The sequence below is a fragment of the Eucyclogobius newberryi genome, unplaced genomic scaffold (assembly GCF_026437365.1).
Source record: "Eucyclogobius newberryi isolate DKJ021-1_F unplaced genomic scaffold, fEucNew1.0.hap1 SCAF_7, whole genome shotgun sequence".
In the NCBI taxonomy this organism is placed as follows: Eukaryota; Metazoa; Chordata; class Actinopteri; order Gobiiformes; family Gobiidae; genus Eucyclogobius; species Eucyclogobius newberryi.
The window spans coordinates 19,490,249-19,551,196 of NW_027316389.1; the positions used below are offsets into that span (position 1 = coordinate 19,490,249).

Genomic DNA, 60,948 nt, shown 5'->3' on the forward strand with positions numbered 1-60,948 from the left:
GAGATGCGATGCGCTCCGTCGCGCTAATAAACAAACGCACGTGTGTGTTGTATTAGTCCGCACGGGGGAGTGCGCATGCGCACTTCCACCTGCGTTCTCAAATCGCCGAAAAATCGTCCATACCGCCTTTAATGTAGAGTTAATCTGGATCTACTGTAAACTGGTGTGACTCTGAACTAAACCAGGACTTTGAGGAGAAAATGATTGTGCTGTTCAGACCTGGGGAGGATGTTACAAGACAAGCGCCTGTAAAACTAACTACATCTTTTACAAGACTCTCTAGGAAGTAAACGTCACTGGATAGACATGAATCTATACTCAAAAACAGCAAAACTAATGGTTGAAGAAGGAACTCAACAAGGTCCAAACAGTGTCTAAACTAGAGATAATAAAGTGCTAAATTAACTTTAATGACTTTTTAACCTCATTACAACAGAGTTCACACATCACTGGTTTGCTCAGTATTTTGATTGATTCATGCATGTTTGAGTTAATCCTGTTTTAACTGAGGATCGACTGCTCAAAAAATTACTGTTTCCTCCTACCTCCTAACCCCGCCCACATTCTGTATTTAGTTGTGATTATTTGGAAAAAACATCAAGTGATACATGTAGGGTTTTGAAGCCACTTGACAAAAAAGGACACATGAATGACAATCTGCTGCTTGTTACAGTGAAATGTCCCGATGAAGAGGCGGGGCTTATCAGATCTGAACAGGAAGTGGCCCTGTTTCTATTATTAAACAGTTTTTCGTCCATATTATGGTTTACGATGAGCAAAAAAGCAAAGTGGTTATCTATGTTTGTTATAGATCAATACTAAGCACCTGTAAAAAACACAATATTCCTCCTTTAACACAATTGTCTTTTATATAATTGGCAGTTTAGCTTGTTTATTAGATAGTCAGCTGCCACAGGATTTGTTATATATTGTATTTAGTCCTGTTTTAGCGCTCTCAGCTTTCCGGTCAGAACAAAAAGCTAAAGTCCATGCTCGATTCTCTTCTCTTGCGATCTTCAGTCCACAATCACAGAGTCACATGTGCTGAAAATTAAAGAGTAATGAAGGTGAAAAGATGTTTATTGTTTGAACGTTTTTATATTAAATATAAAAACGTTCAAACAATAAACATCTAAACATCTACCACCACTCACCATCTACTGGTTTAGTTGCAGGAGCCATACTCCTATTCAGTATTTATTCTGTTCATTATCTTCTGTATTTGACCAATTTTAGGTGCGTCGTTGGCTAAAGTTGAGGTTTTTCTTCATTTTTGTCCTTCAACATCCCCATGAAAAAAGACAATTGTTGGCAAACTTGTATGTACATTTTAATTATTTTGCACATTTCATCATTTGTGCTATTCTACAGTTTCACGCTAAATTAGTGCATGTTTTTTAGCCAAACCAGATGTTATTATTTATGGAACGAGTATCCAATAGTTCCTTCTATTATTATAAAGCAATGGCGTTCCAAGTCTAATCTACAAGCTGCTCTCTGCTTTACGTACACAATACAAACCCTCACAAAGGAGCAGTCGTCGTGTGTGCGTGTGCATGAAGTGTCCCCTGAAGCTAATATATTTGAACATGTATTTGTGCAATATATTTGAACACGTCCTGTACCAGATGTGCTAACGCGAGCTGTGTCGAGAGCCACGGGCGCTAATGGTTCTGAGAGACGTTTGAGCGGCGACGTTATCGGTCCATTCACAGAAACATGGCGTGCCCTGCAGACGCTCGTGGACAGCTTTGGGACGGGTGACATAAGGCGGGTTTAAAGAGGGGGAAAAACAGGTCTACGTCAGGTCTACGTCAGGTCTGAGTCAGGTCTACGTCAGGTCTGAGTCAGGTCTACGTCAGGTCTACGTCAGGTCTGAGTCAGGTCTACGTCAGGTCTGAGTCAGGTCTATAGTTTGAGAACCATCCCACAGTTTGAGAACCGTCCCATACTATGAGAACCATCACACAGTTTGAGAACCATCCCACAGTTTGAGAACCGTCCCATACTATGAGAACCATCACACAGTTTGAGAACCATCCCACAGTTTGAGAACCGTCCCACACTTTGAGAACCATCCCACAGTTTGAGAACCATCAGACAGTTTGAGAACCGTCCCACACTTTGAGAACCATCCCACAGTTTGAGAACCATCCCACAGTTTGAACACCCTCCCACAGTTTGAGAACCATCCCACAGTTTGAACACCCTCCCACAGTTTGAGAACCATCCCACAGTTAGAGAACCATCCCACAGTTAGAGAACCATCCCACAGTTTGAGAACCATCCCACAGTTTGAACACCCTCCCACAGTTTGAGAACCATCCCACAGTTAGAGAACCATCCCACAGTTAGAGAACCCTCGTTGTTACCTGCCCTGACAGGCCTGACCGGGGCCGTACACACGATTCATTGCTGGGGGATTTCTGGAAGTCGCGTGTTGCCTGTAGACGGGGGCAGCTCGGACCCTTTGACCCGGGACAGGTGTGAGGACGGAGCCAGGTGCAGCTTCAGCTAATCATAGGCAGGAGCTAATGACAGGGCAGAGACAGCAGCTACTGTAGAGGCAGCGCTACACGGGGCTAAACACTGGCACGCACAAGGAGGGAGGATGTGTACTTTTACTCGAGTAACGTGTACTTCAGTGTAGAGGCAGCGATACACGGGGCTAAACACTGGCACGCACAAGGAGGGAGGATGTGTACTTTTACTCGAGTAACGTGTACTTCAGTGTAGAGGCAGCGATACACGGGGCTAAACACTGGCACGCACAAGGAGGGAGGATGTGTACTTTTACTCGAGTAACGTGTACTTCAGTGTAGAGGCAGCGATACACGGGGCTAAACACTGGCACGCACAAGGAGGGAGGATGTGTACTTTTACTCGAGTAACGTGTACTTCAGTGTAGAGGCAGCGATACACGGGGCTAAACACTGGCACGCACAAGGAGGGAGGATGTGTACTTTTACTCGAGTAACGTGTACTTCAGTGTAGAAGCAGCGTTACACGGTCAAAAAAGTCAATAAATATTTTACAACTTGATCGAGACTTAGACAAATTGAATTGATAGAAGGAAAATTATTTGGAAACAGTTGCTCATATTACAATATAAAAACAATGCTAATAAAATTCGACATAATTTTAAGTGGTAAAAAAAAATAACTTGTGTCAAATGAGGTACCAATATACAGAATTATGTGTACAATAAATCAAAAAATAATTCAAAGGATCTTTTAACAAGTACTAAAAAATTTGAATGTTGTTGTTTTTTGTTGTTTTTTTACTAAATTGAATAGTTAATTTACAATAATAAATGTACAGGATTTATAACGCACATTTTGAGACAAATAAAGAGTTTTCCATTGCATGATTCATCCAGTCTACACTCACTGGTGGTACAATCTGCAGCCCGGGTCCACAGGGGTGCCAAAGGGTGCACCCTCATTTAAAAGTGTTTGCACCCTCATTTCAGCCGTGTTGAATAATGACACCCAATGGAAGAGTATCATCTTTGCACCCTGTGGAACTCAGCTGCACCCTCAGCCAGTCACCATGTGTAATGCCACTCACACGCCACATTCACACGAGGAAAGGTGCGCAACTTTAACTCATTTAATCACTCACTGCACTGTCCACGTTCTGCACTGCATCTGTAAATTCATCTGTAAATTCCGTGTACATAGAAAGCCTATTTTCATCCTACAGCAGATTTAGATTGTTTTCCTTTTTACTTGACTATATATGTTGTTTTATCATTGTTCATCGTTTTATGTCGCACCAAATCACCAAAGCAAGTTCCTATGTTTGTGAATTCTGTTCATTGGCAACAGCAATAAATCTTTTCTGATTCTAAAGTGTCTTGCCTAAGGACACAACTACAGTTTGCACTACACTGCCCCAAAGTTATACACTTTACTTGAATTTACGTCAATTTGTTGCCTTTGCCGTGTATTTAAGATATTGATTGAGTGTTTGCTAATATCTGTTATTGGCAACAGCAGCAAGTCAATGGCAAGAAAGATATGAGTTAGTTTAGTCTTAATTTGTCTGGAATCATGTACAAAAGCATAAATTTTTCAAGAGAATAGACGATATTTGTCAAATTTAGCTGCTCCTATATGTGACTTATATGTGATATCATTCTTTATTTTCACTCCAAAAGAAGAATCTGCACTTCCTCTACCTCCGGAGTTTGTAGAGTTGTATAGAAGTGACACAGAGGAAGAAGAATTCAATGGATTTAGTTATTTAGAGATAAATTTCCCCCTAAAATACAACTTATACAGTGCGACTTATATATGTTTTTTTCTTCTCTATTATGCAATTTTTTTGGCTGGTGCGACTTATACTCCGGAAAATACGGTACACATTTCAGTAGAAGAGACGAGAACATATTTGACTTTATTTGATTTGAAATGTTACGATGTGGCTCTCCTAAGTTAGTCTGACGGTTTCAAATACAGCACGAGGTTTCAGTATTTATATCTGCGACTCCGAGTGCATCGCTTCAAAACGTTCGTGCCAGTCCCGGGCCGTCTGCAGGAGCGGCACTCGGACTATTTCACACCTCGTCTCCACTCTCTCCGCTCTGTCTGAGTCACAACAAACAGCAGCTGGGCCTTACATAAGCTGCTCCCGGGACATGTGAACCGGCGAGCCTAAAGGTCGCGCGGGGTCAAAGGTTCAGAGCCGCTCAGAACAGATACAAGGTGTTGTTAGTCGGTGGGAAAAGAGCAGGTTTGTGAAACGTTTCAGCATGTGGTTAGTGAAGGTGGATGTGTAGAGTCTGGGCCGGTGGTGGTGAAAGAGTCATGAGTGGAAGAGAAGAGATAACGCTGAAGAAAAGCGACGTAATTGGAATTTTTCTGTTGAGAAAGTTGTAAAAGCTGCAATTATTGTGTTGTCCTTTAAATATTGTGTGTTATTATGTATGCTAGTAGCAAAAAGTAATAGTACAATTTCAGTCTTCTCTGAAATGCTAGACCTGGTTTAGACCTGGTTTAGTCCTGGTTTAGACCTGGTTTAGACCTGGTTTTGACCTGGTTTAGTCCTGGTGTGGACCTGGTTTAGACCTGGTTTAGACCTGGTTTAGTCCTGCTTTAGTCCAGGTTTAGACCTGGTTTAATCCTGCTTTAGTCCTGCTTTAGACCTGGTTTAGACCTGGGGTAGTCCTAGGTTAGACTTGGTTTAGTTACCTCTTATAGGGTGTAAATGGTCTGCAATGGTAAGTATCTAACAGAGGTGCTTTAGTCCTGTTTCAGACCTCATAGTCCTGGTTTAGTCCTGGTTTAGACCTCTTAGTCCTGGTTTAGTCCTGGTTTAGACCTCTTAGTCCTGGCTTAGTCCTGGTTTAGACCTCTTAGTCCTGGTTTAGTCCTGGTTTAGACCTCTTAGTCCTGGTTTAGTCCTGGTTTAGACCTCTTAGTCCTGGTTTAGTCCTGGTTTAGACCTAGTTTAGTCCTTCTTTAGGCCTGCTCTTGTTGTGTGCAGTTGTCCGTCTCTATAAAGGTCCATGTTGAACAACACAGTCACTGCATGTGCTGTTCACATGTTCTTAGTCCAAAACAGAGAGCATACTTTCCATCGAACATGTGTGTGTGTGTGTGTGTGTGTGTGTGTGCTGGTGCTAAGCTCAGGTCTGACGCTCACTGTGAGCTGGTGCTAAGCTCACGGCTGTCTGAGCGAGTGTGGAACTGCAGCTGCCGGCATTGAATTTGTTCTCTACTCAATCAGATCTGGGGAGAGGCGAGTCCACTCACAATCGGGTTATTTTAGCAGTAATAACGACAACAAAGATAAAACCTAAAATAAAGATTGCTCAATTTAAAGCAATATACTATGGAACATTCCAGACAAAGCAGAAACAGAAATTATCTCCACTTTTTTTTTTTTTTTTAAGAATAAAATAAAAGTAAAATAATTAGGATAAAAAATTACAAATTACAAAAAAACAGAGGCGTACAGCGCTCAGGACCCAGCTCCAGATCTTGAGCTAGACCTGGTCAGGACTTTTCTCTCGCCACCGTCCCGCCAAAGATATCATTTGAAAGACATTTTCTTCACTTTTCTTCAGCTTCCTCTCCCCCTTTTCCTAGACACAGCCCAACGCTCCTCCCACAGCCCCGCCCTCCTCCCACAGCCCCGCCCTCCTCCCAGACACAGCCCCGCCCTCCTCCCAGACACAGCCCCGCCCTCCTCCCGGTCTCCATACCTCAGTCTGGAGCAGGTCCGACCCTGGACTTTCCCTGGTCTACGCCGGGTCCTGGTCCGGTACATTTGGTTCTTCGGGATGTCATTATGTCACACAGCGTCACCACTGGCTGAAGTATTTTTAACCGTGCGTCGCCCGGGGCGACCGCAGAGGCCTGGAGTCTGGTGTTTGGTCCCTCACACGTCGCACAGAGTCCACAGATTACAGGCCTGTCACGGCACAAATACAGAGACTCGTATAGAGCCAAAAGAAGGCCATGACTCTTTAGGTTCATATTTCATAGAGATCTGTTGTTATAAAAGGGACCATGAACCGGGATGGGAGGGCCTTTTTACTCTCACGCACCCGCCATACTGTCCTGAAGAAGTGGGACTGCAGATGGCGCTGTCGTCCAGCCTCTACCCGCTGAAAGACATAGGCGTGAAGAAACAAACTCTGAAAAATAAGCATACGAATAGATTAAATAGAGCTTTTTGCACACTCTAAGATGCTGTAAAAATAAATTGATGTTGTAATGCAAGGAAGTGTGTTTTGAGCATAGTTTTTCTGAAGTTCTGAAAAAAGGAATATCTTGATTAAATGATCAGAAAACCTCCTTCTCTCCCTCTCCCTCCTTCTCTCCCTCTCTCTTTCTCCCTCCCTCTCTCTCTCTCATTCTCTCTTTCTCTCTCCCTCCTTCTCTCTCTCCTTCTCCCTTTCTCCCTCCCTCTCTCTCCCTCTCTTTCTCTTTTTCCCTCTCCCCCTCACCCTCTCTCTCTCTTTTTAAGATTAAAAAAATATATGGGTTCATGCCATAGGTCTACTGGGAAATCTGCCAACACCAATGAAAGACCCTCATCAGATGCATGTTTGAATCGCACTCCAACATTAGAGGCTGATAAGTTTTTTGGTTGATCTCATGATGTCCCATTCTTCGATCTCGTATATCTTCCCCAATGACCCAAAACCTGGACCATCAGATAAACGTCGGGTTAAACTCCTCCCTTGGGGCAAAACTAATCCAGCTCGGGGCAGTAAGATTCTCAGGCCAGGAGCTTCAGATTGAAGGTGACGTCAAAACATCTACATTTCAAAAGCAGTGTCCAAATGACAACCTTTCAAACCTTTTCTTCAACTGACATCGACTCATTTTGGGTTTAGGGTTTGTCATTCTTAACATACCCATTTAATGTTAGCACAACATGCACGAGAGTTAGCATTGTTTATCTGTAAAGTGCTCTCAGGGTGCAAGGGTTGCTAGTTCAATTCCTCTAACCTTCTGATGACAGTAACATTTCCCCATTTGATCACTTAAACATGCAGGACATTTCCAGTTCACCCTCGCTCTACAAACTATTAATAATCATCAGTTTTAGCGCCGCGAGGCCAAACATATCGCAGACAAGTTGTATAAGAAACCTCAAATGACTTCCATGATTTCAAATTGATCCTAGCACATTATTTACGTTTGAAAATCCATTTGTGAACCATATTAGATCGCGTTTGTTTTCCCTTTTTGTAAATACAGGAAGCATTTTTCTCCCTCTAAAAATATGTTAAGTTGGCCCTGATTAAAACTAATGTCTCAAACCAAACACGGGACTGATGAGGAGGCTTAATCACGCACAGACCCGACTTCAAGGCCTCGCGCGAGGAAGCTATCACTTAGCTTTTCCTGCAAGCGCCAAATTGATTTTCTCGAGGGAAGTCGAATCGGAGCTGTGGTATTTTAGCTATAACGAAAACCACATTAAGCGTTAGCATGTGTTAGCGGAAGCCCTTTAACACGTGAATTATGCCGCTCAAGCTAGCTGGATTTGTAAATGTGCACATGAGTAGCCGTTAGCTTTGCCATGAAAGACAATGAGCCGCAGCGGTCGGAGATGCAAGTGTTGCTTTTTTACACAGTCGTAATAGAAAGGTTCAGCGTTTATTTAGCAAGATAATAACAGTAGATTTGAGAGTAGAATATACATGATGCTCATTGAATTCTTAACAACGCCCAGGAATCGAACGCCGGACTGGACTTTGTACTGCAGCACCAACTCAAGTGACACGAGAGAGTTTCTAACTGATTGATTGATTGATTGATTGATATTTGTTTCGAGCATATGATTAATGTTACTCCTTCAGGGGTACAGGAACTCCATTAAAATAGAATAATAAAAGGAAATAAAATAAAATACATATGAAGTATTTCACTATTTGAATATAAAATGTTCACAATAGTACATTTTATCCAGAGAATAAAAATAAAATATCATTATAGCAAGAAAAGATATATCTCTGCTAGTATAGACTAAAGTAAACACTTCACTAAAACAGTTCGAGGGTAGTCTAATGTTGCATTAGTTTATGCTAAAGTTAATTCTGGTTTATTTCTAATTTAGAAGAGATCTGTCATGGGAGCAAATCCTAAATCTATAAAGTGATTTAGGCCTGAATTTAAAAACTATATGTCAATTCTTTATGTGGCGATGTTTCAGGTTTGAAGTCAGGTGCTCTTCCCCTCTGCTCACACTTGTCCTCCCACTTCAAACATCTGCACTACCTTTGGGTGCCTCTTCTCCCAATGAGCCATGTCTTCTATGGAGGGTCGCTGTGAGATGCTGCACCTGGTGGTCTACTGCAGGTGTTCTATTGCAGGTGGTCTACTGCAGGTGTTCTACTGCAGGTGGTCACCTGCAGGTGGTCTACTGCAGGTGTTCTACTGCAGGTGGTCTGCTGCCGGTGATCTACTGCAGGTGTTCTACTGCAGGTGGTCACCTGCAGGTGGTCTACTGCAGGTGTTCTACTGCAGGTGGTCTGCTGCCGGTGATCTACTGCAGGTGTTCTACTGCAGGTGGTCTACTGCAGGTGGTCTACTGCAGGTGTTCTACAGCAGGTGTTCTACTGCAGGTGTTCTACTGCAGGTGGTCTACTGCAGGTGGTCTACTGCAGGTGTTCTACAGCAGGTGTTCTACTGCAGGTGGTCTACTGCAGGTGGTCTACTGCAGGTGTTCTACGGCAGGTGTTCTACTGCAGGTGGTCTACTGCAGGTGTTCTACGGCAGGTGTTCTACTGCAGGTGTTCTACTGCAGGTGTTCTACTGCAGGTGGTCTACTGCAGGTGGTCTACTGCAGGTGGTCTACTGCAGGTGTTCTACTGCAGGTGTTCTACTGCAGGTGTTCTACTGCAGGTGGTCTACTGCAGGTGTTCTACTGCAGGTGTTCTACTGCAGGTGGTCTATTGCAGGTGGTCTATTGCAGGTGGTCTACTGCAGGTGGTCTACTGCAGGTGTTCTACTGCAGGTGTTCTACTGCAGGTGGTCTACTGCAGGTGTTCTACTGCAGGTGTTCTACTGCAGGTGGTCTATTGCAGGTGGTCTACTGCAGGTGGTCTACTGCAGGTGGTCTACTGCAGGTGGTCTACTGCAGGTGTTCTACGGCAGGTGTTCTACTGCAGGTGTTCTACTGCAGGTGTTCTACTGCAGGTGGTCTACTGCAGATGGTCTACTGCAGGTGGTCTACTGCAGGTGGTCTACTGCGGGTGGTCTACTGCAGGTGGTCTATTGCAGGTGGTCTACTGCAGGTGGTCTACTGCAGGTGTTCTACTGCAGGTGGTCTACTGCAGGTGGTCTATTGCAGGTGGTCTACTGCAGGTGGTCTACTGCAGGTGGTCTACTGCAGGTGGTCTACTGCCGGGTCAAGTGTAAGTTAAAGGGTGCATTTACTAAACAGTGAACTTGGACTCTTTAAAGGTTGTACAAACACGCTGCACAGGTTCTCTCTCACTTCATGGATGACCTATGATGTTCTCAATGTTTTTGTGTTTGCTTTGCACTCGTGTCATGATTAATCGATTGGACAATTCATGTTACAAACCTCTATGTCATTTATTTGGGTGACTTTTCTAACAAAGCAATCAGCATTTTTTAACGGGCATTGTGCACCTCCTAAGAGCCAAAAATGCAACCAATCAAAATGAACCAAACACTTGAAAAAGCACCTGGCGATGTAAAAATGTTGCTCTTTGTATCTTCGAGTGCAGGGGCCCCTCTGTGAGCCGGCTGCAGTTGCGGCTGAGTAATTGCTGGGTTAATGGCTGCATGAAAGGCAGTTGCACCCAAAGGCCCGTGGCATCAGTCTGATTGTGGATTTCCCTGCTCTCTGCCTGTCCCTTTCGCTCCATTAGCCTCGTAATAGTTCCCCTTCACCCCGGGACGACTCATTGAGGTCCAGGGAAAGACGTACGGCAATTCAGGCTCATTCACTCTAAAGACTTCCTGTTTGTCTAGACCAATGGTGATCAGCTGCGAACTGTAATGGACATGAGGGTCAGATCTTCAAACAATATCCATTTTCAGATTTAAGAAAGAAAAGAAAGAAAGGAAAAGTTACGAGTTCATGAGAGTCTATGTACAAAGAAAGTAAAGAGCTGTATTTGTAAAGTGTTAGTAACATCAAGCTATGAATTTTAATGTTAATAACGAATGCTATAAGGTGTGTTATGGTTTGGGTTTGTGTTCCTTCTCCCTCTCTTGTTCCAGCAGAGCCTGTGTGTGGTCCTGGGCGTGGCCGGCTTCTCACGGCGCTGCAGACGAGACACCTCATCTAATCATAAACTAATCAAGACTAGTCTCAAGTTAAGTTGCCATATCTGAGTTCCCAGACTCGATCAACAGATTGAGAATGACCCTTGGATGAGAGTCTTGTTTTTCTAAAAACAGAGTCCAGATGATACAACTGAATCTTTTTCTAAAATGGAACACTCCTGGATGAATGAAGGATCACGCTGACTCCCTCCTATAACTATATAAAAAATCTCTTTGAAATATTTTATTCTTGTACTTTCCTAAAATTATACTTGCGCTCTTGTCACTCAGATCTGCAGGTGCTCCCATATTTGTCCCAAATTCCTGTGTAAATATTTAATAGATTAGTTCATGAACGGAGCAGGTTGAATAGGGAATGTTTGGATTGCTCTATATTAGGGCAGAATGTGGATGTTATCAGGGCGTCGGCCGCTGCAGCTGCTGTTCCTCACATGAGACCCGGGTTTGCCCCATTTCTCCATTTCAGGCAGTGATGGAAGGAATGTGGGTTAATGGACAATGGCATCCGGACAATTCACTCTCGTTTTCAAAGCCAGAAGATATGCTCCAAATACTGAAGTAATAAAAAATAGTTATGCCAGATATTTGCCAGATTCTTAATCCCAAAAATCAAGATTCTCCCAATTTTTTTTGACTATTATTAATAAACAATTATTATTTTCATGTATTTAACCTTTATTAAACCGAGAGTACAAGGTCTGACAGTGACAGATCATTTAACGCTACGTAAATAACAAATACTGACAAACAGAGCTATAGTCACAATACAGTTCGCTTTTTCATCTGTTTGCTTAAAAAACTTTGATATGACATATCCAAATTTACATAAAACAGAGTTATAACACAACTCCTTTGAAACTGGCCCTCAGACCTCAGCGAGCGCAGGCGTGTAGGTAACAATGAGGTGAAAAGTACGCGGGGGCCAGTCCGTGAAGCGCTTTAAAACAAGCAATTACTTTTTAAAATCAACTCTAATATGAATGAGGAGCCAGTGCAGTGAGGATAACATGGGGGTAATATGTTCTCTACGACGTGTTCCAGTTAAAAGATGTGCTGCGGAATTCTGAACTAACTGTAAGCGTGACAGGTTAGTTTGGCTGATCCCAGTGTACAGTGCATTACAGAAGTCAAGACCCACCCACTTCAGGTCGCTAAAAGATCAAAACAATTTGAGTCTTGATAAAAACTAGATTTAACCATGGCATTTATCTGCTTGGCAAACTTAAAATCTACATCAATGGTGCACTCGGTTCCTAGACAGTGGTGAGGCAAAGAAAAAAGGAGTGTCAGGGCTGTTAGCTTTCGATGGAAGATGCTCAAGAAGGGTTAATTTCAGTTTGCTGTTCATTCCCTGATGAAGGTGCAGTAAAACTATTACTCAACCCAGTTCTGAATAGTCAGCATGAGGATTATCTGAGACCTGAGGTTATGGGGACTGAGGTCCTGGGGACAGAGGAGTCCGTCAGATACAAAGGGGAGTCCTATGACTTTGTAAATGAAGAGGCCAGTGCTTCTGTGCAATACAAAAAGATATCCGACCAACTCTTTCGACTCACAGTAATGTTTTAAGTGTGCAAATCTCCAGGCTCCTTAGCAACCTGAACTGAACGACCTGAACCAAGCGATCTGAACGGGTCTGTGGGTGGCAAACGGGTCACTTATCTGGCATGAACCCGCTGAAGAAAATCGTGGCTAGCAGTTATAGCGGCTAATTTAGAGCCGAATTGCGCATTTGAAAATCCGAGTGCGTGTTTCATGGACCGGAGCCAATCAGGAGCGAAGCTGAGATGAGACGGTCAGTTATCCTTGTTCATATCTCGATTTACAAAGACAATAGCAACAAAAAACACAGAATCATGTAGAGCTTTGAACACTTTTGAACGACGAGCTCCACAGCAACAGTTACAGAGAAAGTGAATGCGAGTCGGAGCTGAAGGAGCCGAAACGCAACCGTAGTCACTTCCTGTTTAGAAGGCGGGGCCGACGTTGTCCACTTCTTTCAACAGTCCATTGTTGGCCCAATCTGTTTAGAAGAATGGGCGAAATGCACACATTAACCTACGGCATAAAGCACAGCTAAAGAAAAAGAATGTCGGAACTTTCCCTCGTAGCGGCATAGCGTGTGTCTATAGCTATAAATTGTTGGCTGTTTGGCATTGGTTTCTACTTTAAAGACGGGGAGGGCTCCACTTCCCTCAAACCAGCGCCAGCAGCACCCAGTAAAACGCTCACGGTGAATGAAGAGAGGGAGATGAAAAGGAAAATTACACATATTTTTAGCTTGGGTCGGAGCCCAGTCAGTGTCAACTAACTTCGGCGCTAACAAGGACGTGCTCGGAGCATTACCTCAGACATTCTTACTGTAAATATAGTTTTTCCTCCGCACACCTTCTGCACGAGCACGTTATGGGAAACGCTCAAGATCTCGAGAGCGGTGAGTCTTTTCCACACCGAGCACCATTTAAGAAAATAAATTAGAAATGAGGTCTAAACTACAGGTCTCGCAATCGAATCCAAACATCAATTACGCATACCAGTCTCACACAGCACTTTACAATTTTCTGCAATTTTCTGTCTCTTTCCCGACACTCGGTGGTGGTAAATTCATTAAGATGCCCCAACAATCACGCGCGCCATGTTTAATTAGTTATCATTTATTTTGAACGCTGCAGGGAAAAGAAAACAGATTTTGTTCCAAACGGAATGGGAAGAAGTTTAACGACCTTTTAAAATCACACCCCGTTCATTCCAACACAATTTGACTATTTTGTTTTTGTTGTGATGTTAAATACGGTAAGTGTCTTGCCCAACGACACACTGACAGCACGCAACCGTCGGAGTTTGGACCGACCACCAACCTCTACTGACAATACAGACTAAAACAGGCCTGACACAAGGATTTCAACAGCAAAAGGTAAAAAGTGACACCAAAAAGCGTGCGTACTTATGTTTTTTGCGCAACTATACAACGACTAAATGGAGGTTCAGATCCCAATTCGGAACCAATGTTGGCAGAGCAGTCAGACTGGCGGGCGGTGCAATCCCTTGTTGTGACCTTGGGCCAGACACTTCACCCGCCTCGCCGTCTGCGCACACTGGTTGCTCGACGTAAACGCGCGTTGATCGGCTTTGATGGCAAAAAGCGCTTTATAAATGAGACCGCGCATTTGTATTTGCTTTATGATGGAGGAAATGCGTGTCATCGTTGTTTAGCTAATAGCCACGTTGACATCGTGGAGCAGAACAAGTGCCCAGATCATTCAGAACATCATTTATTTACACAGTTTTTATATTATAATCGCGACCAACTGCAGAGCGCTATCGGACATTGTCAAAAAATTGCAAAAATCTGGTTACAAATGTATTTTTTAACACTTTTAAAACCTTGTAAACCACGAAGCATTTTCCAAACACTGGGGTAGAGTCAGGGCCGGCCCAGCCTATAAGCGAACTAAGCAGCCGCGTAGGGCCCCGAGGCGTTAATAGGGCCCCCAATCTGGCAACTCGTCTTATGCAAAGTGCAAGCGCAGCGTGCGCCACTAGTGTAGTAGCGCTGCTGGCGCGGCAGCGCACACAGCGGTAACATATAACGCACAAACCACATTTATTTGTAATGACAATCTGGCAACCGAGACACCAAACCTGCGCTGATTGGGCAACTTCATTGTGCGCGAGGAGAACGAGAGCAAAACATAAACACAACAGAACGTGGTCCTCATGTCCAGAGGAATATATCCCCCCGATGCCGAAAAACGAAAGAAGAAACTTCTTGACGATGTAAAGAAACTGCAAACTCAACAACACTCTCCAGGTATTGAACTTCTCTTACAAAGAGACGGTTAATGCTGCTGTTTGAAACAACACGATTCTGTCACGTTAGTTCGCTCAGGCTGGAGGCAACGAGAGCTCTGCCCCGCGCACAATATGTGTCTGAATGAAAGATAATAAGATTCACATTTACACCAGCCCGGTAGTGTTAGCTGCAGGTGAGGCCGGGGAGGGGCGTCTATGCCCCAGGTCACTAAGAGGAGGAGATCCGGTCCGGACGAGCGCCGTCTCGTCCAGAACCTCTGACGTGAGACTTTGGAGTGAACAGTGTGCGGCCCCTGTCCCGGGCCCCTGTCCCGGGCCCCTGTCCCCTGTCCCTGTCCCGGGCCCCTGTCCCGGGCCCCTGTGCAGCCTCAGTCAGAGATGAGCAGGTTTGAGTTTGCGTCCCTCTCTCTCACATCACCATGTGTGAGATCAATCGTGACTCGTGACGTCTGTTTGACTTCTTAAAGTGCAATGAGAGGAACGTAAAGGTTTATGCACGTAAGGTCCATCAGCCAATCACATCGCAGCATTGTTTCATGCAGGAGTCCAGTGTGTGATGTTCAGATCAGAACAAACATTTATATTGTAATTAACTTTTAATAGAGCAATAAAACATTTCAATTTATTTAAAAAGCATCATTAGACTATTTGTTATAAATTATAATAAATTGATAGTGAAAAATAACCAGACATATTATGATTACATCTGTTATAGAATAATACTATATATTTTTATATAAAAGTGGCAAAGTTGCAGAAACGCAGTCGCTTCACTAAAGCTAGGTTTGGACCTTCACTTCTCGTTCTGTTCATTCTCTGGGAATAACATGTTTGCACTGTTTTATCAGTGTTAATTGTTAATCAAGCAATGCTTATGCCATTTGTTTAATTTAATATAACTTGTTTTGTCACTTTGGCAAGAAGGAAAAGTTGGGAGCTGTAAAAGATAAATTAGTAAGGATAACTAATACTTTTACATTTTCAGTTAAAATGAATCAATTTGATCATAATTATTTTTCATAGCCAATATTGTATTGAGTACTTAAGTACACTAATGTATTAATAACTGGCTTTAGTCATTTTCTCCTGGCACAGTTTCATCACATCATCATTTTATAGCATTACAACCAACATTTTACTCTTACTTTAGCTGGCTGGACCACATTAAAATGCAGCAGAAGACCCTAAAAAGGTCTGAAAATCTCTGGGGGAAAGCCCCCAGACCCCCCCCCTGTTCATTAATTTAAACTGCTAATGTGGCTGTCGACCCTTAACGCCCACAAATACGCCCAAAAACATATCTGGGACGTGTGTTATTTGTACAGGGAGTAGAGGTGATGTCAGCGGAATACCAAGTTGGTGACAATGGCAATAAAACTGATTCTGATGACGTGGTGAGGGGCCCCCAAAAATGTTTTCGCTTAGGGCCCCCTGAAGGCTTGGGCCGGCCCTGGGTAGAGTCCAGAGGGCATTGGGGAAACGTGTATCCAAATCCAATCATGTCATAAAATAAGTGACAGGTGATTTTCCCACAGCATGTACAAGAACCAACGTCGAGTCTCGAGCGGTTTGGAGCCAGATTTGAGGTGGGTTTTATCGTCCTCTGGCCTGTAACGAGTCAGATTGCGGCCCAGGCATCGTTTTTTTAACGTTTTTTTTTTACGAGGTTATGATTTGTACCGCGCTCTGATTGCTAATGTCAGGAAATAGGCCATTTGAGTGCATTAGGGTTGTGATTGCGCCGGTCCTGTACCGTTTTGGCGGTGATTGGGTTGTTCCGTGTTTCAACTTCATCTTTGTCCTTGTTTTCGCGGCGGTGATTTCAGACACGGCAGCGGAAATTGTCCGTGGCACGTGGATTTCGGGAGGAAAAAAGCCTTGATACCAATGCGTTGTTAGAAAATACGGTACGTTCATTAATATTATGAAGTGTTATGGTAGTTTTGAAATAGATAGATAGTAGAAGACCATTCTACCATGATTCAGAAAAGGTCAAATACTTTTTCTGAAATGGCTTTGGAACATTTTTGAACCTTTGTGAACGTTTATGTACATTTCAAGTTGTAAAAGAGAGATGTTGGCAGGGATAGGTGGTGCGTGAAAACCGAGCGATGGAACCTCGAATGCAGAGCCATAAATATCTCTTCAACAGGCAAGGCTCCCTCCAAATACAGCTTCAGTGTGTTAATTATGTCATTTTAACATGTTCAAAAGCACTTAAAAGTTGATTTTGCATGAGTTTTCCCCGTTACTGGAACAACCAGCGCTTCATGACACTCAGAATTTCAAATGTGTGTGAAACAACAATTAATCAAATTCAGAGCAATTAAGAAAGAATAAGAAATAAAATTCACGGATTTCTTATTTAAGTTCACTTCGGGACCACGCCCTTCCAGGACTCACCGGATTTGGCAGTTTCTCGTTTGTCCTGAGGAATGCGGCTGGTGACGGGACAATATTTTCCTACATTGTTTCACCTGCTCTAAACAGAACCACATGAGCGCCGTGTACTGCCTTTTCTTTGTATTTAATTGAAAACATGCAGCAGCGTCTGAAGTCTCACACCGAGTCCTCCCTCCCCCAGTGTCCAGGAGGGGGCAGTGCAAGCCTCACACACTTCAACGCAACAACTCTTATTGTTTGATTAGTTTGGACCTGGTTTACACCGGGTAGAGTAAGACATATTGTGCTTTTTCAGATATTTAGTATTGGCTGTATATGTAGATCATCATTTTACATTTTGTTCATCGTAAACTGTACAACTGTAAACTAAAAAGGCTTAATAACAGAAACAGATCACTTCCGGTTCATAAGAGCTGAATTGAGAAGCCCCGCCTTTTTGTAAGACAGTTTCCCTGAAGAAAACAACAGGTAGATGCAGGGGAATGCAGGTAGATGCAGGTAAATGCAGGTAGATGCAGGTAAATGCAGGTAGACACAGGTAAATGCAGGTAGATGCAGGATAAATGCAGGTAGATGCAGGTAGACACAGGTAAATGCAGGTAGACACAGGTAAATGCAGGTAGACACAGGTAAATGCAGGTAGATGCAGGATAAATGCAGGTAGATGCAGGTAAATGCAGGTAGATGCAGGTAGACAGGTAAATGCAGGTAGACACAGGTAAATGCAGGTAGATGCAGGATAAATGCAGGTAGATGCAGGTAGACACAGGTAAATGCAGGTAGACACAGGTAAATGCAGGTAGACACAGGTAAATGCAGGTAGACACAGGTAAATGCAGGTAGATGCAGGGTAAATGCAGGTAGATGCAGGTAAATGCAGGTAGATGCAGGTAAATGCAGGTAGACACAGGTAAATGCAGGTAGATGCAGGATAAATGCAGGTAGATGCAGGTAGACACAGGTAAATGCAGGTAGACACAGGTAAATGCAGGTAGACACAGGTAAATGCAGGTAGATGCAGGATAAATGCAGGTAGATGCAGGTAGACACAGGTAAATGCAGGTAGACACAGGTAAATGCAGGTAGACACAGGTAAATGCAGGTAGATGCAGGATAAATGCAGGTAGATGCAGGTAAATGCAGGTAGATGCAGGTAGACAGGTAAATGCAGGTAGACACAGGTAAATGCAGGTAGACACAGGTAAATGCAGGTAGATGCAGGATAAATGCAGGTAGATGCAGGTAGACACAGGTAAATGCAGGTAGACACAGGTAAATGCAGGTAGACACAGGTAAATGCAGGTAGACACAGGTAAATGCAGGTAGACACAGGTAAATGCAGGTAGATGCAGGATAAATGCAGGTAGATGCAGGTAGACACAGGTAAATGCAGGTAGACACAGGTAAATGCAGGTAGACACAGGTAAATGCAGGTAGATGCAGGATAAATGCAGGTAGATGCAGGTAGACACAGGTAAATGCAGGTAGACACAGGTAAATGCAGGTAGACACAGGTAAATGCAGGTAGACACAGGTAAATGCAGGTAGATGCAGGGTAAATGCAGGTAGATGCAGGTAAATGCAGGTAGACACAGGTAAATGCAGGTAAATGCAGGTAGATGCAGGTAAATGCAGGTAGATGCAGGTAAATGCAGGTAGATATCCTGGGTTGTGGACCCCGCTGACACCACAATACTGCACACAATACTGAGCTCCTCTCACACTTTTAATGCTGCAGAAAGACTGCGGTCACTGCGCTGCAGCTGCACTGCATGTGGTGTGAGCCTGGGGTAAGTTTCAAATAAAAATCTTATGTTTTTGTTATTTTGGCTTCATCAACCATGGTGAGCAATTTGTGGCAGATTCACTTTTGAAAGATTGGTAATTGATGAGAGTTTAGTCTTGAATCAAAATGAAAACAACACCTGGCGGCTTAAGGACTTATTTTGTGGGGAAAAAAATCTAGTATAAGTTTAATTTAGATGTTTGTCCTTGCTTACCTCATCCTGATTCAATGCTAACTTGACCCAAATGACTCAAACCACACAAAACAGTCACATCGACTAGTATAAGGGTAAGAATCTGTTCTGACATGAAAGGGATTGACCTGGGACTCTAGCGCTGCAGCTGTATCAAGTGAAGCTCGACTGGTTCAAACCCCGAGTGACAGAAGCGCGTCTCGGGGGCGCGAGGCCTTGACACTGACATGCACAGAACACATGGTCCAGTGCGGTGGTCATGTTACGCTTTGTTCTGTCCAGATGACGATTTGGGGGCCGCTTACATCACTGTTCAGTTAGACTTGTCCATCACACTGGAATCAGGAGGAGAATGTTACTGGTTATCTGAAGACGGGGTCTGGTCCTGGTTTAGTCCATGTTTAATTTTGTGAGTTAGATTTCTGGAAGTTCTTCTTACGTTGCTCAAAGACAGTAAGAAATGTACAGATCCAAACCAGGTCTAAAAGATGATTATATCAAGTCTCAACTTCAACTTGCCAGATATAATAAGATAAGATAAGATACAAACAAAAAGATACACAAGTACAATTGAAACACTGCAGCACAAACATTAAATCATATAAATAGACTAAATAAATAAGGCAAGGCAAGTTCATTTGTAGAGCACAATTCGTACAAAAGGCAATTCAATGTCAGAAATCACAAAACAGTTTAAGACATAAAAGAGAAGAGTGCAAATAAAATAATTCCTGTCATATATACAGCTAAACAAAACTGTTTTTAGCTTGGATTTGAGTAGAAGCCTGTCTCACATCTTTAAAAAGTGCATAACTATGAAAGAAAAAACATAGAGCTATGTCTGAAGCGCTCAGTGGATGTGTGAGGTTATAGTGACATCTCATGGCTTTGGTAGGTAGTGCAGGTAAAAATATGGATATAAACGTTTTTTTATGGTTTTAATAAATCAAAAACTTAATTCATAAGGAACAGATAATGTATTAAAATGATTGACGCTTAATAACCATTTAATTAATACCTGCTTAACCCTAACTCTTGAGCTCTGAGCATAAATCATTCTTAATAATTCTTAATTTGTTCATTATGAATTTAGTCTTTGTTCATGCTTTATTAAGGCTAATTAAGGTGTAGTTATTAAAGATGTAGTTTTGATAATGAAAATAATCTAGAAAAAATGACTGTTGGTGATCATATACATATATATAGCCATCCCAGGAACATGTAAAGATCAGATTTAAAGTAACAATACCCTAACTGTTCAATTACATATAAATGTAAAACACAAATATAAATGCATCTTGAGTGATCCTTAAGTTGTGTAATTTATTTCGCATTAGCAAATGCAGCATGTCATTACAGTTGTTTTATTTGGGATTATTTTTGCAAGTGTTCTTGGACTTTAATGACATGTAACTGTGCCATTGTGATTTATTACATCTGCTGGAGAAATGGAACGACCTACAAAATGATGACCCAAAAATTTCATAAAGTCCTTTGGGTTCTGGCTGAGGAGAGACTAAAAGTACAGAGCCGTTCATAAGGGTTTGGCTGAGTGACCACATGTTTAGAGTCATGTCTTGAAAAGCAATGCACGGACGCAGAACATTAAGGATGAATGTTTCTTATAAGAATCATTTACTCATGATTCCAGTTCCAGCACAAGTTCATTGTAAAAGCATTTATTCAAGTTTGTAACAGTCACAAACCTGAGAGTAACTGAAAGTACTATTGTTGTTCGCAAAACACAACTTTGAAGGTATTTTTTTCAAGTAATATAAGCACCTGTTAATGAATACAAGCAAGATTGATCAGTTTAATGCCATACTGTGGAACATTCAAGGAAAGGAATAACATCTCCATGGAGACAAGCAGGTGACAGCACCCCCACCACCAGGAAAGTTCAATATTGCATCTTTACATAGGTAGATATTGAAGTTACAAGTATAAACATGTTTTACTTTTTTTTTAAAGGTTTGCACAGTGGTCCAAATGTTACATTACTTCAAAAATAATTGTACTCAAGTAGAAGTAGAAAGTATCCGACGTGGCCTGCGTTTGGATAAAGTTTGATATTCGACAGTTAAAATGTTGATTATACATGTATATTTACTTTTTCTCTCTCTCTCTTTGTGAATTGCTCCCGTTCTGAGCCTTAAATACATTTTCTTTACCCAAGAAAATGTAATCGAGTAAAAGTAACTGCCCACCTCCGGCAATGGGTTTCCTTGATTGGTGAAAGATCTATAGCTACTTCTCCGGTGCAGCCCCACAGTAGATCAGAGAAGACCCCGGCCTGGCCCCGGCCTGGCCCCGGCCTGGCCCCGCCCTGGTCTGGTCTGCAGCTGGAGACAGAGCAGAGGTCTCAGTCTCAGATGATGAGATTAAAGCGTGTCGTGGGTCACGTAGCTCCCTGTTCTCACTCGTCTGCGATCGGTATCTGAAGCCACTCTGATGACGGAGACGCCGCTCAGTTTCAACGCTCGGCGCTCGGCGACCGGGGTTTTGAATTGGCTCATTTGAGACGATTCCACTTTTCATTCAAAGCCATAAATAAGGTGTGGCGTTTGCACAGCGGGTCTTATCGTACACGTACAGAGCGTTCTTCAAAGCGTACAAAACCTTTAACATAGCAGCAGCTCGTGAAGTCAAAATGGCATAAAGAGGAGAGAATTGAGTACTTTAAAACAGAATATCTTTCTCTTTCTCCCGCTTTCTCTCTCTTTTGTTCTTTTCTACGGTATAGCGTAAAACACTACTACTACAACTACAGAAGACGTACGACTACAGAAGACGTACGACTGCAGAAGACGTACGACTGCAGAAGACGTACGACTGCAGAAGACGTACGACTGCAGAAGACGCACGACTGCAGAAGACGTACGACTACAGAAGACGCACGACTACAGAAGACGTACAGCTACAGAAGACGTACAACTACAGAAGACGTACAACTGCAGAAGACGCACAACTACAGAAGACGTACGACTACAGAAGACGTACGACTACAGAAGACGTACAGCTACAGAAGACGCACGACTACAGAAGACGTACGACTACAGAAGACGTACGACTACAGAAGACGTACAGCTACAGAAGACGTACGACTACAGAAGACGTACAACTACAGACGACGTACGACTACAGACGACGTACGACTACAGAAGACTTACGACTACAGAAGACGTACAACTACAGAAGACGTACGACTACAGACGACGTACGACTACAGAAGACGTACGACTACAGAAGACGTACAACTACAGAAGACGTACAACTACAGACGACGTACGACTACAGACGACGTACGACTACAGAAGACGTACAACTACAGAAGACGTACGACTACAGAAGATGTACGACTACAGAAGACGTACGACTACAGAAGACGTACGCCATGAAACACCAAAGAAGAAGAAGTCTTAATAAAGCGTGAGCAAAGACATAACGAACAAATGAAACCTGCGTAAATTCAGCCTGGAAGACCTAACTCCACCCATCTGCGTCAAGGCCACCATGGAAGGATCCCTCTCCCCAGCGCCATCATCGCACTCAAGCGGGCGCCCGCCTGTCCGTCTGTGAGAGTCAGATCCCTCACTTCACCATGGACTCTCCCAGGTTTCTGCGCTTATCCCAAAGAGGTTATGCAGTTTTTCCTGGCCAAAGAAGGAGGGTGAAAGGTCAGGGGGCGTCTGCACCATGGCCCTCGCACCTGCTCCTCATCCCCAATCAACGCTCTCAAGTGACTCCTCCCCGCTCCCAATCAGCACCAGGCGGTCGATTTAAGCCCTCAGGCAGATGGCTCGGCCGCTCAAACCGTACTGCCACCCACCACCTCCCCAGCTCCTCCTCTACATTCCCCTCATCCTCTACCTTCTCTCCACATCTACCACCACCAGTCTCCAGACTCCGGGGGGAGACATCTAATTCAATCAGATCATGGAGTGCCCATGATTGCAACGTCTTCCGCCGGGGTCTGAGCGCCAAATAACTCTTGAATAAAGCTTGCTCAACAGTCCATTCTCGTGGTCTCTTTGCCTCTCCAGGGTGAAATGGTTTACTAAGAATTATTTGGTCTCTAAATTGCAACAAACCCAATTAGTTATTCCACAAGTGTAGTTTCAAAGTTCAGTGCATGGGGCTTGTTTTGAGGTACAATTTAAATAAAAATCACCATTCAAAATAATCAAGGCGTCAAGGGGTTAATTAAGGGGTCAGGTGTTAGGATATTAATACAGCAGTTACTAAGCCTGAATCGTGATTAATAAACTATTAATATTTGGTAGGACCTTTAGCCTTTAGCTTTGATTACAGCACACGCTGTAACATTGTTTCAATACGCTTCTGCAATATTAAATTAGTTATTTCTATCCAGTTTTGCATTTTTTCTCACAGATTGATCTTGTATTGATGGAGAGAGTGACCACTGCACAAAACCTTCTCCAGCTCGTCACAAACACTGAGGTTCAGATCTGTAGCACATTAGGTTCTGCTTCTCCTTTAGATGTTTTCTGTGCTCGATGCCAATGATTTGACCCTTCTCAAACACGCCGACATCTGTTGTGAATCCATGACCACGGGATACGTCTTTCCACATGGTCGTATCAGAAATGAAAAGCCACTCACTGCATAAATAAGCTGCTACTGAGCAATGTAGTAATTAATGAACACAAGCATGCATAACTGTTTTCAGAGTGATCGAAACCAATGCCATGGAAATTAACAATTCAAAAACATGATATTATATTATATCTTGAATGGGCTTCAACATCTCACTTATAAACTAATAAATAAACCAAAATCTCAAACCCCTGAATGAATGAAGTTTTCATCTCTCTATTGAATATTTCTTTATTAATTTCTTTATATATTTATATATTTCTGACGACTATTATAAAAAGTCAGTTAGGTGTTAAAAGATAATAATGTGTAAACAGTAGGGGCGTGTGCCAAAACATTACATTTGGTGATACAGTATCGATATTGTGGGCTGCTGTCATTTTTTGTATTATTTCCTGAATTATTTTGTCCCAGCGCTGCAATTTTATTCTTGTTTAAAGAAAGGAAACGCAAAACATTTGACATTTTGACTGTTTTGATGATTAAAATCGGTGTGTATAATTAAGGTTGTAGTTTAACACTGGAAAAATGTTGTTAAAATGTGTTGGCTTCTTAGTAAACAGCAAAATGATCGAATTCCTCTCTGATCATGATCCCTCTGTTCACTCAAATCAGAAAATATGCAGATTTTCCTGTACCAAATATATGTTTTGAGTGCTACATCCTGTATTCTATTGGTTCTAACGTACAATACGTCTCCTTGTGTTTACACTGCAGATCATCAGGCACAAGTCACGCTCTGTTTCTTTACGTTAATGACCAAACGCATCCCCGGAGGACTCGACCGCCGCTCGCATGTACCGTACCGTGTCTCTGCCGTGTCCCTGTGTGGCCTGTTAGCGACGTTTCCCAACACGCGTGTCATAGAACGGAGGCGTTTGAGCGATGCCACCTGCTGCCGCTGCGCAATGCGACCGGGATTTACCGTTCGAACCATTGATCACCATTTCTTCAGCTCCGTCTCGTACTCCTTTGACAGCGGGGCACTTTCGATTTACCTTGTCGTCGCGGTGATCGATGGCCACGTCGCAGCGGGACTCTCTCCGCGGACCTTTCTGTTTTAATAAGGACAAATGTTTGGATGTGAGAACACGTGCGACGCTTCGGGTTCAAAGGCAAGCGATCGGCAAATGGAGGACACGATACAGGAAATGGGCCTCGCTCGATAATAGTAACACACGCTGACCAATGGGCAATAGAAAAGTCTTTCATCATAAATAATAGAATGGATTGTGACATTTAAACGAACGATGGACTAATAGGGATCGCAATACAAACAGAGAATAATAATGTTCAGTAGCTTTGCTGAGATAACCTTTAAACACATAATTAATCTTGAAACGTTAATGTTCCTAGAATAGTCCATGATGTACATTCAAATCATGTGTGTTTAAATGGCAAAAACTATACCTTGCCTGTCCACAGATCTGACCTGTAACTTGCCCCTGCTTGTTTCCATGGAAAAGGATATGTGTAATGCCGTACTGTGTAACATTCCAGGCAAAGCAATAACATAGAAGACAGCAGGCATCAAAAAAGGTGGAGCTTTCATTTGTTGTTGGTTGATTAATTGAAAACTATGTTATGATTTTTTTATGTTGCAATGAGGCAGTTTGCAACTCAACTCAAAGGACACAATTCACTGAAGAAAACAAAGGAAAGTACACACTGGAAATACATATATTTAAATGTTTAAATGTTGTTGAGAAGTTAATAACAAAGCATTGTAAATTATCCCAAAAATAGTGGGTTAGGGTTAATAGTTTAAGGATGTGCTCAGATTAAAGTTACACTAATTAACAGAAGATAATTGAATTCTTCTTCTACTTTTGATTCTGTTTTAATGGTTTGGTTTTATTAAACATATGTACAAATACACACTCCCGATATGAAGCCTCCTGACACACATGAGAGTCACATAAGGATGATTATTTTATCTCCTTTTAAAAGGCAATTCAGCTTTTCAGTCCATTCAATAATATTTAAATATCCTAGAGCTTGTGTTTTCAAGGGAGAGATCACACACTGGACATGAACCCTGCCACATTTGTCACATTTATTTGTTAAACTCTTGGCCAAAGCCTTTGTGTTATTGCTGCTCATTAACATTTGCTAACTTTGATAATTACAGCCAAAAAAGTAGTTCTTCTTCAAGAGAATAAAGTTCTAGCCGCTCTTGATATCATCATAAATTTTCATCCTTATTTTAGTGCTGTAAAAAACAGGCCTATTACACGTACAATGAACAGAAGTGTCACTAATGAGTTATTTAGGGTAAAAACAGACCATCATTGTTTTGCATTTGGTTTGAGCACTTTTTACATTGATTTATTTCAACACAATTAAACGTGTTCGTTCACTTTAGAACCGAGAAGTTCTCATTTTAAAGGGACGTTGACGTTCTAATTCTGACTTTATTTCGTGTATTTAAACCTGTTGCACATACAAATGATAGTTTTACACCATTTGAGCAGGTATTAGTGGAGAAAACGTTGAAGAAAATGACAGGAAGTGACATTACACTAGGGACACTAATTCCAGTCCAAGTTTATGCATAAATTAAACAACAAAACAACTTTTTTGACCGTCTAAACATTAATTCAACACAATAAAGACATTCTCATTATATTTTAATTTGTCAAATAAAAAGTTTTGGGCCCAGTGTTTGCTTTCCTAGTGTGATGTCATCAATTACAAACAGGAAGTGAATTTCCAAACCTAAAAAATGCGCTTTTCTGTGATAACTTTTGTACAATTTCCAGCAACATTCAAAATATATTTATCTTAACTGCGTTTTAGTGCAATGAGTCGTCCGACCTGTAGGAGACACTTTAAACGTAGTCGGATGATTCCTTTGAGTTTATTCTTTGAGAGGTGTTTTACCTCAAGTCAGACTTTACTCAGCCCTTGCACAAGTATTTATCAGGAAAACTTCAAAGTATCTGGGCTTGTGCAGGTGGAGTACACTACAGTAAAAGATGGAGAGAGTGTAGAGGGCATTTCACCTTTGACCTTAGTGCTCATTTGACACAAACATTTACATGAGTCGACATTACTAACTGTAGGATTCCACCCTTTTCCATTGAATGACTGTATACATTGTACACACAGTGAGTACTTTGAATTTCTGACATTCTGTGTTTAGTGACATTGTAGGTTAGCGGAAAATACTCACAAATTCACATCATATATTTCTTTGTTTGAATCAGCATAAAACAATAGCATAAAACACACAGTCCTTGCTTTGTCGAGAATGTTCCAGCGCATCTCCATGACAACGAGCAGCCAGACTTTTTCTTAGCAGTGCAACTTCGATCGACTTTGATTCGTGAACAAAGTGCTCACAGGTGAAGGCGATTCCACGCAGCGTTTACAATGACATTTTTCATATTGTTACGGGGACAAAGAAGCTCGATTGTAAAGAAATGCCATTCGTTTTTCCAACAGACGTTTCAAAAAATCTAAGGTTAAGAGTTTAAAGGCACGACGGAGTTACATGTGATAACTGATGGCAGAAAAGCTGTCTGAAATGCATCAATGTCATACATAAATGTCATACATATGTTATAACATTAGTCCCTTATCAACACCAATCATAGAGTGACGTTTTGCTTTGTTCCTGTTTCTTCATAAAGCACTCAGTTTAAAGTTTCCTCAAATACATAGTTACGAAACGGAAAGTGAACAGTAAGTCTCCTGTACAGTTTTAACATCCATAAAACTTTATTGGACTCGGTTTGAGCATTGGTTTCCACAGACAGTATTAGCGTTGCAGCATGGTTGTTTTGTCTGTTGCTGTTTTCGAACACTCTTGCATTAGTTTGCACGTTATTTTCCATATCTATCGTCTAAAAATGCCAAAATTAAATACGATATGTCCACATTTAAGACTCAAAATTCAGCTGATAACAATGAAGTTTACAATGTTTCATGTACATTATGCTAGCAGCAGCTGATTAGCCGTTATTGAACTGTCAGTCTGTGCGATCAGTTAATGGCAATTTCCCTCCCAAACGTGAGCGGTTGAGCTTCATACTGTGAGTGAGAGCGCCGCTCCACAGACATGACCTCTACCGTGGCCACTCGTTTGTCGTCATGAGGTTAAATGCCAAACTGCGGAGGATTCCAGGCAATGACGGAGATCATTCCTGACAGAAAGGTAACATAGTGCGCCGTTAAGTACATATAAAAGGCTCATTTATGCTCCGTTTTCGTACGTAAAAAGATTAATGCGTTGCAGTTGCTCCATTTATTAGTCTTCATTTTATTTTTTTCAATTGTGTGTTATTTACGTTAACATAAATTACCATCACACTTGAAAAGGAGCAGAAAGAAGGAAACACAATCGTAGAAATATCTGCCCTTTTCTTGAAATTTAAACATATTTCTAACGTCAACTGGTCGTGATCTGGTAAATAACCACCAGAGGATGCTCAAAGCCAGTTGGAGAATTGACAAAAACGGGAGAAAATGTGCCACTAGAAAAACAGTCCCCGCACAGCAGTTTTTAGACTTTTTTTATTTGTCTGAAAGGAGAGCCAAGAAAACATTATTACCATTATTTGTCGCTTTGTTTGCTTGTTTTAGAGACTTTTTTCCCAAACGTTCCCAGTCGTCGGCGGGCGTACACCTCCGTCGCATCCGTAAGCCGCGAGCGCAGAAATCGTACACAAAAGAGCGTAAATGAGCCTTCGGAGCGCTCGGAACGCCAGGCCGAGGAGGCAGAGCAGCAAAGGGCGATTCGTGCGTTACGTAAAAGAGCGAATGGCAAAGATCAGGTAGAACCGGCGACATTTAGGTAGGTTGTGTTCGAGTACAATCGTAAATCATCAGCATCAGATGGAGGCAGTCGCGCAGCGGCCTCGCGGCTTCAGGCAGTGCTTAAGAACTGGTGTATTTTAGACCTCATTTAAACTTGGGTGAATCCTGTTTTTGTCGCGAGGCGGAAAAAAGGCGTCGTCAAGAAGGCTCGCGTCTGTCGCCCTCTGTTGGAACTTTTGAGGTTCTGAATCCAGTTTGTCCCATTCTCAATATAAATATAATATACGTATAATAATTTACACCGTTACAAACAAAAAACAAGCACTCAAAAAAAGCAAAAAACAAACAAAATCACACTTTCACGATGAGCTGGATATCAAGCAAATCTGGCTTTTTTTGAGTGACAGGAACAACCTTATGTTTATTTATTGTTTATGTTTTTTACCAGCACTAAATATGCATAAACTAGAGCTAGACTTGCCAAAAATGGGTTTAAACCTGTAACTATAACAAAGCAACACATTATTGTAGTATCTTATTCAAATAAATAAAGATAGATAGATCTGGGCTTTTCAAATTTAACATTAAACGCCACTTTTCTTTTCATTTTTTATATCAGAACGTTGTGGACAGCTGAGATAAATAAATACATCAATAAATAAATACAAATCAACGCAGAAAATGCACAAATATCGTTATATGGTGTTCATTCACGACTGACCCCGAACGTTTTCTGAAACCTTTCTTATAATGACTCTGTATCGATGCAGGAAAGATTACACGTGGTCGTATATCTAGTCTAAAAACTCCATATATAAAGAAAACGTGTGTATTTGTGAGTCCACGTCTGAACATTCACCACATGTTTGATCCCTGATTAGAAGAACGTCTCGAGACGTCTTCTCTTCTGATGCCACGTTTCCTCCACGAAATGAATAATTGATATCAACATCTGTGTAAGTCTTATTGCAGCGGGCCAACGGGACACAAGATGGCCGCCTCAATGCCCCAGCTCCACTGTCCCGAGCTGCAAGCGGATGCAGCTGTTTGTTTGTTTGTTTGTTTGTTTGTTTGTTTGCGACAGGCGACTCTGGTGTTCTGCAAAAGTCCTTTGAGAATCCCGCTCAGGTCCATGTTCCAGGCCTGAGTTCAGTCTTATGTCATGCACTGGTCACATCCTGGTTCAAGAGAAATGCAGATTCCTGTGGAAATGAGAAAAGTGTTAGAGATTCTGAAACGATGGGTTTCTGTTTAGTTTTGATTTACAAAAGACACGATCTGCTCTTTCTCTGGTGTTTGGAATGAAATGATGACAAACGTAGATCATTATTTTACGATTATGATCTGAAATGACACATTATAACCTTACTTAAAGGTGCACTTTTATAGTCTGCTTCAAAAGGTGTCCATTAAGCCCCGCCTCCAGTGGGAATTCACTGTAGCAGCAGCAGCAGATTTTCATTTATGTTTTATTTTTTGACAAAATGGGTACGTGACACATTAGAAACCCCAGGACAGGCATGGGGGCAGGTAGGGGGTAGGTGGAAACTGACATTTTAGAGCCTTTCAATCCCTCAAATGTAGGACAATAAAGGATCAATCAAAGATCAAACAATCACAATTAAATTAAAGTAAGCTAATGATGAGCCATTGTAAATAACATGTTTAAATCTCATTAAAGATTGGTTACTGTTATTCAGTACCACACAAACTGCCATTACTCCAAACTACTTTTACTGCTGTCACTGGTACCACATGACCCTGAATGAGAACAATTACTATAAGCTTTATTACCTGGACCATGTCCACAACAGCAGCCACTAATCTGCAAGAGAATGAGAAAGAAAATAAAGTCTGTAATTCACTGTGGTTCCACTCAAAGAGCCCTCTTCAGTGACCTCTGAAAGGCCTCTGGTCATGCAGAGGACAGAGGAACCATCATGTTATCATTGGATGTGACTGAAAGGACACACTGGGCTCCACAAATGCAAATGACCTGAGCTTTGTCTATAATCACTTTTAAAGACCACAGGGTCACACTAATGAAGCACGCCGTTATGAGACAAGTTCTAAATGGTACAAATATTACAGCGGGTTCTATCCGGGCCGGGATCAGCTGCTGTCATGATTGGAAAGGACGGGGGTTGAAAATGTGTTTTGCTCTAGTCTACAATAACCACAAAATGTTACAGCGCCAAATGTTTTCTGGTCATTGGAGTGAAATCATATGTTTGACACATTTTCATTCTTATAATTTTATAATGAGAGGCGAATGTTCACAACCCCAGCTCTGACATTAAAAACACATGATATATTTGGTGGAACTGGGTCTGTTTACTTGATTGCCCCGTTGTTTTAAAAGGCGAAACAGCATTCTAAACCTCTTTGTGTCTGTAAACGTTGCTGCTGTCGCCCGTGAATATTCCAGCCTAATCTAAAGGTTAAATCAAAGCCGAGACGCCGCGAGCGACACGAGCTTCGCGCTGTGCGTCCGGACCACGAGGGACTGTGTCTGCTGTCCGTCACTGTCAGCCATTTTGAATCAATGCATCCTTCACTAGGTTAGAACGCCCTAAGCTAAATGTGCGGAGGAATTATTATTCTTCTTCCCCCCTCCCTCCCCTGGGCAGCTCGGACCACAACCTTGTACATCTGAGGCCTGTGTGTGAACCCATTGTGCGCAGGCAGCCTGTGGTGTCCCGTGAGGTGAGGATGTGGTCTGCTGAGAGCGAGGAGGCTCTGAGGGACTGCTTCAGCACCACTATCTGGACTGAGCTTTATGACCCACATGGGGAGGACATCAACACCATCACAGAGTGCATCACGGACTACATCAACTTCTGTTTTGAGAACATTGTTCCCTCCCGGACGGTGCGGTGTTTTCCAAACAACAAGCCATGGATTAACCGTGAACTGAAGACTCTGCTGAAGGAGAAGAAGAGAGCCTTCAGGTCAGGGAACAAGGAGGAGCTGAGGACTGTGCAGAAGGAGCTGAGGAGGAAGATCAGGCAGGCTGAGGCCGGCTACAAGAGGAGGATGGAGGAGCAGCTGCAGCAAAAGAACATTCAGGGAGTGTGGAGGAGCCTGAAAACCATCTCGGGCTTCAAAATCCCCCCTGCCCAGACAGAGGGGGATCTACAGTGGGTGAATGATTTAAATGCTCACTTCTTGAGGTTTGATCGGTCACCTGCCCCTCCCCCTGCACAGCTGCATGCTCCCTCTTCCACAGCTGGACAATGCCCTGCATCTGTTCCTCTTCGCTTATCTGCCCCGGGCCATCAGCTCCCCACTTCGCCTGGACTCACCCATCCCCCCAGCACACGGTCCCCCTGCCAACCACTGACTGTCACAGCAGCACAGGTGAGGAGTGAGCTGAAGAGGATTAAAGTGAGGAAGGCAGCAGGACCTGACGGCATCAGCCCCAGGCTCCTTAAGTCCTGCGCAGATGAACTGTGTGGAGTTATGGAGCATGTCTTCAACATGAGCCTGAAGCTGAGGGTGGTACCACAGGTCTGGAAGACCTCCTGTCTGGTACCTGTGCCTAAGACACCGCGCCCCAAAGACCTCAACAGCTTCAGGCCAGTGGCTCTCACGTCCCACCTGATGAAGACACTGGAGCGGCTAGTCCTGGACCACCTCCGCTCCACCGTGAGCTCAGCCATGGACCCGCTGCAGTTTGCATATCGGTCTGGCATCGGAGTGGAGGACGCCGTCATCTCCCTGCTGCACCGCTCTCTCTCTCACCTGGAAAAGCCTGGCAGCTCTGTGAGGATTCTGTTCTTCGATCTTTCCAGCACCTTCAACACCATCCAGCCGCTGCTCCTGAGGGACAAGCTGGAGACGGCTGGTGTGGAGTATGACCTGGCAGAGTGGATCCTGGACTACCTCACAGACCGACCCCAGTTTGTGAGAGCACGGGACTGTGTGTCTGACACTCGGACCTGCAGTGTGGGGGCGCCCCAGGGCACTGTCCTCGCGCCCTTTCTCTTCACCCTTTACACTGCAGACTTCAGACATGACACGGACAGCTGTGTCCTGCAGAAGTTCTCTGACGACTCTGCCATCATCGGACTCATCACGGACGACGATGACGCGGAGTACAGAGGACTGGCGCAGGACTTTGTGGACTGGTGTCAGCGGAACCACCTCCTCATCAACGCGGGGAAGACCAAAGAGATGGTGGTGGATTTCCGCAGACGCCACCCCACTGCCCCCTCACCAGTGAACATCCAGGGATGGGACATTGAGAGAGTGGACTCATACAAGTACTTTGGGTGTTCATCTGAACCACAAACTGGACTGGACTCATAACACAGACGCACTGTACAGGAAGAGCCAGAGTCGGCTCTACCTCCTGAGGAGACTCAGGTCTTTTGGAGTGACAGGGCCGCTACTGAAGACCTTCTACGACTCTGTGGTGGCATCAGCCCTTCTGTACGGTGTGGCCTGCTGGAGCAGCAGCATCACCGAGAGGGAGAGGAGGAAGCTGGACAGAGTCATCAAGAAGTCCAGCTCCGTCCTGGGCTGTGCTCTGGACTCGGTGCAGGAGGTGGGGGACAGGAGGGTCCTGGCTAGATTCACATCTATGCTGGACCATGAGTGTCACCCCCTGCAGGACACTCTGTCCGCTCTGGAGAGCAGCTTCAGTGAGAGACTGATCCACCCTCGATGTGTGAAGGAAAGGTTTCGTAGGTCTTTCCTTCTGCTGCTGTCAGACTTTATAACAAAAACTGTTAGTACTGAACACTCGCAACACTGACCTAACCTAATACTGATGTGCAATTCTGTCATATGTGCAATTGCTGTTGGAATTCATGTGCAATTCATGTGCAATTACTGTGAAATTCATGTGCAATCCATGTGCTGTCGTGACACATATTCATGTGCAATTACTGTCGTGATCACATGCAATGGTATTTAGGTATTTATTTATTTGTCTATGGGAGTTTTTATTTATAGGAGATCTTCTACTGAAAGTGTTTTTCAGACTTCCTATAAGTGATCTGTTCTTCTGTATCTACCTCTGTATCTACCTGCGTTGCACCAATGAAATTTCCCCATGTGGGACAATAAAGGAAAATCTTATCTTAATTAGCTTAGCATTAGCCACTATCTTTATAATATGAACATAAACCTAAAAGTGAGGGTCGAAGGCTCGAATCAAGAGGCTGCAAGACGATTTCAACGTATAATTACAACATTATGGAATTTTGTTTAAATAAACTGTGACACAAAAACATTATATGATACAAATAAACCTTGTCAAAACTTAATTGAACGCGTTTTGCCAATTGAAATGAATACAGGCAAACAAAGCTTTATTTTAAAAAGAAGAGGACACTGTTGTGGTTGTCTTAACTCATTATTCTACATATTATTTTTCATAATTTTACTCGTATTATGAAGTACTGAGTATAAAGTGGTTTTATAACTTTTAATGTGTTGGAAATGATTAAAATCGGTCCCTAGATATCGACATCTGTGAGCGTTTTTTCAGGTTTCTTCTTACGTTGCATTAACTTCAAGCGTTTTTTTGTTTTTGTTTTTTATTAATCTGACAATAAGAATAAATTAGATTGCTGTTTTATTTATCGCACATTGGCGTTTGGCTGAAATGTGTGCGGTGAGATAAAGAAGAATGAAGAAAAGTGAGTGGTTTTAGATGGTTCTTACCTTTCCGTGTGGGTTTGGACTGACTGGAGGCGACTGTGGTGAGGTCTGCAGGTAAACCCACGTACACGCCGCCATAGTTCCTGCACAAAGAGAGCTGAAGTTTAGATCTTTGTGAAGCCTCTGGACTCTTTGTGAAGCCTCTGGACTCTTTGTGAAGCCTCTGGACTCTTTGTGAAGCCTCTGGACTCTTTGTGAAGCCTCTGGACTCTCTGTGAAGCCTCTGGACTCTTTGTGAAGCCTCTGGACTCTCTGTGAAGCCTCTGAACTCTTTGTGAAGCCTCTGGACTCTTTGTGAAGCCTCTGGACTCTCTGTGAAGCCTCTGGACTCTTTGTGAAGCCTCTGGACTCTCTGTGAAGCCTCTGGACTCTCTGTGAAGCCTCTGGACTCTTTGAGAAACCTCTGGACTCTTTGTGAAGCCTCTCGAATCTTTGTGAAGCTTCAGGACTCTCTGTGAAGCCTCTGGACTCTCTGTGAAGCCTCTGGACTCTCTGTGAAGCCTCTGGACTCTTTGAGAAACCTCTGGACTCTTTGTGAAGCCTCTGGACTCTTTGTGAAGCCTCTGGACTCTTTGTGAAGCATCTGGACTCTTTGTGAAACCTCTGGACTTTTTGTGAAGCATCTGGACTCTTTGTGAAGCCTCTGGACTTTTTGTGAAGCATCTGGACTCTTTGTGAAGCCTCTGGACTCCTCTTTGTGAAGCCTCTGGACTCTTTGTGAAGCATCTGGACTCTTTGTGAAGCCTCTGGACTCTTTGTGAAGCCTCTGGACTCTTTGTGAAGCCTCTGGACTCTTTGTGAAGCATCTGGACTCTTTGTGAAGCCTATGGACTCTTTGTGAAGCCTCTGGACTCTTTGTGAAGCCTCTGGACTCTTTGTGAAGCCTCTGGACTCTTTGTGAAGCCTCTGGACTCATTGTGAAGCCTCTGGACTCTTTGTGAAGCCTCTGGACTCTTTGTGAAGCCTCTGGACTCTCTGTGAAGCCTCTGAACTCTTTGTGAAGCCTCTGGACTCTTTGTGAAGCCTCTGGACTCTCTGTGAAGCCTCTGGACTCTTTGTGAAGCCTCTGGACTCTCTGTGAAGCCTCTGGACTCTCTGTGAAGCCTCTGGACTCTTTGAGAAACCTCTGGACTCTTTGTGAAGCCTCTCGAATCTTTGTGAAGCTTCAGGACTCTCTGTGAAGCCTCTGGACTCTCTGTGAAGCCTCTGGACTCTCTGTGAAGCCTCTGGACTCTTTGAGAAACCTCTGGACTCTTTGAGAAACCTCTGGACTCTTTGTGAAGCCTCTGGACTCTTTGTGAAGCATCTGGACTCTTTGTGAAACCTCTGGACTTTTTGTGAAGCATCTGGACTCTTTGTGAAGCCTCTGGACTTTTTGTGAAGCATCTGGACTCTTTGTGAAGCCTCTGGACTCCTCTTTGTGAAGCCTCTGGACTCTTTGTGAAGCATCTGGACTCTTTGTGAAGCCTCTGGACTCTTTGTGAAGCCTCTGGACTCTTTGTGAAGCCTCTGGACTCTTTGTGAAGCATCTGGACTCTTTGTGAAGCCTATGGACTCTTTGTGAAGCCTCTGGACTCTTTGTGAAGCCTCTGGACTCTTTGTGAAGCCTCTGGACTCTTTGTGAAGCCTCTGGACTCATTGTGAAGCCTCTGGACTCATTGTGAAGCCTCTGGACTCATTGTGAAGCCTCTGGACTCTTTGTGAAGCCTCTGGACTCATTGTGAAGCCTCTGGACTCATTGTGAAGCCTCTGGACTCATTGTGAAGCCTCTGGACTCTTTGTGAAGCCTCTGGACTCATTGTGAAGCCTCTGGACTCATTGTGAAGCCTCTGGACTCTTTGTGAAGCCTCTGGACTCATTGTGAAGCCTCTGGACTCTTTGTGAAGCCTCTGGACTCTTTGTGAAGCTGAGACTCTGCAGTTTTGGCCTATGATGTCTAATTATAAGTAGAAAACGAGCCATTCTTTTGTAAAAATTTAAGGTAAATTAAGTAAAAAATTTGCTTTCCATATAAATCCATATAAAAGTCCTAATATTTTTTATTTTAATTTAGGGTATTTGTTTTTATTTGTGTGTTTGGAGAACTAAACTGACCCTGATGCTTCCCAGGATGATTGATTTGACTGGAAATAAGTGGGTTACAGCTTTATTTTTTTAGAGCAACATATCTAGCAGCTTGAGAGTTCCTTTTGATCAGACGTGGAGCAAATAAATGGAATAAATGAATAAATAAAAAGGCAGAAGTCCAAAGCGTGGAACGTCAGTCTCATCTGGGGCGGACGGACAGTGGCCTGGCTCCCATTTTGTGTCTCACCAACCACTAATCACATCAGAACAAGTGATTAATAATACAAATAATTAAAGACACAGTTTTGGGTTTATTGCATCTGGAACCCATGTTAAAAAGCCCATGTGAAAAATCGGCTTGAGAACATTAAAATGAAATGTGCTTGTAATTTAATTTTTTTTTAACCTTTTATGTAAAACTCACCGTCTTTTCTCATCTTCTGCTGAAAGTTCCTCTGACCTGAGGAAAGAACATGCAGGATTACAATGTGGAGTCTTTAAGCTTGTACTATGGGCCTTTAAACTTCTACTATGGGCCTGAGGCGGGACGCAACAGTGCATGTTTAGAATCTCACACAATTCACTCTCACTTTCATTCAATTATTATTCAAGATTTCACCTGTCGCCTTTGCACCGCAGCATCACTTTTACAGTAACAAACATATTATTAATGCAAACTATTTATGTTGCTTATATGCTTTATTTATATCTGTATAGTGTTGCTTTATTAAGATTGATTTGATGATATTATTTTTGATTTCTTTGTGTGTTTTTTGTGTGTATTTAATACAATTTTGTATTATTATTATTATTGTTAAGTTTTTGTGTTGTTGTTGTTTGTTTTTCTATGTTCTAATAAATAGTCTAAAAAAATAAGTGAAATATATTATATAAAAAAAATATATAAATATCCAGAATAACACATTTTTTAAGTTTATATTTCACTTCCTGTTTGTAATTGATGACGTCACACTAGGAAATTGCCCAGCAAACATTGGGCAAAAACTCATTTAATGTATTCTTGTTGTTGACAAATACAAATAATGAGAGCAACTTTATTTTGTTGAATTCATGTTTAGAGAGACAAAAAAGTTGTTTATTTGTGTAAATTCTGCACAACCTTTTCTCCACAAACACCTACTCGATTAGTGTAATATTATGATTTATAAGTACAACAGGTGCAAATGCAGCAAATGAAGTCAAAAATATAAAATCGTAAAAACCCGTCACACGCCCTTTAAATAAAATGGCTGCCAAAATAAAATAAGCCACACCCTCCGTCGTGCCCTGAATTCCCGAGGTCTGAGCTGAGCAGGATTTTCTCATTTCTAGAAGCAGCGGCCGTAATCGTTATTCATCTTCATCTCCAGTGACCTTGGACCCTCCTCCCTCTCCTTCTCCTGCTCCTTTCTTTCCTCTCTTTCCCTCTCCATCTCTCTATCCGCTCACACACAGCCAAAACTGATCCAAAAATTAAAGATATGTGCTGAAAAACTGTGTCTAATCTGATTTTTTAAAGACATTTTAAGTATTGATATGTTTGAACCTGTTCTTCTCTTTCTTGCTCTTCTACTTCCCTCTTTTCCCTCTCCCTCCTACTTCTGTCTCCTCTTCCTCCTTTGAACACCCCTCTCTTCTCTTTCTCCTTTCCCCTCTCTCTTCTCTTAACCTTCTTGTTTGTCTTCGCTGCTCCTTCCCTCGCTCCAAGTCCCCCTCTCTTACACTTTTCCTTTTTCTTCCCTATCCTGCTTTTCTCTCTCTCTCTCTTTCTTCTTTTCTGTCCCTCCTCTCGCGCTCTCTCCTCCCTTTCCTTTCTCTCTTCTACCTCTCTCATCTCTCACTCATCTTCTTCCCCTTCTGCTACCCTTCTTACTCCTATCATTCTTCTACCTCTCTCCTCTCTTTCCTCCTCACCCCTCCTCTTCTGCTTCTCTTACCATCCTTCCTTTTACCTCTCTTCTACCTCTCTCCTCTCTTTCCTCCTCACTCCTCCACTTCTCTCATTTTCTCTCTCTTCTCTCTCTCTCTATGCCTAACCAGTCTTCTCCCCTCTCTCACTCCTCCTCTTCTACTCCTCTTACCATTCTCTCTCCATTCTCTCTTCTACCACTCTCCTCTCTCACACCTCCACTTCTCTCTCCTTACTCTAACTTTCCTCTTTTTGTTCTCTCTCTTCTCTCCCTCTCTCTCTCTCTATGCCTAACCAGTCTCCTCCCTCTAATTTAACCGTTTGGTGAACTAAAACCACAACACCACCAGTATCGAAATACATTCAAGCTTAACGGTAAATGAGTCGAATTAGGCAGAAAAACGCCTCCATCCTGTGTTTTCTGCCTCCCTGGTCTCCCCCCTTCTCTCGTCCTCCCTCCCTCCCTCCCTCCATCCCTCCATCCATCCTCTCGTCCCCCCTTCTCTCCCTCTCCATCCTCTCTTTCCTCCCTCCCTCCATCCTCTCATCCTCTCTCCCTCCATCCTCTCATCCCCCTCCCTCCATCCTCTTGTCCTCCCTCCCTCCATCGTCTCGTCCTCCCTCCCTCCCTCCCTCCATCTTCTCTTTCCTCCCTCCCTCCATCCTCTCGTCCCCCCTTCTCCCTCCCTCCATCCTCTCGTCCCCCCTCCCTGCCTCCATCCTCTCGTCCTTCCTCCCTCCATCCTCTCGTCCCCCCTCCCTCCCTCCATCCTCTCGTCCCCCCTCCCTCCCTCCATCCCCTGTCCTCCCTCCCTCCATCCTCTCGTCCCCCCTCCCTCCCTCCATCCTCTCGTCCCCCCTCCCTCCCTCCATCCCCTGTCCTCCCTCCCTCCATCCTCTCGTCCCCCCTTCTCCCTCCCTCCATCCTCTCGTCCTCCCTCCCTCCATCCTCTCGTCCCCCCTTCTCCCTCCCTCCATCCTCTCGTCCTCCCTCCCTCCATCCTCTCGTCCTCCCTCCCTCCATCCTCTCGTCCCCCCTTCTCCCTCCCTCCATCCTCTCGTCCTCCCTCTCTCCATCCTCTCGTCCCCCCTTCTCCCTCCCTCCATCCTCTCGTCCTCCCTCCCTCCATCCTCTCGTCCCCCTTCTCCCTCCCTCCATCCTCTCGTCCTCCCTCCCTCCATCCTCTCGTCCTCCCTCCCTCCCTCCATGCTCTCGTCCTCCCTCTGCAGGTGCACGCTCCGTATGTTCCGTACATTCTGCTGTGCACACGTTTACAGCGCCGTGATTAGCGTTAGCGGTGTCAGCTCTCAGGGGCGTTGGGCGTTTTGTGCTTCGGTGGTTTGCAAACGCATAAACATGTCGCCGGGAAGAAGTCAGGCGAGAAATGATCATAAAATATATAAAAACTTTTTTTATTATAGTTTGAGATCAACTAATGTGTGTAACTTTTTTGAGGCTTTTCTTGTTTCGCTTGGAATGACCCAGAAGAGTGTACTTTTTTAAATCTTTTTATTTATTACGGATGACTTTATTGCTCAAAATTATATTGAAAATCAGCATCTGTGCGGGCTCAGGTCAGTTTAATGTTTAATTAATTCAATTAATTAAATTTTCTAGGCAAACAATAATAATAATTGATCATATTTAACGACAAGAAGGACAAATCACGTATTATGAGTTACATTTAACCATTCAATTACATAGGCCAGTGCATTAAACTAATCTTTTTATTATTATTTTTTTTTTTTTATTAAAGACAATACAATTATGAGCATAAAATTAACATAACAATACAGTCACAAACAAAACAAAAAATTAAATTATACCCCACCCTCCACCTCACATTCACACACACAAAATAAAACAAACTCAAATTAATACATTCAAAAGGATATTTTTTTAAGGTATAAAAATTATGCCTGGATAAAGTTTATAATACATTTTCCACGATTATACAGTGACACTTGCTGAGAGTTTTTCCGCAGCTTGAATCACCTCCATAAATGTCAGAGTGTTTGGATTTAAAGGTGACTAATGCCCTCCGACTTTACCTTCAAGCTTATATTTGTCGATTACATTTTCCTTTCATACATTTCCCCCGCTTCCACGTAAATGTCAGACCTCCGTCGCGGTGTAAACTGCGACCAGCTGAGAGACAAACATCGCAGACAGAAGTTACCGGGGTTGTGTTTTTTGATTGCTGTGCAGTAGATTTCCCTCCGTCGTCCCTGTTGTTGTTGTTTGTCGTCATGTGAGAGACGCCCACGCGCACATTAAGCCACAGGAAACCACCTCCGTCTCCATGAGCAACGTGTGGACTTAATCAAACCGGGAACATGTGGCAAAGCGACTGGGCGACTACGTTAACGATGCAACAGTTTAATGCATGCCGCAGGAAAAGATCGGTCGCGATGCTGCCTTCGGTGGTGAATTGGAGCTGTATTTACAGTTTTTCACAGTTGCTAACACCCAAAAAGCAAACATTTTGCACAGTTTGCACAACCTTCACTTCATGTACCAATCGCTCGCCCCAAGTTGGCACTACTTCACACTCCCTTATCTGCATTAGACTCTGACTTTCCTTCTTTACACTCTGATGTCAATTACAAATCACCTTGCTGTCAAAATACTACACACAATTTTTGGTTGTTGCACACAGTTCTCAAGTAAAATCTCAAAGCATCAACCTATAACACAAATATTCAAAACACTACACACAATATTCAGTCGTTGAACACACTTCTCAAGTAAAATCCTGCCACTGCTCCAGGCCATGGAGGAGGCTTGTGGCGACGTCAGTGTGGAGGCCTGTCAGGGCTTCATGCGCCACTCAAGACGATGTCGATGAGGCCTTCTGGCCTGACAGGAACCGGAGGCATGATGGCTCATTTTTTTTTGTGAGGGGGGGGACGGTTTACTGTACTGTAGTGTACTGTTCTGTGTGTGCTAAAATTACTGTAAACTTTTTTTGGTTGCATATTTGTGCTGTTTTATGTTTGACAACAAAGGTTTACAAAAGTAGGCTTACAGACATTTTACAAAAGGAGAAATGGCACATTTTCCACATTGTCATTCATATGTGTTCTGTTTCTATAATTGTGTTTTCAGCTTTGCACCTACGTGTGCTGTAAATGCTTGGTAGTGTGCAGACAAATGCTTAGTTGTGTGTACTCAATTAATGGTATGTGTGTGTCATTTGAAAAAATGGCTGTGTGAACCAAATGAAAACACGAGTTCCAACAGGTAAGAGATTTGATGGCAAAGAGTCATCTTGCAAAGGGAGTGTCAGGTTTAGCATTTTGTGTGTGAGGTTTTCAGATCTGTGTGTTCAGTTTGAAAAAAGCCGTTATTGTTTTGAGAAACGGGTGTTAACAATTGTGAAAAACTGTAAGTGTCTGGTCAGCTGATTTAAAGTGCCTGTGACAGGTAGAACTACTCATTGAGCTAAAATGCAGTTAACATAAATATATTTTGAGTTTTGCTCAATTTGGAAAATGTTATCACAGAAAAGCACATTTCTTTGGTTTATTGTTTCACTTCCTGTTTGTAATTGATGACATCACACTGGGAAATTACCCAGCAAACACTGAGCAAAAACTCATCTAAAGTGACAAGTATTTTTAATTTGACAAATAAAAATGTATGAGAGCTTCATTACCTGTCATACCCATGTGCAATACTGACAAAATCATGTGCAATACTGACAAATTCATGTGCAATACAGTCATATTCATGTGCAATACTGTCATATTCATGTGCAATACTGACAAAATCATGTGCAATACTGTCATATTCATGTGCAATACTGACATATTCATGTACAATACTGACATAATCATGTGCAATACTGACATAAACATGTGTAATACTGTCATATTCATGTGCAATACTGTCATATTCATGTGCAATACTGACATAATCATGTGCAATACTGACATAATCATGTGCAATACTGTCATTATCATGTGCAATACTGTGACATAATGTTAATCATCCTGGTGCAATATTCTCTGTCCATATAACAGCTGTAAATAAGAGTGTTACTATTGTTATCATTCTTTTTCTTTTTATTAAGAGTTTTTCTACAAGATAAGTTATCTGTTTGTTTGTTTGTTTGTTTTTTCTACTTCTGTACCTACTCTGTTTTGCAACACTGGAATTTCCCCATTCTGGGACAAATAAAGGCTTATCTGATCTTATTTTGTTGACTGAATGTTTAGAGATTTTTAAAAGTTGTTTCTTTATGTAAATTCTACATAGACTTTGACTGGTGTGATGTAATTTCAAAACCTGCTCGAGTGGTGTAAAACTATAATTTATATGTACAACAGGTATAAACACATAAATTAAGTCAAAATTAGAACATCGTAAAAACCTGTCATAGGCACTTTACAGATTTGTGCGCTGTCCTCCTACTTGGAGCGGTACAACAGCGCCATCTACAGTCCAACGCCTTCCGAACTGTATCCCAGGCAGGGCTGCAACCGGCAATTATTTTGGTAACCGATTAGCCTAGAAATTATTCTTGCGAGCGCCCAGTGAAAATGAGACTTTTACTCAATTCTACCCAGATAAAACTGAACGGAGAACATCCTGGTGGGGGTTATTTACATTTTCATCAATAACACAACATTTACACATTTCCCATGTCATTTTGTTGTGATTCTTGCTCTGTCTGAGGAATAAACCCTATTCTCTCAGATCAGGGCATGTTTAGGAGTCCGCGTATTTACCAGTTAACGATTATTCCATTACGAGATCTATTTATACCATCGATTAGTGTTGATTAATCGATTGAGTTGTTGCAGTTAACTAATCCCTGGTGCAGTATGAGAAAGGTGGTACCTCCCCCTTCGTCCGGATTTACAGTCTGGTGGGCGCGTTTCCGGATCTCGGTGGCCTCCCTGATCCCTCTGTGCCTAACAATAAGGTCGGATTATGAGAAACTGAAGACCAAATGAACCTAATTGGACTATTATGATGTTATTATGTGCCTGGAATAATCCGCAGTAGGGCATTACACGAGTCTATCTTGCATTTATTCAACACAAAGCTAGAAACATGCATTGTACCGTGTGGGTCGCCTCTCCACAGACGTGACTTAGACTTTAAATAGAGCACCTTTGAGTTAGTTCAAGTGTCTTAGATTTTGTTCGTTTGCTGCTCATTTCTTCATAATTTTAAGTGGAATTATTCTCTTTTGTATGAAATTGTTTACTTCCCTGTTCTATTTTGTATTGAAATATAGTTTGTTTATTTTTGCTTTACTCATAGAATCACTATAAAACCTTAATTAAAAACCAAGACTTTGCTCAAATTGCACAAACTGAGTGAAAACCTGCTGCGCTTCATTGACGACAGAGATGAATCCATTATCCGCGCCGCATTATCGACGTGAATGTCCACTTTCAGTCAAAAACAGATCATAGCCATAACCCTGAATACATATGTATGAGATTGTCTGTACTTACACATCCTTGGAGACATCGGCAGGCCCTGAAAAAGAATAAGAAATAATCAATTCCTCTTTCTCTCGTATTTGAAAAGGATCAGCCTCGGTGGCCTTCAGAGGGCTTCAAGCAGCACTGCACTACACTAACTACAAGTTCATTTAGAAGTGTTGTATTGTACCTGCTTATAATGTATATGATAAAGGAGGTGTACAAAACTAAACAATTATTTTTCTGGCATTCCATAGTGAGGAGCTCTTTCTGCGTTTTGAATGGAATTATCCCCCGTACGAACACAATTATTTGGCTCATAATTGGACAATTCTTTTATTACCGTCAAAATGTGCCTGTGGAGAAATAAACAAGTATAATATACAAGTGAAATTGTATAATTCTTGTTTTCTTTTGCTTTCTTGTTTTAATTAAAGAAAAACACAGAAGAATGACAATTAAATATACCTAAAATAACCCTAACCATCAAGAATGAAGATAAAGCAATAACAGAGAAAACACAAGCACAGACAGGGCGGGGCCAGAGTAAAAAACAACGTGTATATTGGAAATTACTGTTTTAAGAAGAATTGTGCATCCATATGAGAAAATAAAAGGCAAGATTTGAGTGCCATTTAGTCCAGTTTATGTCAAAGTTGTCCATTTCCAAGTTTTTAAAGCCCTCGTAGGTCAGAAAAGTGGCTTTGCTCAGCGTTTTGTCATTGAACAAAGCAAGAATTTCAACCACAATTGGAGGAAACCAGCCCAAAATTGTAAAAGCTGTTGATATTTACATGTGCAGTTGTTTTTTGTCATGTTAATATTTCAATTAAGCATGTTTACTTCACATCTGAGTCCACAAATACTTCATCATATACAGGTCTACGTCATATAAAGGTCAATTAGAGCGGTAAATAATTATCAGCTTATCCGGGGCCCTGACACATCGGATCTTACGGAGACCATTAGGGTTTTTATAGTAGCTCTCAACAATCAGTCCATAATGAGTGAATGTGCGGCGTGAAGATGGAGTGTCATTGATTTTAGAGACACAAAACCCACCTGGGACGCTTAAGATCTTTACTCAGACGGATCGGGGCCAATTCGCCAGTTTAACGCGATTTTCACACGTGAGAAAGGATCACCGTGTGCCAGGTTTTTCACATTCAGTCCAATATTAGCCACTTCCATGGCTCTTCCGCGGACAGACAGGCGCTGTTCCGACGTAAACTCACCTTGAGATCTGTTGTTCTTCATCAATTTCGGCTAAACAATTTGCGTTATTTCATTCCGTGTTCATACAGTCAGGATAAGCATAAGTTGCAGGAGGAAACAAGGGACATTTTGAGTTTTTTCTTGTTCAAATTCATACACCCAGCGATCAAAGAGCCTCAAATAATGTTTATGAGAGGAAAATTCATCTGACTGAAGCCCAAGAACTGGTTTGAGTCCAGGTTATTTCTGATGAAGACTTAGTTTGATCCTGGTTTAGTTCTGGTTTAGTTCTGGTTTAGTTCTAGTTTAGCCCTTGAGTAGTCCCAATTTCTGGTGTGGTGTTTGTTCAAGGGTAATACCACACTTTTTTGTATGTGTTTTTATTCATTTAATAAAGGGAGAATGCATACTAAAAACAGAAATAAAACCTGTGCCTGTAAATGTGCCTGATTTTAGCCAAAGTTACATTCATTCTCAGCCCCCTGCAGGGTCAAGGCCAGGCACATAACCCCCACAATTCAATAAAAAACAAAGAGACTAGAAACAACAACAACAACAAAAAACCCTGGCATCTCTCACTCATTCTTGGTACAACACAAACATATCATTTATCACCTTAAGATTACAGATGTACAGGTCTTATTCTGCATAAACCCGGCGTACATTAACAAATACAACACAAATCTATTTAAAAGTCTATATACAAACTACTGCAGTACCTATGTGTATATGTACAGTCACACATGATCTCGCTCGATTTAAACACTTAACAAAGAGAGGGAATTTTTAAAACATTGTCAGTGCTTTTGAATGTAGCTTTATTTTCTTCAAACTCTCTTAAATGTGTCAATTGTTTCAAATGTGTGTGCTTGTTATATATTTAGGTCTCAATCTCAATGAATTCTCGCCCGGTTGAATAAAGGTTGATAATAAAAGCTGTGCTAAGCTTATGTTTTTAGTCGTGTGGACAGTTTTAACTGAGAGTGGGCAGATCACGTGTTGTTTACGGGGAGGTCAAGGTTTGAGAGGCTCAGGAGTTCACCTCAGGAGTTTGCTTCGTTGACTCTGTTTTGATTTTTTAAAACAAATTCCTGCAGTGGGGCGGCAGCAGGAGTAGAGTCTGTTTCATCATGTTTTCACCAGTCACGCTTCATTTCTATCAAATTAACATACAGAGTGGGTTTTATTACAAATATATACTGTGATAATTAAACGTGCAACAATATTACTAGAGTGATTTCTACCATCAGTTTGCTAATTATGTAATATACCGTATTTTCTGGACTAAAAGTATAAGTCGCACCAGCCAAAAAATGCATCATAGAGAATAAAAAAACACATATAAGTTGCATTGGAGTATGAAATGCTGTGTGAAAATAACAAATAATATCACATAGAAGTCGCTGTAAGTATAAGTATATAAGTATAAATATAAGTATAAGTCGCACCCCGGGCAAAACTATGAAAAAAGGTTCCACTTATAGTCCGGAAAATACGGAAATCATTGTCCATTTCCAAGACAAGAGAACCATGCTGTTAAGGTTTTCTTTAGAAGACAGAATTACAGTATAAGAGTCTGTATCAGTGCCAGTATTACATCTACTGGTCGGCACAGACTATAACTGAACGAATCTTCAAAAGACTTGAACGTCGCAGACACACTCCGCTGTGAAATCTGCTCATTATCGCAAACTAAATCAGAACCCGGGCTAAAAAAGGGTCATCGGATGGAAGAAACAAAGCAGCAGCGGTGGAGAGCTGCTGCCCGAGGGACCAGAGTTTAAAAGAGCTTTGTTGACTTGAGTTCATGTGTGGAACCGTCGAGGGCCAGAGAGAGGGCACGCCAGCCTCAGATGACACTGCGTTTCCAGGACACACAGAAAACAGACGGTACGGTTGTAGTGATCTATTGAAATACATTTGAAGTAGACATAGTGTGCATTCTTGTTGCTTTGATGTTTAAACTTACTTTGGTCGCCTTGAGATTTTACATTTTCCAACTTGAAATAATGTCTATATTTGGAAGACACACTTAACAAACTACACCTCCGTCGGGCTGTATTAGACAGGACAGTGCTAAAGAATAAATAAATAAATAAAGCCGTTAGGCGACGTGAATGCTATGCTAATAGAGACATGCGTTGACCACAAAACCAGTGAAAAACGGCACAGGAGAAGCTAGGGTTTTTACCTGTGACGCAGCAATCGGGAAACATTCAAAAAGAGTGATTTCAGAGCCTCAGAGAAAACTATTTGTAAAAAAAAAAAAATACAACTCCAGATATTTTTTTTGATGAGGGGAAATAATAAAAACCAAATAACATGGCTAAAAGTGCTAAAATGTCAATTTTATTTCTGCAATATTTGTCCTTTAACAAAAAATATTTAATTCAATTTGAATTATGGCTTAGTCTGGTGGGAAAGAACCCGTGGTAAATATTTATATAGTTTTACTTCTGTTAAGTTGTAGTTTGAAAAAAGAAAAAGGACAAGTAAGAGTTTAAAAATACAGGGTTTTGATGGGAATCCCTCTGTGATGTCATCAATATGCGACATGCCATTGAAAACACAGAGACAGTTTAAAGACTTCACTGACACTTTTCTGACAGTTCAAACCATCATTCAACAAAATAAAGGCGTTTCATGGCATTGTTGTTCGTCAAATCACAACTGTAGTGTAATTAATATGGCTTTCTGCTCATTAAGGTTGCTAGGTAACAGTTATGGAATTGATCGCTACCTGTGTCACATCCGCTGCAACCAGAAAGTACAATTGTAAACTTTGCAAAAATTGTCAAAATGGGGACAAATAGGCAAAATGATTGGTAAAATCTGAAATATAGTTGTGTTCACGACCTTTCAGTGAAACTCATATAGACGGTAAAAAGAAAAATATGACTAATATGACTATACATTTGGGTCAACCTCTCGTTTTTTAGTTCCACACATAGAACTTCATGACATCATTTTAGATACAACTATTAGTTTACTGTCACTATTGGCTCCACAAACGTCCGCACAGTTCATAGTATTTATGCCTAATTTTTCAACAATAAAAACACATTTAGTTGAACAAAGGCTATAGAAAGTGACACGATGCTCCTCTAAGTACTTGTTCTCAAACAGAATGGCTTAAATGTGAATGAAAGCTCAAATCTAGGTGTGTTTCTGATAAGAGGGGAACCAGGCTCAAAGCATAAATAACTTTGATGACAGAAAGGGTTGTCGTTCCCAGTTGCGGTCAGCAGACATGACAGAGGACCCATTGAGTGGACGTACAGAAAGCCCCATTCATTTCTGTCGGCACAAGACAGGGACGAGCACTGACCGAGCGGCACTAACGAGGTTAAAGTGCATATGACAAGTCGGGCCAGGCATTTCCACACAGCTAACATCTGTATCGTCACGACCAAACATACAGTATATTCCAGTTTTGCCATTTGGTGAGTCTGGTTGTACAAGAGCAGCAGATGTGACACGACAGCATGACACGCCCTCAAAGCTTTCACCAGACTTTGTGAGTGACTAAAATAAGAATAACCCGGACAGTTGTAAATTAGGCCTGTTAAAGTTTAAACTAGCATTAGCCAGATGTTAGCAGCCGGCGCAGGGGGGCTCGTGCACGCGGGAGCTTAGACACAAAAATGGCCACAAAAGTGTCAGCGACTACCGTATTTACCGGACTATAAATCGGGGGGAATTATTAAGTATTTGAACAAATCCAAGACCAAGAACAGACATTTAATCTTGAAATGCAATCTAAAATAATAACAGATTAGAGAACATGGTGAATAGGTGTACGTATGCTAACGCTAACACCTTCAGCTACATGAGGCACAGACAGAACTGTGGTAAGTGTCTGGCATGTTAACGTAACATATTAACAGTTATTCAGATAACTATAGCATAAAGAACATGCTAACAAGTTTACCAAAGCATCAGTATTACCCCAAATCACTAAATCCATTGAATTCTTCTTCCTCTGTGTCACTTCTAAACAACTCCACAAACTCCAGAGGTAGAGGAAGTGCAGATTCTTCTTCTGTGTCGCTTAGAGCCTAGAGTGCCCTCTTGTGGTTGTCAGTGTGAAAATAATCAACACGTGAAATTGAGTTGCCAGTGTGAAAATAGCAAATAATATCACATATAAGTCGCACCTCCGGCCAAAACTATGAAAAACTAGTGCGACTTATAGTCCGGAAAATACGGTATATGTGCAAATGTAAGTCAACATCCAGGAACGCTGAACTGTACCCCAATCCTGGGGGGGAAGAAGTCTAAGGAATAAAGTCTATAGTCTAAGACAGGGGTGTCCAAACTTTTTTAATTGAGGGCAGAATTTTGAAAATTATATGGCGCAGAGGACCACAAACAACCCAACAATGACAGATTTGTAAGTTTATTTTAATTTTTATTTTATTTATTTTTAATATGGACATAGCATTGGACGAATCAGATGCAATGTTTTAAGTGTTATAGCAGAACATGCTAATTTTCAACACCTGTTCATAGGGCCAATTTAGAGTTGCCAATTTTTACCTAACACGTAACGGACGGTGGGAGGAAGCCGGAGAGAACCCACGGTAACACGGGGAGAACATGCAGACTCCACCCAGAGAGATCATGTGATGTTGGTCTGGTCCGGGAATCAAACCCATGATCTCCTTCTTGGGAGGCAAGAGCGCTAACCGCCTTTGCCACTGTGCACCCCACAGTGTTTTGTTGACCGGCAGGAAGCCAAAGGGCGAACAAAAATTGGTCTGAGGGCCGCATTTGGCCCCCGGGCCATAGTTTGGACATGCCTGGTCTAAGATGTACAACTACAGTAGGTGGCGGTAATGTAACACTTGGGCACCAACACTTGTTTGTCTCACTAACAGCGACTCGCACACTGTAAATAAGGATCAAACCCCATGACTTCTGTCTTCTTCAAGTACCAACCCTTTTTGTTTTTGTGCTGTTTTTCGTGACAATCTAACAGCGGAGCAAGACAACATCCTGCCGTGATGTCTTCAAAATGGCGGCAACAACAAATAGGTCAAATACGTGACTGAAACCCATGGACGGAGGGAACGTTCGCAACCAAAGCTCATCTAAATGGTTTGACAAAAGGTGCATCATGTCATCTTTTCTTGTCTCCATGGAGATGTGACTGCATGGCCTGGAATCTTCCACGGTATGGCATTAAATGTATCTGGCGTTTATCAAATTACAAGTGCTAAAAACGTTGCCTCGAAAATCATTCATTCTTCCTGTGAGCAGCATTGCCTCTGCTCAGACCTGACCCGTAACTCGCCGCCGCCCGCCTGTCTCCGCGGATACCCGTAGGTAGATACGTTTCATTCCGGGAACCTTTCGAGCAGAGCGGTAATATTCCACGCCATCAACACGTCTCAGAACTCAGCAGTGCTTCCTGTAATTTTCGACTCCTTTGAAACGTTCCCTTTCGCACGCTGACACCTGATAGGAGTCAAAACGAGAAACATGAAAAGCAATTTGCACTTTTGGTTTCAAGGAATTATTATCTGCATGACTCAACTTCCGTAAGTGGCAGTGATTCATTCATACTTCAGTTTCCCTCCGCGCGGCCGGTTTAGAAAAAGGTTGGTTCTCGTTGTGTTTAATTGAGGCAGTGGAATTGATCACAGTTAAATTGTAGTTGCTATTATGTATATGTTAATATGTATATGTGTTTAAAAAGGTGAGTATGTGAAAGAGAGAATGAAACAAGCTCTTTTTCTCACAATAACAAACCATGTCCAGCTTTAGACTCCTTTACCTCAGTGTGATTCCTTCACACCATTCTAGATTTTGACGTCTTAAAAGTACATCAGGTTAAATTCACTGTTTGCGAACAAAATGGCTGTCAATCAAAATTCAAAACATCCTTTCCCGTTTTGGCCGTTTTTTGTATTTTTTTTGCTGAAGAAACCTTTGTTACCAATTTACTTTGCCACACTTTTACACTATTTATTTAAACGCCGTTATGTAGCACTTGCTGTTTGTTTTTGAGAACTTATAAGGCATTTTCCAGCATTTATCACTTTATTATTGACATTTCATAAGCAACTTTTAAACATTTTGTACATGGATTATTAACAGACATTCTTTTGGTCAATAGCTTAGCAACATTTTTAAGGTACTACAAGCATCTAAAATTGTTAATAAATACTATATAAGTGCGTAAACAAGTAGCCAGTGCTTATTAATGTCTCATACATAGTTTATTAAAGTAAAATATAACCCTTACCATTTGCTTTTATAATATATAACTGTTTTACTGATAAATACATGCTTAAAGTCAATTAAAAATGTGCCAATTTGGGTAATGACAGCAACCGAACACACATAAATCGGGTATTTATATTTTTTGTATACATTTGACGTATTATTCTTGTGGCTTAAAGGTACACTCTGTAACTTTTTTGGTTGGGGGTCCACCAATTGTCATTACGTCATTACGCTTGCACTTATTCAATTACAAACGCTGTCAGTGCTGAAAAAAGACCTTGGAAAAACACGCATTCTTACTGTGAGTGCGATCGCCTCTCCACAGATCTGACGACTTTAAAGTCCAATCTTACCTGTGTGTGTGTGTAATACCTTTGCTTGACGGCGGACAGAGACGAGGTCGAACTTTGTGTCGATTTTAGACAAACCAGGCCAAACGTTTACATTTTGACGCGTTGGAAAACAAATTCTACCATAGATTGCCAACTATAACATTTTGCGATGTCACATGAATCCAAAAAGGTCATCCCCAGAGCATCGGATTAGCACGTATTAGTCAGAGGTTTTTGGTCAATAACAGAGTCCTTAAACCCTCAGCGAACTATAACCTCTGAGCAGAAAATGATGAGCGAAGCCCTCCACCGAAAACACACCAATCACACACCAATCATGTTCAGCCTTTCTGATCACTTCAAATGTTTTGTGCCTGATTTTTAGCGTCTTGACATAGTGTGATAAAATGTAAATATATGATTATATTTGTGTGTTAAAAGTTATCTGCATCATTAGCCTGGGGGGAGGGAAAGGCATGTATTTCTAATAACATATGTGAAGATGTTGTAGAAGCAGCCGTGAGGAATGTTCCTCCCATCCTGGGGACCAGATGGGTAGAACATTCACCAAGGTTTTTATCTCTAAAGATAATACCAAAGAGTCGTAAAAGACAAGTGCCTTGATGTGAAGCTGACCAATGAGAAATGTGACCCGCCTATTCCAGAATATCTAATAAAACCAACCAGCATGGGAAAAAACGGGGTGAGACGCAGGAGGGTCACGCAGGCTCCTTACAACGGCTTGGCTGACACAGCCCAGCGTTTTCTCCCATGCATGCCATACAAATGTCTGATGTTTGTGTGTCGTTTCATATTCTAAGTTGAATTGTGTTCTCTATGTGTTAAGGAATAGCATCTGGTGTATGTCTCCATCCCAGGACATTTTCTGGTCCTATCGAGCCGGACGACAAGCAGCCCCTTCGCGGAGATTGACGGGTGAATCGGTGAAGGTCTGTGTGCACAGCAGAAGGAAGTCCACTTTTCCCGTGGCCGCCCATCGCACCTCATTCTCCGCGAGGAGAGCGCGTCGTTTCGAAGCAGCAGGAGAACACAGGTGACAAAGAAGGTCAGACAAAACTTTGTGTGTGAAAGAGTTAGCCATGAAACGTTTTATGCATAGGCTTTATGCAGGAGTTTAGTTACTCGCATAAAGCGGAGTTTAATATTTCTCAGTCAAAAATACAGGAGTTTAATATTTCTCAGTCAAAAATACCGGAGTTTAATATTTCTCACTGACAAAAAATACAGGAGTTTAATATTTCTCACTGACAAAAAATACAGGAGTTTAATATTTACTCATTAAAAAAAATACAGGAGTTTAATATTTACTCATTAAAAAAAATACAGGAGTTTAATATTTACTCATTAAAAAAGAAAAATATTGGTTGGCTTTGTGTAGATAAGTTCTCACATAAAGGAGTTAAATTGCTCACCACGAGTTAAGTTTCTCACCGAAAGAAAGTTATGAAGCCTTATGCCGAGTTGTTACTGACATAAAGATGAGTGAATGTAAGCGCTGTGCACGAGCGAAGTAAGTAAGAGAGAAGTGTGAATGTGTGAATGAGGATTAATAAGTGATTAACTAACGAGTGTGAGAATCACAATTAATCATACAAGGGTCACAAGGCGTTATTCTGAGAGATCTAAAATTTGCAGTCACAGGTGAATCTTAAACACCACGTTTATGTCCGGAGGAATCTAATATGGAATTTTCTCTAGAAGCTTGACATTGACCGTGACTGTAAAGCAAGTAGCATTTCTCTCAGACGACCGAGACCACATAATGCCAGAATTATCACCCAAAACTGTAAAAAGACAAAGGAAAAGTCATAAGAGGATTTTGGAGGGAGACTTCCAGCGTGCTCAGATGACGTGGCAGAGAGGGGGAGATAAGGGGGGTCAACAAGGCAGGAGAATGGGAAGAAAGCAGTTCAGAGGACGCTCTGAACTGATGAAATAAGTAAAACTAAACTCAGCTGGTTTTAAATTTTAGTATTTGAGAGCTCTGTAGAACAAATTTTAAGGGTTTTGTTTTGATTGACAACAATCAATTATAAAGATTTCATTAAACTTGATAAGAGATGAAGATGAATTCAGATTTTTATAGATGGCCAATATTTTTGGGGAATGTAATCACAAGACAGGACACTTCCTGTCCCCGACATAGAAGACAAAAGTCGTGTTTTTTGTGTGCACAGAACAAAGCTACGTTTTGTTTTGTTTTATTTTTGGACTTGACGGAAATTATCTTTTTGGACTTATTATGTAACCATAATGCATGACTAGATGAAAGTACAGGACGAAAAGACAGAAGTGTTTTTAAATTTAGGATCAAATGCAGGCACAGGCCTGGAAGTGATAACATGGGTCAGTGAGTGACTACTGATGTTTTTGGACATAGGAGTAGAATGGGCAGTAAGTAAAGTGATAGTAAAAGTTATATCAGTAACTTATTTATTTGTATTATCATGAGGAAACCTCGTATTGCAATGTAGACGTAAGTGAGGGAAAAAGTTAAATAGTGACGTCTAATGCCGTCCCAAGACATGAATGGGTCATTAACAAAAGCAATTGACGCAGAAGTGGGGGGACATGGGAGGACACCAAGTCATAAAAGATAGTCAGAGATAAGGGGCTATTGACTGCCAAAGAATCTGGAGGACTCAGGATGGAGCAGATGTTGTTATCTTTACGGATCACAGGGACACCAAGAGGTTACACCTCAGGGGGGTTGACGTGATAAGTAATAGGAAAAGTTAACATTAACAGGGAAAGAATTTGACATTCTAAAGGAATTACCTGAAGGATTGTGGAGATTCAATCAAGAATTGAATAGATTTAAATTAGACAATATCATCTAAATTTAGACGTTATAGAAGTTATGAAAACCAGTGATAACAGGACTTAAACATTATAGGACTCAGGACGGAGCCAAGAGATGGTTAGACTACAAGAAGGAGAGAAAGTAAAAGCAGGTTACAAGTGAAGGTAAAGAGTAAGTGAAAAGAGAGAAAGAAAAGCAGGTTTAGAAATTTGGAAATGGGTGTTTCCTCCGTTACAAGAGGAAAACAGAGGGGAAGACAGAGAGGAAGACAGAGAGAAACAGAGGGGAAGACAGAGAGGAAGATGTGATGAGAGACAAAGGAAAGACAAAGAAAGTAGGGAACAAGGGGAAAACCGGTTGATAAAATGATGTGCCTTATAGACAAGAGGAATATTTAGAATCATTTTGATTGTTAATACACATATAGACTTGTTAGAACAAACTAATACACAATGTTTGTAACGCACCACATGAGCAGGTGTGAGAGATTGAGTTAGAAAATCACCTGAAGCACATATTACATTAGATGGGTGACTTTATTCAGGCCACACCCACAGAGGAGATGTGAAATTCTATCTTAATTATGTGAAAGTTGTGAACTGACCCTTAAGGCCAGCTCAACGGGGGAATTATTGAGATAATTATTATTGTTTGATGTATTTGTATTGCACACACACACACACACACACACACATACATACATACATACATACATACACACATACACACACACATACGCGCGCACACGTGGACACCAAACATTTAGAGTTTGAAACATTTGGAGTTTGAAACAAATGGTGGTAAAACAGATTTACAAGTTGCAGATCGCAGAGGCAGTGTTGGATTACAGACACACAAGGTGGGAGCCCAGCGCCGTGGAAGGGGGGGCTCAGCCAGGGATGTGACCACTGAACTGTGAAAGGTCAAGAGGTGACATTGCGGAGTTGGAGTAACAGACGCAATTCCATCTCTTCCTTGATTACATCCTGGATTAGTGAATGTTGTAAACTATCTGGATTATTTAATTTTGTTTAAGTGTAGAAGTTTGAGAAATGGGCAAGGCCATTTATCAAAAGGAGGGATATGTACGTGTAAACAAATATTCCGAATCAATAATTACAAAAAAAAAAAAATTGTAAACAAGAAAGCTGTTTGAAATACACTGAACTGTTGAAAAGACTTTGTTTATCACCGCAGCAAAACGTGTTGGAGATGTGGTGTTTACAGAAACGAGCCAAGTGGAACAGCAAAGTGGACGGAGCCACACCGTGTCGTCCTCACACCGACCATTGGAGGGACGAGAACATGGGTGCTCTCATGGGAAAGTGAGAGAAATGTCTGGACAACACAGCGGCAGAGCCATAACATCGCAGACGCAGGACTTCGTTTGTATTCTTCGTTTTTGTATGCAGAGACAACAAACAGATTCTACAGTACGCAAAGTACTATACTCTGCTACGATGAACGAGAGCCAGAGGCTACGGTGCGCAGAGTACCATACTCTGTGAAAAGAATCAACAGTTATCATCATCACAGCGATGACGATAATATGGGTGCTGAACACTGTATTATGCACCGGACAATCGGGACAATCGGGACAATCGATCAACATACACAGACATGGAATAGAGGGAAGAAAATAAGTGATCAACTTGAAAGGTTATGAAATGCATGATGTGTAATAATGTACAATGTATAATTGACATGACAGTAGCTGAAGAAACACAATGGCATATTACACCACAGCCACTGTTGGTTGCACTAACTAAGAGAGTTTTTTTATCTGCTACAACATAACTACATGTAATGTTAATGAGATTATGAATTGAGATGAGAAATGTACCAGTTCATATGTGTCATAGGTGTGACCGAAGCGAGCAGCGGAAGAAGGTCTCTTAATAAACCAAGCGAGGACGTGATATGGTGGTACGATGGTACGATGGTGATATGGGGGACACTTGTGGGACGTTGTGCCTATGTATCCCTTTTGTGGCCAACCATGGTCATAACAAAGACCAGCATCACCCAGAACCATACCGCAGGGTCAAGGTCGAGAGGTTAGTGGACAATCTGGTCCCAGTAGCACCTGATACTACGTATATAGATCCTATTGGGGTACCCAGAGGAGTCCCTGATGAGTATAAGCTGGCTGACCAAATAGCAGCAGGGTTTAGAGGGCCTTCCGCTTGTCTCTGCGATATTTCCCATCACGCCGCACAAAAATGTGGACAGAATTAATTATCTGTCTTTCCAATTACAAAGGTTGACTAATCTGACTCACAATTTAGGATTTGCTCTCGGGTCACAGTTGCATCACACCGCTTTAATGGCGTGGCAAACTCGAATGGCAGTAGACATGTTATTAGCTGAAAAGAAAGGAGTTTGTTCGATTTTCAAAGGTCAATGTTCATTCATTCCTAATAATACAGCCGCGGACGGCTCAGTCACAAACACTCTGTCACAATTGAGAACTATGTCTAAAAAAATGAAAGAACACACTGGAATAGACAATAAAATCTCAGAATGGTTAGAAAGCTGGTTCGGCAGGTGGACTGGTATCGTGGTTCCGGTACTGACCTCACTGTTGGTAATAATTGCCTGTTTTGTGGATGTTGTTGCATACCAATGTGTAGACACACTATAGAACGTACAGTGGAAGAAGCGATCACAAGCCGAGGGCATCATAGTTATGCCTTAGTAGCTATAGAAGAAGATGAAACTGTATTAATGTGCATGACCCTTTGAGTGTAAAATGTATTATGTTCACACCAATATGAAAAACATGTTGAAAACTGAAAAGAGTGATGTGTTCGGATATGAGAAAGTGGGCTAATGCTTTGATAAACAGGAGGGAAATGTGATAAAATGTAAATATATGATTATATTTGTGTGTTAAAAGTTATCTGTATCATTAGCCTGGGGGGAGGGAAAGGCATGTATTTCTAATAACATATGTGAAGATGTTGTAGAAGCAGCCGTGAGGAATGTTCCTCCCATCCTGGGGACCAGATGGGTAGAACATTCACCAAGGTTTTTATCTCTAAAGATAATACCAAAGAGTCGTAAAAGACAAGTGCCTTGATGTGAAGCTGACCAATGAGAAATGTGACCCGCCTTTTTTAAGTGTGATTTTAATAAAATGACTTGTAAGAGGGAGGAACGCTGAGAGTGATTTTGGAAAGTTGTTCAGATTGCTTACAACATCTTGACGCGGCTAAGCCTTCCTCTCCCTTGCAAGCCACACAAAAGACTGACGTTTCTGTGTCGTTTAATATTCTAAGTTGAATTATGTTCTCTGACTGTTAAGTAATAGCATTGATTCATGTGTAATTTCTTGACACATAGTAAAAAAGCAGAATTAGTTTCATAACGCATTCATAACGTCTTAATTATTCAGAGTCTTGAGCTAACCACAGCTAGCATGCTACCAGCGCACTTTGTGGTTTGAGGAGGATAAAAGCAGCATAACGATCTCATTATGACACAAAGAGCTGCGTTTGCAATTATCTGTTCTGGAGTAATGCAAATGTTACTTTATTACACAAAACAATAGTTAAATAAGAATTTGACACTTTTAACTAAATGTAAAATTGGCCTGGGTAACTACCCTTTGGTCTGTTTGTTTTAATGTTAATCTAATAACGTTTCAATAATGTAAAAGTTTTTTTTTTCCAGATGCTTCAAGTCTCTTATAATTTATTGTGGCATTTTTTTAAATATGCACTTTGTAACTTTCTTAGTGAATGGTCCTCTACTGTGGTAATGTTTTGCTTGTTATGTTACATATTTACTTTTGTGTGTTAGTGTGTTTCCTTAAAGTTGTGTTAGTGTGTTTCCTTAAAGTTGTGTTAGTGTGTTTCCTTAAAGTTGTGTTAGTGTGTTTCCTTAAAGTTGTGTTAGTGTGTTTCCTTAAAGTTGTGTTAGTGTGTTTCCTTAAAGTTGTGTTAGTGTGTTTCCTTAAAGTTGTTGTTGTTGTTGTTGTTGTTGTTGTTGTTGTTGTTGTTGTTGTTGTTGTTGTTGTTGTTGTTGTTGTTGTTGTACATATTTTTGTGTTTAGTTTTTTCTCTTGGATTTATTTGTTTTTATTGTTTTTTCTTTCTTTCTTGGATTTATTTTAGTGTTGTTGGTTTTTTCTTGGATTTATTTTAGTGCCATTGGTTTTTTCTTGGTTTTATTTGAGTGTTGTTTTTTGTCTTGGATTTATTTGAGTGTTTTTCTTTCTTTTTCATTCTTTCTTCCAGACAGCGCATGGTGAGGTACATCTACAGATACTTGACGCTGCAATCACCTCAAGAGAACCTCTCTGGAGAGAGACTCACCGGTGCAGTTGAGGCCCTGAATGCACTCGCTCATATTCATACACACATATTTTTATGCTTTTGCTTTTTCTTCACACACAAACGCGCTCGAGAGTTTTTAAATAGTACAATGAATATCTCCGAGACGTTTGGTTTCGCATCAACGAGCTCCTTATCTCAGCTAACGACGTGTGCGTTACGGCATCGATTTTTATTTCGTGCTACAGGTTACGTGTCGTGAGCGGAACCTACGAAACCGAGCTGGGACTCTAGAGGAGGGACGCCATTGGACATTTGGCCCTCTGTGTACCACTAGATCTCAACCAGGGCTCCAACTGGACTATTCCAGGTCTAAATTGGGGCTAAAATGTTATTACAGAAGTTCTAGCCAATATTTAACCCAAAAAAGGACCAAAATGTGGATGAAATAGACTCAGCCAATAAATTCAGCCAAAGTTAGAACTGCAGAGGACGACTCGTAATATAATCTCTGAACTACACTCACAGTATGTATGCAACTGCTTGTACAGATCATTTCTTCAGCGAATGCGTTTGACGCTGAAGCAAAAACGTGTCAACGGAGACAAATCCTCCACCGGAGTAAAGTTACACAGTGCATCTTTAAGTAAAAAACATGTTACGTAGTTTACGTGGCTATGGAAGGGAAGAAGCATACAACAAAAGACAGATGAATAAGAAATGTAGTGAATAGTTATTTCGCAGGTAAATTTACCCTATTGATCTTTATTTAACAGGAAAGTCCCACTGAGATGTGGGAGGGGCATCCTGGCGAGGGGAGGAGCCTATTGTCCTGTTGTTCTCAAGTTTGGGGCTGAGATTAACAAAGCTTTACAGACAATTTTTCACCATCCCACTGGATTTCAGAACTCTGTATTTGGGCCTCAGAACTCCTGCCGTGGACACAACCAGAAGCTCTCTCTGGAACATCCTCTGAGCAGCTGTAAAAAAGACTCTCACAGAGAAATGGATGACACAAAACGCACCAACGATCAAGGACTGGACTGAAATTTGACAGACTTTGGACCAAATGAGACGTTTTCTTTGTTTTTTCTTGTGCCTTCGTGATTGTCTTTATTGTCTTTATTATTTGCTGGATGTCTACTGTTTTCTATTCCATGTCTTTTTTCTTGTTTTCTTCTTTCACTGTTTGTTCATATGTTGTTAAGTGTTAAGTGTTAAAAAAGTGCATGTTTTTAGTGGTAGGGGAAAGCGGAGAAAACCTGCACAGACATAGGGAGAACATGCAAAATCCACAGAGAAAGACCCCGCACCTTCCGTGAATCGATCCAAGGACCTTCTCGCTGTCCTGAGATAGATTCCAGCACTCACATTAAAACAAACTGTCATCTTTTATGAATGAGACCTCGAGGTGAGAGAATTGAGCGGGGAAACAGATGAAACTTCCCAACTATCCAAAAAAACACCGGAAAACTGCCAAATATTGTTTAAATCCAATATTTTCCCAACAAGTCCACGCTCTCTTTCCTTTCATACTGCCACTTTTGAGTCCTCCAGTGTCACCACACCGAGTGCATGATACAAACGCTCTTGTTTCGCCACAAATTGTCATAAATATGAATGAAACGAAGGTGTTCCGGGAAACGTGTGATGATTCGGTTGGAATCGTGGGGTTGCCCTCGCACACGCGCTGATTTAAATTCCGTCCACCTCCCCCGCTCCTCTCCGCCGTGCCACAATTGATGTTTCAGACCGTCACATTGATTGGCAGGCACGAATTAAAACATGCAACAACAAAAAAACAAAAACAAAAAACACAGCAATATGTAAGAAAATGTTCACTTCAGATCTTACCGCCTGCCGAAGTGCTGGTGGCTGAGGAGTTGCCACAACCCATTTTGCCTCGAAGCACCCACTGTCAAAGCGGGGGTCTGGTCGGGGGAAGAAGGGGGGGATCCGAGACGCAACAATTTGGGACAGAAATGGGGTCACGGGGCGAGGAAAACGTGGGTGCAAGGAATCCTCCCTCTGTCCGGTGAAGTCTGGCTTGATGTCGCTGCGAGGAGTGAAGGGGAGGCATGGAGAGGCAGGGCTTGATATGCACAACACATTCACGAGAGGGAGGGAGGGAGAGAGGGAGAGAGGGAGGGAGGGAGAGAGGGAGGGAGGGAGAGAGGGAGGGAGGGCGAGAGGGAGGGAGGGAGGGCGAGAGGGAGGGAGGGAGGGAGAGAGAGAGAGGGAGGGAGAGAGGGAGGGAGGGAGGGAGGGAGGGAGGGAGGGAGGGAGGGAGAGAGAGGGAGGGAGGGAGAGAGGGAGGGAGGGAGGGAGGGAGGGAGGGAGGGAGAGGGAGGGAGGGAGAGAGGGAGGGAGGGAGGGAGGGAGAGAGAGAGAGAGGGAGGGAGGGAGGGAGGGAGAGAGAGAGGGAGGGAGGGAGGGAGGGAGAGGGAGAGAGGGAGGGAGAGAGAGAGGGAGATGCTAGCACTCACATGATTTGCTCTTTTCTCCTCCCTGGCACAGTTGCCTGGAAAACGAGGTGATGGGGAGGCGGGGTTAAGGGGCAGGGAAGCCAATCGGACGCTTCGATTCAGGATGTACAAGCAAACGTACACGAGATTTATTTTTCT

At 42.1% G+C, this 60,948-nt stretch overlaps 1 protein-coding gene across 1 annotated transcript; it reads right to left on the reverse strand.

Moving 5' to 3' along the window:
• Positions 1 to 29,401: 29,401 nt before the first annotated feature.
• On the reverse strand, positions 29,402 to 60,303 carry LOC140349388 (overexpressed in colon carcinoma 1 protein). Its single transcript, XM_072435698.1, has 6 exons — positions 60,179 to 60,303; positions 43,476 to 43,500; positions 36,519 to 36,554; positions 34,031 to 34,110; positions 30,152 to 30,182; positions 29,402 to 29,559 (listed from the first exon to the last, which is right to left on the reverse strand). Exons 1-5 carry the CDS (start codon positions 60,219 to 60,221, stop codon positions 30,178 to 30,180), a joined length of 189 nt encoding a protein of 62 aa, XP_072291799.1. The 5' UTR covers positions 60,222 to 60,303; the 3' UTR covers positions 29,402 to 29,559; positions 30,152 to 30,177.
• Positions 60,304 to 60,948: the final 645 nt, after the last annotated feature.

Bases quoted from the DNA above. Each gene is read 5' to 3' on its own strand.
- LOC140349388 (XM_072435698.1), bottom strand. From the start codon at position 60,221: ATGGGTTGTGGCAACTCCTCAGCCACCAGCACTTCGGCAGGCG. The intron at 43,501-60,178 runs GTAAGATCTGAA...ATTCTTTTTCAG, and splicing joins CACCAGCACTTCGGCAGGCG to GGCCTGCCGATGTCTCCAAG. The intron at 34,111-36,518 runs GTGAGTTTTACA...CTCTTTGTGCAG, and splicing joins GCAGAAGATGAGAAAAGACG to GAACTATGGCGGCGTGTACG.